The sequence below is a fragment of the Pristiophorus japonicus genome, chromosome 1 (assembly GCF_044704955.1).
Source record: "Pristiophorus japonicus isolate sPriJap1 chromosome 1, sPriJap1.hap1, whole genome shotgun sequence".
Taxonomy (NCBI): Eukaryota; Metazoa; Chordata; class Chondrichthyes; family Pristiophoridae; genus Pristiophorus; species Pristiophorus japonicus.
The window spans coordinates 309,637,763-309,709,374 of NC_091977.1; the positions used below are offsets into that span (position 1 = coordinate 309,637,763).

General features: G+C 48.0%; 1 protein-coding gene across 1 annotated transcript; it reads right to left on the reverse strand.

The window, feature by feature from the left end:
* Positions 1-29,123: 29,123 nt before the first annotated feature.
* Positions 29,124-57,532, reverse strand: eef1e1 (eukaryotic translation elongation factor 1 epsilon 1). Its single transcript, XM_070873488.1, has 4 exons — positions 57,405-57,532; positions 47,213-47,413; positions 44,836-44,931; positions 29,124-30,310 (listed from the first exon to the last, which is right to left on the reverse strand). Exons 1-4 carry the CDS (start codon positions 57,498-57,500, stop codon positions 30,170-30,172), a joined length of 534 nt encoding a protein of 177 aa, XP_070729589.1. The 5' UTR covers positions 57,501-57,532; the 3' UTR covers positions 29,124-30,169.
* Positions 57,533-71,612: the final 14,080 nt, after the last annotated feature.

The window sequence follows — 71,612 nt, forward strand, 5'->3', positions numbered from 1 at the left end:
ACCTGCTGGCACGGCGCCTAAATTGGGCCGACGTCCGGCGCGCGGCCAACGCCATCGAGTCGCTAAAAACAACGCTGGGCCCTGACTCCGTTAGGTGTGTCGAGGAGGCTCAAGCACGTGGGGAGATCCTGTCCGAACTGACCCCCGTCCGGACGGAATTCCTCATCGGCGCCAAATCCCGAAACCTCCCTCGGGAGCCGGCACCTCACAACTTGAGCCTCCTCGGGAAAATCCCCTCCGTGCCTTTCTGCATGGATGGGCTGCTCTTGCACACTCTCCTCCTTGCCATACTCGTCTGCTGTCCAGACATGCCATGGTGCACCATCTTGCCGTCCAGAGGAGGCGGGGGTCCCCAATGGAGTGCACTCTTCGCAGGAATCCTCCCTCTATCTATTGGGGACTTGGCCTGGAGGGTGTTGCATGGGGCAGTCCCGTGCAATAAGTTTTTAAGTTGGTTCACAGACTCCCAGGCCGCTTGCAATTTCTGCAGTCTGGAAGAGTCCGTGTTCCATGTTTTTATGGAGTGTGCGAGGTTGCAGCCCCTCTTCCATTACTTGAAGTGGCTGCTTGCTCCTCAAATTCTGGTTATGCTTCAGTCCCACACTCCTGATCTTTGGGCACCCTGTGCGGAAGGGAATGGGCAGGTCGGAGGGCCTCCTCGTAGGACTGCTCCTGGGCACGGCCAAGTGGGCCATCAGCCGGTCCAGGCAGCGGGTGGTCGAGGTGGTCGTTCAGCCCGACTGCCTGCCTCTCTTCCGCGGTTACATCCGAGCCAGGGTGTCCCTGGAGATGAAGCTCGCGGCGTGCATCATTATCATCATTATAATCATCGGCAGTCCCTCGGAATCGAGGAAGACTTGCTTCCACTCCCAAAGTGAGTTCTCTGGTGGCTGAACAGTCCAATCCCCTGAACAGAGCCACAGAACCCTGTCACAGGTGGGACAAACATTCGTCGAGGGAGGGGGTTGGTGGGGCTGGTTTGCCACGCGCAACCTCCGCTGCCTGCGCTTGACCTCTTCACGCTCTTTGCTCTGAGACTCGAAGAACTCAACGTCCTCCCGGATGCACTTTCTCCACCTCGGGCGGTCTTTGGCCAGAGTCTCCTAGGTGTCAGTGGTGATGTCGCACTTTGCCAGGGAGGCTTTGAGAGTATCCTTGTAAATCCTCCGCTGCCCACCTTTGTCTCGTTTACCATGACGGAGCTCTGCATAATGCATTTGCTTAGGGAGTCTCGTATCTGGCATGTGAATTATGTGGCTTGCCCAGTGAAGCTGATCGAGTGTGGTCAGTGCTTCAATACTGGGGATGTTAGCCTGGTCGAGGACTCTGATGTTGGTGCGTCTGTCCTCCCAGGGGATCCGCAGGATCTTGCGGAGACATCGTTGATGATATATCTCCAGCGACTTGAAATGCCTTCTATACATCGTCCATGCCTCAGATCCATACAGGAGGGCTGGTATTACTACAGCCCTGTAGACTATGAGCTTGGTGGTAGATTTGAGGGCCAGGTCTTCAAACACTCTTTTCCTCAGACGGCCAAAGGCTGCACTGGCGCACTGGAGGCAATGCTGAATCTCCGCATCAATGTCTGCCTTTGTTGATAAGAGGCTCCCGAGAAATGGGAAATGATCCACGTTGTCGAGGGCCGCGCTGTGAATCTTGATAATTGGAGGGCAGCGCTGTGCGGCGGTGACAGGCTGGTGGTGGACCTTTGTCTTACGGATGTTAAGCGTAAGTCCCATGCTTTCGTACGTCTCAGTAAATATGTCGACTATGTCCTGGAGTTCAGCCTCAGAATGTGCGCAGACACAGGCATCGTCCGCGTACTGTAGTTCAACGACAGAGGTTGGGGTGATCTTGGACCTGGCCTGGTGGTGGCGTAGGTTAAACAGTTTCCCACTGGTTCTGTAGTTTAGTTCCATTCCAGCGGGGAGCTTGTTGATTGTGAGGTGGAGCATGGTGGTGAGGAAAATTGAGAAGAGGGTTGGAGTGATGACGCAGCCCTGTTTGACTCCGGTCCGGATGTGAATTGGGTCTGTAATGGATCCGTTGGTAAGGATCATGGCCTGCATGTTGTTGTGAAGCAAGCGAAGGATATTGACAAACTTTTGGGGGCATCCGAAACGGAGGAGGACGCTCCATAGACACTCACGGTTGACAGTGTCAAAGGCCTTCGTAAGATCGAAGAAGGCCATGTATAAGGACTGGTGCTGCTCCCTGCATTTTTCCTGCAGCTGTCGCGCTGCAAAGATCATGTCTGTTGTGCCCCGTAGGGGACGAAATCCACACTGTGACTCCGGGAGGAGCTCCACGGCCACAGGAGAAGATGGTTGAGAAGAACTCGAGCGACAACCTTCCCCGTGGCTGATAGCAGGGAGATTTCCCTGTAGTTGCCACAGTCGGACGTCCCCTTTTAAAAAAATGGTCACAATCACTGCATCTCTGAGATCTCCCGGCATGCTTTCCTCCCTCCAGATGAGGGAGATGAGGTCATGTATTTGCGCCAACAGCGCCTCTCCACCATACTTTAGCGCCTCAGCAGGGATTCCATCCGCACCCGTAGCCTTGTTATTCTTGAACTGTTTTATGGCTTTGCCTACCTCGTGCAGCGTTCGAGTTTCACTGAGGTGGTGGCAGGTGGCATGCTGCGGGATGGAATCGAGAACACTCAAGTCAAAGGCAGAGTCTCGATTGAGGATATCCTCAAAGTGTTCCTTCCATCGGGCCCCGACAGCCTCGGTGTCCTTGATGAGTGTTTCCCCGTTCTTGGCCAGGAGTGGGGTGGGGCCTTGGACGTTTGGACCGTGGGTGGCCTTGACTGCAGTGAAGAATCCTTGCGTATCGTGGTTATCGACCAGTTGTTGTATCTCCTGTGTTTTCTCCATCCACCACCTGTTCTTTAGGTCCCGGGTTTTTTGTTGGACCTGAGCCTTGAGCCGCCTATAGCAGCTCCTGAGTTAGGTTGTTGCTTGAGGCTCAGAAATGCTTTGCGCTTGCGATCTATTAGTTCTTCGATCTCCTGATCATTTTCATCAATCCAGTCCTGGTGTTTTCTGGTTGAGTGACCAAGTGTCTCTTCACAGGCATTGGTTACTGAGGCCTGGAGAGCAGACCAAGCGCTGTGGGCATTCAGCATCTCGGTCATCAAGGCATGCCAGATTGGCTGTGAGGCGCTGGCTGTATAGGGCTCTCAGTGCCCCGGCATTAACTTTTTTGTGGCACTGCTTCTGCTGTCCCCTCTGCTTTCGGGTAATGTTAATGTTGATGATGGATTGGATTCGATGGTGGTCTGTCCAGCAGTCGTCAGCTCCTGTCATAGCGTGGGTGATGCGCACATTCTTGCGATCCCTGACCCGGACGATGACATAGTCAAGCAGATGCCAGTGTTTGGAGCGAGGATGCTGCCACGATGCCTTGTATTTGTTCCTCTGGCAGAACAGGGTGTTGGTGATGAGGAGTTTATGTTCTAGACATTTTTGCCAGGAGTAGGGTACCACTGGAGTTGGCTTTCCCTAACCCCTCTCTGCCAATCACGCCTCTCCATAGGGCTTTGTCTTTGCCGACCCTGGCATTAAAGTCACCCAGGAGAATCAATTTGTCGCCCGCGGGGACGCGGGACAAGGATGTCTCGAGGTTGGAATAAAAACCCTCTTTAGCCTCATCCATTGCATCGAGTGTTGGGGCGTACGCACTGATGACTGTGGCGCATTGGTTCCAGGATAGGGTAAGACGAAGAGTCATGAGGCGTTTGTTAACCCCGCAGGGGGAGTCTTTGAGGCCGTTGACCAGCCCGTTCTTGACGGCAAAGCCAACTCCATGAAGGCGGCATTCTGCCTCTGGTTTCCCTTTCCAGAAGAAGGTATAACCTCCACCATGTTCTTTCAACTGGCCTTCCCCTGCCTGCTGGGTCTCGCTTAGGGCGGCGATGTCAATGTCAAAACGTCTGAGTTCCCAGGCAACTATGGCAGTGCGCCGTTCCGGCCTGTTGCTGTTGGAATTATCTGTGAGGGTCCTGACGCTCCAGGTCCCGAACTTCATACTGACGGAGTGGAAGATGCTGTGCGTGAGTTATTTTAACGTGGGGTGGCCGCTACACACCGGCAACCACACGGGCTTAGCTGAACAAGGTCTTGGTCCAGTGGCAAGGGGGTCGAAGACAACTGGAGACCAGGCACAGCTCGATGAGCCTACTTGCCTGCGGCGAAGTGTTGGCCGCAAGCTCGGCGCCGAGTAGCGCCATTGTTGGTAGATGGCCCGAGGCTTGGTTGGGGGGATAGGCATTAGGAAGATCACTTCCAAAGTTATTTTAAGAGTTAAAAGTTGATAAAAATTTGATCAAAATTTGCAATTTATTTTAAAAGTTTCTAAAAGTTGTTAAAAGTCAAAGATATAGATCAATAATAAGTGTTTAAAAGTATTTTGATTAAAAGTCTAAAATGTAAGTTAACAGTTCTCCCAAATTATTTAAAAAGTTTAAAAGTTGATTAAAAGTTTAAAAATTGATTAAAAGTTGGTTAGGAGTTTAAGATGTTGGGTTGAACTCCGCCGCCTCAGTCCTTTTGGCCGGTTCAGCGCTGGCTCGGAGTCCCTACGGCTGGTTTGATGTCCCCCCGAATCTATCAGCACAATGAACAGCTGGCGTGCGACCACAGGGACAGGTGTGGAGTCCTTTCGGCCCTGGATGGGTGCGGGCCGGTCCCTTGGCCCAGGACTGCAGCGGGCTGGCACGGAGTCCTTTTGCCCCAGGGCCGGTGTGGAGTCCTTTCGACCCGGGATAGAAGCAGGCGGGCGCGGGGTCCCTTCGGCAATTGCAAGGCAACGTTTGTTTGTTGTTCCGCTGGGCAGCTCAGGGCCCTCTGTGTGTTGTCCCGCTGGGCTGCTCGGGGCCCGCTGGCTGCTCAGGGCCCGCTGTGTGTTGTTCAGCTGGGGCTGCTCAGGGCCCGCTGGCTGCTCAGGGCCCGCTGTGTGTTGTTCAGCTGGGGCTGCTCAGGGCTCGCTGGGCTGCTCAGGGCCCACGGGCTGCTCAGGGCCCACTGGCTGCTCAGTGCCCGCTGTGTGTTGTTCAGCTGGGGCTGCTCAGGACCCGCTGGGCTGCTCAGGGCCCGGTGTGTGTTGTTCAGCTGGGGCTGCTCAGGGCCCGCTGGGCTGCTCAGGGCCCACGGGCTGCTCAGGGCCCACTGGCTGCTCAGTGCCCGCTGTGTGTTGTCCCGCTGGGCTGCTCGGGTTAGGTACAGAGTAAAGCTCCCTCTACACGGCGTCCACCAGTACGCTCGCGGCCTTCCGCGAGAGGTGGGCGCCAGAGGGACTGGAGTGCATCATCACCCCCGGCAACCAAATTTTAATTTGATCATTTAAGTTTAAAGTTTAATTTGTTTAATTTGCCGGTTTTAGTGCACCCCCGCCCCGTTTTTGGCCAGGGGGCACATAATTTGTGTGTTGGTATCCTCAAAAAAAAAAGGGCACTGGAAAAAATAAATTTTGGTGTGTGATCCCCCTTGTAGGGGGCATTTGTTTAAAGAGCACAATTAAAATAGTTGAACTGGTAATGTGTCGTGTGATTGTTAAACCTTTTGCTAATAAAGCAACTAGTTCTTAATAGCAATGTATTACTATGAATTCGTGAAGCAGATACATTACACCTGTAACAAGTAAGAATTAATATACAGGTCAATCAGCATCTGCGGTGAGAACAGGTGAGTTAACGGCTCAGGTGTGGGCCCGTGGAAGAGGAAACAAAACTGACTTACACACACACGAAAATAAATAAAATGAGCTATAAAGTGCTAAGTAACAGGAGATGGTTAAATGGTTGATGTGATAATAACAAGGGGGCAATAGGAGGCATAATTAAAAATATTACAAACATTTTCAAGATACAGAGCACTTAAGAGTAGCTGAGGCAGTATTGTGGGGGTAGGGGATGAGAAAGTATTGTGGGGGTAGGGGGTGAGGCAGTATTGTGGGGGTAGGGGGTAAGGCAGTGTTGTGAAGATAGGGGATGAGGCAGTGTTGTGGGGGTAGGGGGTGAGGCAGTGTTGTGGGGGTAGGGGATGAGGCAGTGTTGTGGGGGTAGGGGGTGAGGCAGTGTTGTGGGGGTAGTGGGTGAGACAGTGTTGTGGGGGTAGGGGGTGAGGCAGTGTTGTGGGGGTAGGGGGTGAGGCAGTGTTGTGGGGGTAGGGGGTGAGACAGTGTTGTGGGGGTAGGGGGTGAGGCAGTGTTGTGGGGGTAGGGGATGAGGCAGTGTTGTGGGGGTAGGGGGTAAGGCAGTGTTGTGAAGGTAGGGGATGAGGCAGTGTTGTGGGGGTAGGGGGTGAGGCAGTGTTGTGGGGGTAGGGGGTAAGGCAGTGTTGTGAAGGTAGGGGATGAGGCAGTGTTGTGAAGGTAGGGGATGAGGCAGTGTTGTGAAGGTAGGGGATGAGGCAGTGTTGTGGGGGTAGGGGGTGAGACAGTGTTGTGAAGGTAGGGGATGAGGCAGTGTTGTGGGGGTAGGGTGTGAGACAGTGTTGTGGGGGTAGGGGGGTGAGACAGTATTGTGGGGGTAGGGGGTGAGGCAGTGTTGTGAAGGTAGGGGATGAGGCAGTGTTGTGAGGGTAGGGGGTGAGACAGTATTGTGGGGGTAGGGGGTGAGGCAGTGTTGTGAAGGTAGGGGGTGAGACAGTGTTGTGGGGGTAGGGGGTGAGACAGTGTTGTGGGGGTAGGGGGTGAGACAGTGTTGTGGGGGTAGGGGGGTGAGACAGTGGTATGGGGGTAGGGGGTGAGGCAGTGTTGTGGGGGTAGGGGGTGAGGCAGTGTTATGGGGGTAGGGGGTGAGGCAGTGTTGTGGGGGTAGGGGGTGAGGCAGTGTTGTGGGGGTAGGGGATGAGGCAGTATTGTGGGGGTAGGGGGTGAGGCAGTGTTGTGAAGGTAGGGGATGAGACAGTGTTGTGGGGGTAGGGGGTGAGGCAGTGTTGTGGGGGTAGGGCTGAGGCAGTGTTGTGGGGGTAGGGGGTGAGGCAGTGTTGTGAAGGTAGGGGATGAGACAGTGTTGTGGGGGTAGGGGGTGAGGCAGTGTTGTGGGGGTAGGGGGTGAGGCAGTGTTGTGGGGGTAGGGGGTGAGACAGTGTTGTGGGGGTAGGGGGTGAGGCAGTGTTGTGGGGGTAGGGGGTGAGGCAGTGTTGTGGGGGTAGGGGGTGAGACAGTGTTGTGGGGGTAGGGGGTGAGACAGTGTTGTGAAGGTAGGGGGTGAGGCAATGTTGTGGGAGTAGGGGGTGAGGCAGTGTTGAGGGGGTAGGGGGTGAGACAGTGTTGTGGGGGTAGGGGGTGAGGCAGTGTTGTGGGGGTAGGGGGTGAGGCAGTGTTATGAAGGTAGGGGATGAGACAGTGTTGTGAAGGTATGGGGTGAGGCAGTGTTGTGGGGGTAGGGGGTGAGGCAGTGTTGAGGGGGTAGGGGGTGAGGCAGTGTTGTGGGGGTAGGGGGTGAGGCAGTGTTGTGGGGATAGGGGATGAGGCAGTATTGTGAGGGTAGGGGGTGAGACAGTGTTGTGGGGGTAGGGGATGAGACAGTGTTGTGGGGGTAGGGGGTGAGGCAGTGTTGTGGGGGTAGGGGGCGAGGCAGTGTTGTGGGGGTAGGGGGTGAGGCAGTGTTGTGAAGGTAGGGGATGAGACAGTGTTGTGGGGGTAGAGGGTGAGGCAGTGTTGTGGGGGTAGGGGGTGAGGCAGTGTTGTGGGGGTAGGGGGTGAGGCAGTGTTGAGGGGGTAGGGGGTGAGGCAGTGTTGTGGGGGTAGGGGGTGAGGCAGTGTTGTGGGGGTAGGGGGTGAGGCAGTGTTGTGAAGGTAGGGGATGAGACAGTGTTGTGGGGGTAGGGGGTGAGGCAGTGTTGTGGGGGTAGGGGGTGAGGCAGTGTTGTGGGGGTAGGGGGTGAGACAGTGTTGTGAAGGTAGGGGGTGAGGCAGTGTTGTGGGGGTAGGGGGTGAGGCAGTGTTGTGGGGGTAGGGGGTGAGACAGTATTGTGGGGGTAGGGGGTGAGACAGTGTTGAGGGGGTAGGGGGTGAGGCAGTGTTGTGGGGGTAGCGGGTGAGACAGTGTTGTGAAGGTCGGGGGTGAGGCAATGTTGTGGGGGTAGGGGGTGAGGCAGTGTTGAGGGGGTAGGGGGTGAGACAGTGTTGTGAGTGTAGGGGGTGAGACAGTGTTGTGATCGTAGGGGGTGAGGCAATGTTGTGGGGGTAGGGGGTGAGGCAGTGTTGAGGGGGTAGGGGTTGAGACAGTATTGTGGGGGTAGGGGGTGAGGCAGTGTTGAGGGGGTAGGGGGTGAGGCAGTGTTGTGGGGGTAGGGGGTGAGGCAGTGTTGTGGGGGTAGGGGGTGAGACAGTGTTGTGAGGGTAGGGGGTGAGGCAGTGTTGTGGGGGTAGGGGGTGAGGCAGTGTTGTGAGGGTAGTGGGTGAGACAGTGTTGAGGGGGTAGGGGGTGAGGCAGTGTTGTGAGGGTAGGGGGTGAGACAGTGTTGAGGGGGTAGGGGGGTGAGGCAGTGTTGAGGGGGTAAGGGGGTGAGGCAGTGTTGTGAAGGTAGGGGGTGAGGCAGTGTTGTGAAGGTAGGGGGTGAGGCAGTGTTGTGGGGGTAGGGGGTGAGACAGTATTGTGGGGGTAGGGGGTGAGACAGTGTTGAGGGGGTAGCGGGTGAGGCAGTGTTGTGGGGGTAGGGGGTGAGACAGTGTTGTGAACGTAGGGGGTGAGGCAATGTTGTGGGGGTAGGGGATGAGGCAGTGTTGTGGGGGTAGGGGGTGAGGCAGTGTTGTGGGGGTAGTGGGTGAGACAGTGTTGTGGGGGTAGGGGGTGAGGCAGTGTTGTGGGGGTAGGGGGTGAGGCAGTGTTGTGGGGGTAGGGGGTGAGACAGTGTTGTGAAGGTAGTGGATGAGGCAGTGTTGTGGGGGTAGGGGGTAAGGCAGTGTTGTGAAGGTAGTGGATGAGGCAGTGTTGTGGGGGTAGGGGGTGAGACAGTGTTGTGAAGGTAGGGGATGAGGCAGTGTTGTGGGGGTAGGGGGTGAGACAGTGTTGTGGGGGTAGGGGGTGAGACAGTGTTGTGGGGGTAGGGGGTGAGACAGTGTTGTGGGGGTAGGGGGTAAGGCAGTGTTGTGAAGGTAGGGGATGAGGCAGTGTTGTGGGGGTAGGGGGTGAGACAGTGTTGTGGGGGTAGGGGGTGAGGCAATGTTGTGGGGGTAGGGGGTGAGACAGTGTTGTGAAGGTAGGGGATGAGACAGTGTTGTGGGGGTAGGGGGTGAGACAGTGTTGTGGGGGTAGGGGGTGAGACAGTGTTGTGGGGGTAGGGGGTGAGACAGTGTTGTGAGGGTAGGGGGTGAGGCAGTGTTGAGGGGGTAGGGGGTGAGGCAGTGTTGTGGGGGTAGGGGGTGAGGCAGTGTTGTGGGGGTAGGGGGTGAGACAGTGTTGTGAGGGTAGGGGGTGAGACAGTGTTGTGAAGGTAGGGGGTGAGGCAATGTTGTGGGGGTAGGGGGTGAGGCAGTGTTGAGGGGGTAGGGGGTGAGGCTGTGTTGAGGGGGTAGGGGGTGAGGCAGTGTTGTGAAGGTAAGGGGTGAGGCAGTGTTGTGGGGGTAGGGGGTGAGACAGTATTGTGGGGGTAGGGGGTGAGACAGTGTTGAGGGGGTAGCGGGTGAGGCAGTGTTGTGGGGGTAGGGGGTGAGACAGTGTTGTGAACGTAGGGGGTGAGGCAATGTTGTGGGGGTAGGGGATGAGGCAGTGTTGTGGGGGTAGGGGGTGAGGCAGTGTTGTGGGGGTAGTGGGTGAGACAGTGTTGTGGGGGTAGGGGGTGAGGCAGTGTTGTGGGGGTAGGGGGTGAGGCAGTGTTGTGGGGGTAGGGGGTGAGACAGTGTTGTGGGGGTAGGGGGTGAGGCAGTGTTGAGGGGGTAGGGGATGAGGCAGTGTTGTGGGGGTAGGGGGTAAGGCAGTGTTGTGAAGGTAGTGGATGAGGCAGTGTTGTGGGGGTAGGGGGTGAGACAGTGTTGTGAAGGTAGGGGATGAGGCAGTGTTGTGGGGGTAGGGGGTGAGATAGTGTTGTGGGGGTAGGGGGTGAGACAGTGTTGTGGGGGTAGGGGGTGAGACAGTGTTGTGGGGGTAGGGGGTAAGGCAGTGTTGTGAAGGTAGGGGATGAGACAGTGTTGTGGGGGTAGGGGGTGAGACAGTGTTGTGGGGGTAGGGGGTGAGACAGTGTTGTGGGGGTAGGGGGTGAGACAGTGTTGTGAGGGTAGGGGGTGAGGCAGTGTTGAGGGGGTAGGGGGTGAGGCAGTGTTGTGGGGGTAGGGGGTGAGGCAGTGTTGTGGGGGTAGGGGGTGAGACAGTGTTGTGAGGGTAGGGGGTGAGACAGTGTTGTGAAGGTAGGGGGTGAGGCAATGTTGTGGGGGTAGGGGGTGAGGCAGTGTTGAGGGGGTAGGGGGTGAGGCTGTGTTGAGGGGGTAGGGGGTGAGGCAGTGTTGTGAGGGTAGTGGGTGAGGCAGTGTTGTGAGGGTAGGGGGTGAGACAGTGTTGTGGGGATAGGGGGTGAGGCAGTGTTGTGAGGGTAGGGGATGAGGCAGTGTTGTGAGGGTAGGGGGTGAGACAGTATTGTGGGGGTAGGGGGTGAGGCAGTGTTGTGAAGGTAGGGGGTGAGACAGTGTTGTGGGGGTAGGGGGTGAGGCAGTGTTGTGAAGGTAGGGGATGAGGCAGTGTTGTGGGGGTAGGGGGTGAGACAGTGTTGTGGGGGTAGGGGGTGAGGCAGTGTTGTGAAGGTAGGGGATGAGGCAGTGTTGTGAGGGTAGGGGGTGAGACAGTGTTGTGGGGGTAGGGGGTGAGACAGTATTGTGGGGGTAGGGGGTGAGACAGTGTTGTGGGGGTAGGGGGTGAGGCAGTGTTGTGAAGGTAGGGGATGAGGCAGTGTTGTGAGGGTAGGGGGTGAGACAGTATTGTGGGGGTAGGGGGTGAGGCAGTGTTGTGAAGGTAGGGGGTGAGACAGTGTTGTGGGGGTAGGGGGTGAGACAGTGTTGTGGGGGTAGGGGGTGAGACAGTGTTGTGGGGGTAGGGGGGTGAGACAGTGTTGTGGGGGTAGGGGGTGAGGCAGTGTTGTGGGAGTAGGGGGTGAGGCAGTGTTATGGGGGTAGGGGGTGAGGCAGTGTTGTGGGGGTAGGGGGTGAGGCAGTGTTGTGGGGGTATGGGATGAGGCAGTATTGTGGGGGTAGGGGGTGAGGCAGTGTTGTGAAGGTAGGGGATGAGACAGTGTTGTGGGGGTAGGGGGTGAGGCAGTGTTGTGGGGGTAGGGGGTGAGGCAGTGTTGTGGGGGTAGGGGGTGAGACAGTGTTGTGGGGGTAGGGGGTGAGACAGTGTTGTGAAGGTAGGGGGTGAGGCAATGTTGTGGGGGTAGGGGGTGAGGCAGTGTTGAGGGGGTAGGGGGTGAGACAGTGTTGTGGGGGTAGGGGGTGAGGCAGTGTTGTGGGGGTAGGGGGTGAGGCAGTGTTATGAAGGTAGGGGATGAGACAGTGTTGAGGGGATAGGGGAGTGAGGCAGTGTTGAGGGGGTAGGGGGGTGAGGCAGTGTTGTGAAGGTAGGGGGTGAGGCAGTGTTGTGAAGGTATGGGGTGAGGCAGTGTTGTGGGGGTAGGGGGTGTGGCAGTGTTGTGGGGGTAGGGGGTGAGGCAGTGTTGAGGGGGTAGGGAGTGAGGCAGTGTTGTGGGGGTAGGGGGTGAGGCAGTGTTGTGAAGGTAGGGGATGAGACAGTGTTGTGGGGGTAGGGGGTGAGGCAGTGTTGTGGGGGTAGGGGGTGAGGCAGTGTTGTGGGGGTAGGGGGTGAGGCAGTGTTGTGGGGGTAGGGGGTGAGGCAGTGTTGTGGGGGTAGGGGGTGAGACAGTATTGTGGGGGTAGGGGGTGAGGCAGTGTTGTGGGGGTAGGGGGTGAGACAGTATTGTGGGGGTAGGGGGTGAGACAGTGTTGAGGGGGTAGGGGGTGAGGCAGTGTTGTGGGGGTAGCGGGTGAGACAGTGTTGTGAAGGTCGGGGGTGAGGCAGTGTTGTGGGGGTAGGGGGTGAGGCAGTGTTGTGAAGGTAGGGGGTGAGACAGTGTTGTGGGGGTAGGGGGTGAGACAGTGTTGTGAGTGTAGGGGGTGAGACAGTGTTGTGGGGGTAGGGGGTGAGGCAATGTTGTGGGGGTAGGGGTTGAGACAGTATTGTGGGGGTAGGGGGTGAGGCAGTGTTGAGGGGGTAGGGGTTGAGACAGTATTGTGGGGGTAGGGGGTGAGGCAGTGTTGAGGGGGTAGGGGGTGAGGCAGTGTTGTGGGGGTAGGGGGTGAGGCAGTGTTGTGGGGGTAGGGAGTGAGACAGTGTTGTGAGGGTAGGGGGTGAGGCAGTGTTGTGGGGGTAGGGGGTGAGGCAGTGTTGTGAGGGTAGTGGGTGAGACAGTATTGAGGGGGTAGGGGGTGAGGCAGTGTTGTGAGGGTAGGGGGTGAGACAGTGTTGAGGGGGTAGGGGGGTGAGGCAGTGTTGAGGGGGTAGGGGAGTGAGGCAGTGTTGTGAAGGTAGGGGGTGAGGCAGTGTTGTGAAGGTAGGGGGTGAGGCAGTGTTGTGGGGGTAGGGGGTGAGACAGTATTGTGGGGGTAGGGGGTGAGACAGTGTTGACGGGGTAGCGGGTGAGGCAGTGTTGTGGGGGTAGGGGGTGAGACAGTGTTGTGAAGGTAGGGGGTGAGGCAATGTTGTGGGGGTAGGGGGTGAGGCAGTGTTGTAGGGGTAGGGGGTGAGGCAGTGTTGTGGGGGTAGGGGGTGAGGCAGTGTTGTGGGGGTAGGGGGTGAGGCAGTGTTGTGGGGGTAGGGGGTGAGACAGTGTTGTGGGGGTAGGGGGTGAGGCAGTGTTGTGAAGGTAGGGGATGAGGCAGTGTTGTGGGGGTAGGGGGTGAGACAGTGTTGTGGGGGTAGGGGGTGAGGCAGTGTTGTGAAGGTAGGGGATGAGGCAGTGTTGTGAGGGTAGGGGGTGAGACAGTATTGTGGGGGTAGGGGGTGAGGCAGTGTTGTGAAGGTAGGGGGTGAGGCAGTGTTGTGGGAGTAGGGGGTGAGGCAGTGTTATGGGGGTAGGGGGTGAGGCAATGTTGTGGGGGTAGGGGGTGAGGCAGTGTTGTGGGAGTAGGGGGTGAGGCAGTGTTATGGGGGTAGGGGGTGAGGCAGTGTTGTGGGGGTAGGGGGTGAGGCAGTGTTGTGGGGGTATGGGATGAGGCAGTATTGTGGGGGTAGGGGGTGAGGCAGTGTTGTGAAGGTAGGGGATGAGACAGTGTTGTGGGGGTAGGGGTGAGGCAGTGTTGTGGGGGTAAGGCTGAGGCAGTGTTGTGGGGGTAGGGGGTGAGGCAATGTTGTGGGGGTAGGGGGTGAGGCAGTGTTGTGAAGGTAGGGGGTGAGGCAGTGTTGTGGGGATTGGGGGTGAGACAGTGTTGTGGGGGTAGGGGGTGAGACAGTGTTGTGAAGGTAGGGGGTGAGGCAGTGTTGTGGGGGTAGGGGGTGAGGCAATGTTGTGGGGGTAGGGGGTGAGGCAGTGTTGTGGGGGTAGGGGGTGAGACAGTGTTGTGAAGGTAGGGGGTGAGGCAGTGTTGTGAAGGTAGGGGATGAGACAGTGTTGTGGGGGTAGGGGGTGAGGCAGTGTTGTGGGGGTAGGGGGTGAGGCAGTGTTGTGGGGGTAGGGGGTGAGACAGTGTTGTGGGGGTAGGGGGTGAGACAGTGTTGTGAAGGTAGGGGGTGAGGCAATGTTGTGGGGGTAGGGGGTGAGGCAGTGTTGAGGGGGTAGGGGGTGAGACAGTGTTGTGGGGGTAGGGGGTGAGGCAGTGTTGTGGGGGTAGGGGGTGAGGCAGTGTTATGAAGGTAGGGGATGAGACAGTGTTGAGGGGATAGGGGAATGAGGCAGTGTTGAGGGGGTAGGGGGGTGAGGCAGTGTTGTGAAGGTAGGGGGTGAGGCAGTGTTGTGAAGGTATGGGGTGAGGCAGTGTTGTGGGGGTAGGGGGTGAGGCAGTGTTGTGGGGGTAGGGGGTGAGGCAGTGTTGAGGGGGTAGGGGGTGAGGCAGTGTTGTGGGGGTAGGGGGTGAGGCAGTGTTGTGGGGATAGGGGATGAGGCAGTATTGTGAGGGTAGGGGGTGAGACAGTGTTGTGGGGGTAGGGGATGAGACAGTGTTGTGGGGGTAGGGGGTGAGGCAGTGTTGTGGGGGTAGGGGGTGAGACAGTGTTGTGAAGGTAGGGGATGAGACAGTGTTGTGGGGGTAGGGGGTGAGGCAGTGTTGTGGGGGTAGGGGGTGAGGCAGTGTTGTGGGGGTAGGGGGTGAGGCAGTGTTGTGGGGGTAGGGGGTGAGGCAGTGTTGTGGGGGTAGGGGGTGAGGCAGTGTTGTGGGGGTAGGGGGTGAGGCAGTGTTGTGGGGGTAGGGGGTGAGGCAGTGTTGTGGGGGTAGGGGGTGAGACAGTATTGTGGGGGTAGGGGGTGAGGCAGTGTTGTGGGGGTAGGGGGTGAGACAGTATTGTGGGGGTAGGGGGTGAGACAGTGTTGAGGGGGTAGGGGGTGAGGCAGTGTTGTGGGGGTAGGGGGTGAGACAGTGTTGTGGGGGTAGCGGGTGAGACAGTGTTGTGAAGGTCGGGGGTGAGGCAGTGTTGTGAAGGTAGGGGGTGAGACAGTGTTGTGGGGGTAGGGGGTGAGACAGTGTTGTGAGTGTAGGGGGTGAGACAGTGTTGTGATCGTAGGGGGTGAGGCAATGTTGTGGGGGTAAGGGGTGAGGCAGTGTTGAGGGGGTAGGGGTTGAGACAGTATTGTGGGGGTAGGGGGTGAGGCAGTGTTGAGGGGGTAGGGGGTGAGGCAGTGTTGTGGGGGTAGGGGGTGAGGCAGTGTTGTGGGGGTAGGGGGTGAGACAGTGTTGTGAGGGTAGGGGGTGAGGCAGTGTTGTGGGGGTAGGGGGTGAGGCAGTGTTGTGAGGGTAGTGGGTGAGACAGTATTGAGGGGGTAGGGGGTGAGGCAGTGTTGTGAGGGTAGGGGGGTGAGGCAGTGTTGAGGGGGTAGGGGGGTGAGGCAGTGTTGTGAGGGTAGGGGGTGAGGCAGTGTTGTGAAGGTAGGGGGTCAGGCAGTGTTGTGGGGGTAGGGGGTGAGACAGTATTGTGGGGGTAGGGGGTGAGACAGTGTTGACGGGGTAGCGGGTGAGGCAGTGTTGTGGGGGTAGGGGGTGAGACAGTGTTGTGAAGGTAGGGGGTGAGGCAATGTTGTGGGGGTAGGGGGTGAGGCAGTGTTGAGGGGGTAGGGGGTGAGACAGTGTTGTGGGGGTAGGGGGTGAGACAGTGTTGTGGGGGTAGGGGGTGAGACAGTGTTGTGAAGGTAGGGGGTGAGGCAATGTTGTGGGGGTAGGGGGTGAGGCAGTGTTGAGGGGGTAGGGGGTGAGACAGTATTGTGGGGGTAGGGGGTGAGGCAGTGTTGCGGGGGTAGGGGGTGAGACAGTATTGTGGGGGTAGGGGGTGAGGCAGTGTTGAGGGGGTAGGGGGTGAGGCAGTGTTGTGGGGGTAGGGGGTGAGGCAGTGTTGTGGGGGTAGGGGGTGAGACAGTGTTATGAAGGTAGGGGGTGAGGCAATGTTGTGGGTAGGGGGTGAGGCAGTGTTGAGGGGGTAGGGGGTGAGGCAGTGTTGAGGGGGTAGGGGGTGAGGCATTGTTGTGAGGATAGTGGGTGAGACAGTGTTGAGGGGGTAGCGGGTGAGGCAGTGTTGTGAGGGTAGGGGGTGAGACAGTGTTGAGGGGGTAGGGGGGTGAGGCAGTGTTGAGGGGGTAGGGGGGTGAGGCAGTGTTGTGAAGGTAGGGCGTGAGGCAGTGTTGTGAAGGTAGGGGGTGAGGCAGTGTTGTGGGGGTAGGGGGTGAGGCAGTGTTGTGGGGGTAGGGGGTGAGGCAGTGTTGAGGGGATAGGGGGTGAGGCAGTGTTGTGGGGGTAGGGGGTGAGACAGGTAGAAATGGAAGCATGAAAAACTGTCAAAGCGGAGCATTCTCCAGTGGCCCTGGAGCCGGGGAAAGGGAAAAAGACAGATAGGCACCTTAGGGCTAGACTATTCACTGTGACCGCTATTGCCCAAAAATGGGCACTATTTCCAGCCTTCGTGCTTTTTTTATTTTTCAGGATCGCTGGCATATCGCCCATTTTAAAAACCGCCAGTATCGCCTTTTTAATTTGGGCGATAGCCTTCATGATTCGAAAAAGGCGATAGCGATGTATTCAGTCATGCAAGGCTGGCATCCATAGCAACAGCCTTTCTGCACATGCGCCTTTTTTTTCAGACAAATAACTTTTCCCGTGATTCGGTAGATCAGGGGTCATCTGTGCATGGTAAGAAGGCAAAGGGAGGGAAGAGAGAAGGAAGGTTTATGTTGAGGCAGGTTTTGAGGGAGTTGAGAAGCAGATGAGATGGAGATGGACCATGACGAGTCGGAGAGAGGGCTGAGGAGGTTACAGGGAGAAGGAGAGCGAAAGCTTTCTCCGAAGAGGCAAACAAAGCCTTAGTCCATGAGGTTGAGACTCGGTGGGGCCAATTAATCCAAGGTGGGCATGGGAAACTTCCCCCCCGGATATACCAGAGAATATGGGCGGATATCGCCGCTGTTGTCTCATCTGTGGCCCACGATAGGTATGTGGCAGACCAGTGCCGCAAGCGCTGGAACAGTCTTGTTTCATCGGCAAGAGTAAGTATTAAATTATTACATTTATAATTGTAATGATGCATTGACTCATTAATTAGAATGTAAATCTGCTGGATTGTAATTAAGCTGGGTAATCTTGGGTAGCTTCCTTGTTAAGATTTGGACTGGGGTCAGAACCTGTGCCCTTTTACGCTATTTTGCTGAGATGCCTTAAACTTAATTGACAGTATTAATTATTATTTAAACGCTTTGATCGAAAATTGAGGCCAAAGGAATGACTGGAAACAGACAGACCGCAACACTTGGCATTTCTACCGCTTTAGTTTAGAAGGAGAATTATTAAATTATATCGCTGTTTGTGTGCTGTGAGCAACTCTTTAACTTGGGCACCGTCTCCTTTTTGGTTAGGTTGGTGGATGGGGCACAACTGAGCACTGTGGGGTCCGGTCAGCTTTGCCCAGACTGTGTGAGTCTCTCCGGCTGCTGTCATTCACACAGTGACCCAGCCTGGACTGGGGAAGAGCTGCCCTGGCTCACTGTCTGCCCTGGGACACTTTGGGACATTAGCTCCGGCCACATGGAGGTATCTGAGCACAACAAAGGGATACGGTGCCCCCTCCCATTACAGTCCTGTCATTGCTGAGCTCACCAGCGGTGCTGATTCCCTCCACCCTCCTCGGGGACTTCCATTGATTCCAATAAACCGCCTACCTCCCCATAGGCGCCGAATGGTATGGCCCGTGGATGGGACCTTTCCTGGAGATTGTATGTGAGATGTTTGGTGTCAAGCATTAGTTCCTAAATACTATCTTATTAAATATTTTCTCTGAACGTAGATGTTATAACCATGCATCCATTGGATAGAAACTGTATTAGCATATAACGTTAACGTTAATGATGAATAGCATGTGGGGTTACTAATTGTGGATTACAATATCTGTTGTATTTCCGTAATAGTACCTAGGCAATTAGCTTATGCCATGCTCTTGTCACTTTTGCAGAGGAAGATATCTAAGAATCAGGTGGAGTGGAGGCAGACCTGAGGAGGGCCTGCTGAGCTACATCCTATGACTGATCAGGAGGAGCGGGCCACAGCCTTAGTGGGCAGGCATAATCGCTCTGCCACCCGTGGTGGTGCAGATCCCGTTGTTGCGCCACGTGAGTAATGTGTAAACCAGTGGTAATTTAAAGTAATGTAATGGCATTTGATTATAATATATGAATGATGTAAAGTTATGCATGCAGCTTCTGTCCTCTTCTTTACTCTCATGTTAATCATATGTAACATCTCTCATTTGCATTTAAAGCAGTAGTGTTGCTCCTCGTACAACTCAATCATTCTCATGTCTTCCCTTCTCTTCTAATAACCTCAATTATGTTTTCCAGCTCCCCGGGCGCAATGGGAGGCCCCTGGAACATCACACCTACCGCTGCAGGTCATGCTCACCATAGGGGAAGAAGAAGACGACGATACAACCGAGGAGGAGGATGATGAGCCGGAAGGGCCATCTGTGGTACCTGCGGCCAGGTTATCCTCAACAGATGAAGTAGCGGGGCCAAGCGGCTTGCAGCAGGGCACTCCGAGTCGTCTAGTCCCCACGCTGACCCCGCGGAGGTTGAGTCTGCGAAGTGGGCACGTGCTGCGACGGGCAGATATCAACGGGGACATGGTGTCACTGTTGAGGGCGAGCATTGACGTAGGTCGAGAGCTCCTCCAGGCGCTTGGTGGGTTGACTGGCAACATTGCCAAACTATCTGCCAGAATAACGGAGGGCAGATGGTTGCGGCAATGGGGCAAACGACCGACTCTGTCGATGCCTTGCGGCACGTGATAGTTTTGGGACATGGCACTGCCGTACCACCATCCAGCACGACAAATGTGAGACAGGAGGAAGAAGTTCCTTCAGACTCGGAAGACGTTTCTTCACAAACGTCTTCTCCTTGATCCACTGAGGTCATTCTGCCAACGTCACCCCCTCCCCACAGCAGCAGCCCTTGAGGTGCTCTGCTGCATGACGTCTTGGTCCCATTACTCGGGGATTAAGTGAGAAAGTGGGGGTTACAACGAGGGGAATCAAGTTAGAGGATGGAAGCGTGGCCGCAGGTAGGGAGGGGGGGAGGCGTATATTGTTTAATTATTTTTTTAAATTGTTGATTGTTGATTGTTGACTGGGGATGGTGGGAGGGTGTTCTCGTTATATTGTTGAAAAAATTGTGTTTACTGTTGGGGGGTGGGGGGGGGGCTGTTATATATAGTTTGTTAAAAAATATTTTAAATCAGTTGTTAAATTATTAAAAATGTTTATGTAACTTTACAATTGTGAAGTGTCTTCTAATAACATATGGTAAAACATCAATACAAGGGTTGCAAACAATGGCCAGGCCAGATAAGGATGAAACATAACGAAACTGTAACTGTCACCAACGTAATTTCACGCAAAACGTTCATTTATGAGCTGCTGACGCAACAGTTTTGCAGCTGCATAACTACCACGGGGCTTTTCCAATGGTGTGGGGGGGGCGTGGGGCATGGATTTATCGCCAGGCTGATTGTCCTCCCCGAGGTCCTCGTCCTCCTCTTCATCCTCCTCTTCCACCTCCCCTCTCTCCTGAGGTGGACTGGCGGTCCCATCTGGCAATTGTTGTCCTCTCCTGATAGCTAGGTTATGCAACATGCAGCACACCGCAGCGACCTGCTCAGGGTGGTATTGTAGATTGCCTCCTGAATGGGTCAGGCATCTGAAATGCTACTTCAGAACTCCAATTGTTTTTTCGACGACATTGAGTGTGGTTTACGCAGGGGGGTCATGAGCCAGCTGGCAAGGCCATATCTTTTATCCCCCAGCATCCAACTGTGACCTTGTGGCTGACTCATAAACAGGTCAGAAACAATGCTCTCACGCAATATGTGCACATCATGGATGCTCCCTGGAAAATTTGCATTAACCGCCATGTCATTTGCTTGTGGTTGACAACGAGTTGCACATTCAGGGAGTGGAATCCCTATCAGTTCTGAAACACCTCTGCATCCTGTAAAGGTGCTCAAAGGGCAATGTGTATACAGTCTATTGCTCCCTGCACCTTGGGGAAGTTTGCTATTCTTGGTAAAGCCCTCTCTGTGCCTCCCTGGTCATAGGGAAATTTTTAAAGTCCATCCTGCGTGCGTAAAGGGCTTCAGTCACTTGTCGAATGCAGCAATATGTGACATGCTGAGAGATACCGCAAATGTCACCAGCTGAGGCCTGAAGGAATCCGATGCGTTGAAGGAAAGTGCTGCAGTAACCTTAACTTCAACGGGCAGTGCGATCCTGATGGTGCTGGTAGACTGAAGATCTCCCTTAATTAGCTGGCATATCTCACTGATGACCTCCTTTCAGAATCGCAGCCTTCTAATGCACATGCTATCGGACAAGCCCAGGTATGATCACTTATCCCTGTAAATGCGTTGGGTGTAACGTCTCCTCCTCCTCCTCAGCAGTCTATCACCTCTTTTATTGGGCACATAATGCTCTTCAATGAACTTTCTCCCATCTCTATTCTGCAGCATGTGAGTAGTCATCAATACTGGTTGAGAAATTACAGGCCTCATTGCTATAAATGCCCTCATCTGTCTTTTTAAATTGTCCTCAACAAATACAATGTGATTAGATGATTGGCAAGATTCAAAAATGCCCTTAAAATCACTCACAAATTCCTTCTCCGGACAAGCAATTCAAGCAGCCTTTTATTAAAATCCTCCGAGTTACAAAATGGCATCCACACTGCCGAGTTAATGTCAGGTGAGTGCAGCTTTTCTTGAGCATCTTTTTGGGCGAGCGAAGATTTTGGGCGCGTTATAGGCAAAATGTCAAAAGTAACGCTTGGTGATAATCGGGCGCTTGTTTCCATTATAAACAGTATTCTGGGCCTTGCACGAGGATGACGTCATATTTAAAAAAGAAAAATAGGCCGGGCGATGCAGCTCATTCCTGTATGCCGAAAGTTGCGCTGGTGATAAATGGACGATAATCAGGAAGCTAGTTTCCATTTTTCATCAAATATGGGCGATAGCCTGAATCTCAGCGCTAAATGGGCGATGATGTGCCGAAAGTCTAGCCCACCATGGGTGCAGAGCATCTCATCAACTCCGATACTGGGCTCAGTTGTCAGCTGTGGCTCAGTAGGTAGCACATTCACCTCTGAGTCAGAAGGTTGTGGGTTGAAGTCTCACTCCAGGGACTTGAGCATATAAATTTAGGCAGACACTCCAGTGCAGTACTGAGGGAGTGCTGCACTGTCGGAGGTGCCGTCTTTCGGATGAGACGTTAAACTGAGGTCCTATCTGCTCTCTCAAGTAGACAAGTGGACGTAAAAGATTCCATGACACTATTTTGAAGAGCAGGGAAGTTATCCCCGATGTCCTGGCCAAGATTTATCCCTCAATCAACATAACAAAAACAGATTATCTGGTCAATATCACATCACATCATAGTACTTCATTGGCAGTAAAGCACTTTGAGACGTCCGGTGGTCGTGAAAGGCGCTATATAAATGCAAGTCTTTCTTTCTTTTACTGAGTTCCCACCCCAAGCACCCAACTGTCCCGCCCCTCGGAACGCCCAGCCGCCATTTTCAGCACTTCCGACTGAAGAGAAAGTGGGAGCTATCGTTAAGGTGTTAAGTTATTAAAGTCGGAAGGCTGCAAAGTGCCGAACAAGAAGATCCTATTCCTCGGGTTTGCGTTGCACTTCATTGGAACAGTGGGGAGTGCCAAAGACAGAGAGGTCAGTGTTACAAGGGTACAGGCAATTAAAGTCGGAGGAGACGCGGCTTGGAGTTGCACTCTGGAACAGAATGGAGGTGTTCACAAAAGCAGACACCTAATCTACGTTTGGTCTGCCCAATTTAGAAGAGACCACCCCATAAGCAGAAGTGAATACAGTATACTCGGTCAGAAAAAATACACATACATTGCTGTCTCACATTAAAGAAGTGTTTAGGGCCCTGGACAGTGGTGTGGGAGGGGATGAAAGGGCAAATGCATCTCCTGCACTTGCATGGCAAGGTCGTGGGAAGGAGAGGATATGGTAGCAGTGTTGCAAGAGTGAACCAGAGTGTCACAAGGATAATGGTCAATGTTCTCGTTAAGCTGTGTGGCCGCGCAGTGCTCTGCGCAGGCCAAGCACCGGCTTTAAGTGAGACAAACTGCGCACGCACAAACATTTGAATTGGCCGTGCAGCCCATTAAAGGGCCTGCTCACCGGAAAAAAAAAAGAGGGAACGTTGGTTACAGTCCCTTTAGAAAGCAAAGAGGACTGGTTCGGGAAATATCTGTCTAGTGGTAGGATCATATTGGACATGTCAGAAATTGCATTAGATGATCTGTCAGATGTGGAGGTGAGGACAAGGGGGGCCCTATTTCAACTAATGCACTAATGTCCTGCAGGGAAGGACACCTGCCAGTCCTACCCTGTCTGGCCTGGATGTAATCGCAGCCTGACATTATGCCGCTGAGTATTGATGCTCTTTCAAATGGCGCAGCAAGCCACCCAGCTATATAAACATTTGTTAGAAGGTGGCCCACCATCACTTGCTCAGCCCAACTAGAGAGGGCAATAAATACAGCCTTGCCAGCATTGCCCACTTCCTGGCAACAAAGTAGCATTGACAGTGATGACAAATTACATTTAGATAGATCCCTTAAGTACCAAGGTGCTTCACAGAGATGCAAGGAAAAATCAAACTCCCAGCCACAGCCATTCGGAGAGGTGGCTGAAAGCTTGGTCAAAGAGTAGGAGAGGAAGTTGAGAGTGTGTAGGGAGGGAATTCCACAGCATGGGGCCTAAGTGGCCGAAAGCATGGCTGCCACTGGTGAGGCAAGGGTGGCTGGGGATGGGAGAGTGGAGATACACAAGAGGCCAGAGTCAGTGGAACAGAGAACTGGAGTGGGGGTATTGTAGAGTTGGAGGAGGTTACAGAGATAGGGACATCAACTAAAAATCTGCATTAACATGCTGACTCTGGTATTGTCTGTTCTCTGTCCAATTCAAACAACTGCCTCTGTTTCTTTAAAGCTGGTGTAACATTTAAAAGTGTAATAGACAGTAAATGCAGACCTAAGATGGACAGAAAACACGGCAAAGACAGAAAAACAGCTTTAAAACACCTAAAGATTGACTGAAAAAACCCACAAATTAGTGAGCAAATTTTGGAGTTTTTTTTATAATAGTGCCACTTAGTGCAGGGAGGCCAACAATTACAGGGTGAAAGGCAAATGTTGATATAAGGCTTTACCATTCTAAATATTGACATAGAAAGCATGGCATAAAAATTGCACCCAATAATTTGTGCCAGTCACCTTAATGAACAATGCTTTTCCACCTTGTCATCACATTTAGTGCATCAGGATATGATATTAATATATGAAATACTCAATATAAATTGAGATTCTGATACACAAGTGCACATAGAATCATAGATAGAATCATAGAATCATAGATAGGAGGAGGCCATTCCAGCCATCCTGCCTGTACTGGCTCTTTGAAAGAGCTATCAAATTACTACCACTCCCCTGCTCTTTCCCCATAGCCTAGCAAAAGGATTATGTAAATATTTTTGGTAAATTCTCCAACAATAAAGGCCAGGAATTTGGATTTAAAAAAAATGTAGCCTCGCAGATGTATTTATTTATTAAAGAACAGTTGCTTGCATTTTATGTATAGTATAAATGCAGTTCTGCTTCCCAAACTGTTTTTGTTCCAATGCGACAGTTATAAAAGTTGCACTGACTTAACAGATTTAAGGAGAAAATCTGAAAGTATCTACAATGTCACCATCTTTTCACCTGGTTTGCAGTACAAGCTTATGGAACAATGTTAACCTTTCTCATAACAAGCATAGCACATTTGCGTTACATACTTACAGCCGGCTAAATATTTTTCCTTCCAAAAATATCTGATCAGGTTTCTAAGAGACATCCTGTCCATGCAGTATCAGGCAATCCATGTGCACAAATACAAAGTGACAGGATTCACCATCACATTCTGTAACTTAGTCCTCTGCTAGAAAATAGCTCATGGCCTCCGATGCCAAGCCTCTTGACAAAGGGCTTGAGGGTGTTATCTTCGCCTCTTCCAACAAATGAAGCAAAACTCACTCTTAATAGGTTATGATGTCAAAAGAAAACTTTAGAGAGGTTTTTGTGCAGCTGATTGTCTAGCTAACCAACTGAACTTTTAGAAGTCAATAATATTTCAATAGTTCCTCTCCAACTATAATTGCCACAAATTTGGGTTCCTTTGTTGCTCTGCGCAGCATTAAGGGACACAGACACACAAGATGGATTGTCTTTGGGATTATATCTTCCTCTAGTACTCACAAAGATTAGAGGATTTTGACAGCGAAATGTGGAACTGAGTCTCACCTAAATGCATCCATGGCTCTTGTTGTCCACTATCGCCCAGATTTTATCATCCAGTTTTTTTTGTAAAACAGCTTACCCATGTTGAGTTTGATTACTGTTGGCTTACCCATGCCATCTAACTATAATAAATGTTCAAAAGTTTCCAATTCAGCAAATGGCCTGGTTAGATTGTGTCGTGTATCACTTATCTTGTTTCCTTGGCTTCTCTGGGCAAGCCTGTAATGAATGTGCGATGTTGGTGAATGTTTTGGATATCTTCTCAGCCTTGCCTTCAAATCCCTCCATGGACTCACCCCACTGGATGTTTGTAACCTCCTCCAGCCCCACGACCCTCCGAGATCTCTGCACTTCTCCAATTCTGGTCTCTTACGCATAGCTGATTTTCTTCATTCCACCATTGGTGGCTGCCTTCAGCTGCCTAAGTCCTAAGCTAAATCTTTCCACCTCTTTAAGGCGCTCCTTAAAACCTACCTCTGACCAAGCATTTTGTGATCTGTCCTAATATCCCCCTATGCACCAGTGTCAAATTTTGATTGTTAATCGCTGCTGTGAAAAATCTTGGGACATTTTACATTAAATGCAAGTTGTTGTTAGTCAATACCATAAACTGAAGGGGTGCCTCTACCACTCTGCATCGACCAAAAGTAGCTGGATGGATGAGAGACACTTTAAAAGTCACTGTTGGCCATTTTCTTGCTTGGTAACAAGAAAGCAGCCATTGGTGATCAATGGATGCATATCATTGCTGCTTATACAGCAGCATGTTTAATATCGCAATAATAGACCACATCAGATGATCAAATCATGCATGTTTTTTGTAGTACGGTTTAATGAAAGTCCGGCCTTGAAACTGCTTAAAATAGTTGACTCTTTTTCATTTCAGTATAATCCCTGCCTAGTGTCTTTAATGTTTACAGCATGAATTCTGAAGCAATAGGGACCTTAATAGACACTTCTGTGACTGCGGGCTTGTAATTTAATCCCTTCACCCTGCTGGGAGAGTTGACTTTATGATATCTCGTAAACACAGTCAAACCTATGTTGGCAGAGGATGTAGATAGAGAGTCACTTGGGTCGTGACAACTTAGCGATGGGATTTTGCTATGAATAAAATAATTAGTATAATTATCATCATGATATAACCTGATCAGAATTGTCCATGCAAATTGCATTGCTTTCTTTGCAATCCAATTAAATGCTACAGTCCAAATCCTCACAATCATCCAGCATTTAACGAGTGTCAATGGGATGATGGAAGTTATGGCAAAATGCATCATTATGCTGCTTGTGCATGTCATTATGTGGAAAATTAGGCATTATTGTTTCCTTTCCACAGTAAGTCAGTGCCCCTTTATGATCGACATTATGGAGTGAGTTCAAAGTATAGATTGGCTCAGTTGGTGGCACTTATGCCTCTGTGTCAGCTGTGGGATTATATCCCACTCCAGGATTTATGTATGGAATCCAGGCTGACACTTCAGTGCAATACTGACATCATCACTGACAATGCAGGACACTATCTTTCAGACGAGACATTAATCAAGGCTCATCTACCTGAAAAGGTGGATGTGAAGAATCAAAGGGCACTATTCAAAGAGCAGGGTTTTTTTCTGGCCAATATTCTTCACCCTACCAACACCACCTCAACAAATAGATCAACTAGTTGTTATAGTTTCTGGTTCTTGTATGCAAAATGACCTCATCCATCTACATAGCAACAGTCACTGCACCTTGAAATGATTCATAGTATGCAAAGCTGTTTCAGGTATCCCAAAAGACCTGATAAGGTGGTAAAAAAAATGCAAGTCTTTCTTACCAGTGCTGAAGAAAGATCTCAAAAGCTTTTCCTAGCTAAATTAACTTTGCAGTAAACCAATTGACGATATAAAGGCTCGAGTGTTATGTATTAATTCCTATTGATACACAGGAACGATAAAGTAAGGCCAGGCAGTGGTGTCCAAATGGTGGGTCATGAGCCTTGGCAATCCAGCTGTTAAAGCTCAGGCAAGCCAGTCCTGTTGGTGTTTAGATAGCTTGTTAAAATTGTGGGTTCTCTGGTTTGTATTTCAGGGGCCTGGAGATTTTGATCTGGTTATTTTTTTATGCATTGGTGCCTCATTGGTGGATAAATCCAACATCAGAATCCAAAGACCGGTTCGTATCAGCAACTCAAGACATATGCAAATTAGTGGTTACATGAATTTAAACTCTCTACGTGGCCTCAGAGGCTCCATGATGCAAACCTGTGTGGCCTTTAAGGCCTGGTTCCTACATTTCTTACCCTAAATGTGTCAGCTGTGGCTCAGTGGGTAGCACTCTTGCCTTTGAGTCAGAAGGTTGTGGGTTCAAATCCCACTCGAGAGACTGAAGGACAAAAATCTAGGCCGACACTCCAGTGCAATACTGAGGGAATGATGCAGTGTCGGAGGTGCTGTCTTTTAGATGAGACATTAAACCGAGGCACTGTCTACTCTCTCCGGTGGATGTAAAAAAATCCCATGATGCTATTTTGAAAAAGAGCAGGGGAATATGTAAATCAATAAAACAGATTATCTGGTCATCATCACATTGCAGTTTGTGGGAGCTTGCTGTGCAAATTGGCTGCCGTATTTACTACATTACTGCAGTGGCTACACGTCAAAAGTACTTCATTGGCTGTAAAGCGCTTTGGGATGTCCTGAGGTTGGGAAAGGCGCTATATAAATGCAATTCTTTCTTTCTACATTTAAGTGATTTTGATATAGCAGTCATCTTGCTAGTGTCTATTCAGCCAACAAATATAGGCATCTGCAATAATACTCCAGGAATAACCAAAGTTTAAAACAGTAAGTAGATACATACATGGTACAAAAAAGTCTAGAATATCAACTATTTAACATACAAATACTGGATAAGCATCTACTCGGATTTGCAGAACACAAAGAGATTTCAGCTTTGTATTATTGTGACTTGGTAATAGAGAATAGATAGCAGCAATTACAAGGAAGTAATCTAATCGAGGGATGATACCACAAACTCCAAGAGTAAAGCTTACGTGATTTATAACTTGTCATCTGAACAAAGTCAGCACAATACATCCTTGAAACTCTTCCGGGACTTCTTTTTAAATAGTTTCCACTGACATTTTATTCAGTTTCTAATCCTTTTTGCACTGACAGACCAGTAGGCTCTGTGATATTATTCCATAGCAACGGTCACATTCAGGGATTTGCCATTGTGCCATTACTGTTAAGTTTAATGAGAAATAACTTACAATTACCAGGGAATGTGGCCAGCATGGATTCTATTAAACAGACCATTGCAAACAGAACAGCTTCTTTAAAATGTAGCTGTATGTAACTACTCCTGGTCACTTACGCACGGCAAACCACTCCCATACTGGAGCTCTTCAGGAAAAGCCTATTGCTTTAAATCAAGGATGCGTCTATTTGTACTGCCAAAATGGCCACCTCATCTGTGATTGGCTCTCCAACATAACAACCTATTGCTGATTGGTCCCTTTGGAGGATAAGCCACATCCTGAAGTTTGTAATTGGAACCGCCCAGCCCAAGTTCTGACTGACTTCGCAAATTGTAAATCGATCCATTTTGACTTCAGAAGCCAGGAGGATAGATCTCCCCAAAAGCCAACTTCCAGCTGAAGTCCCTTACCCAAGTGCAAGTGCCGCCTCCCCAGCCAAAGTTCCTTACCCAAGTGCAAGTGCATGACCTTACCACCACCACCCCCCCCCACAGATGGGGCATTGTGTGCAGATTGTTAACAGGTTTATTGGATATGAAGTGAATAGGGAGTGTCATGACTTCTGGATTTTATCCACGCCAACGATGTCCCTTGTAACACACGCACCGAGCTTTCCGAGAAATCAGGTGAGTGTAATGGGGATTGGAAGAATCTCTCTTCCCTCTTTCCCCCTCCCCCCCTCCCCCTCTGCCCCTCCCCCGGCTCTCTTTCCCTCCGCTCCCCTAAGCTCGCGCTCTCTCTCCCCCTGCCGCCGCTCAGTGGGAGGCTTGGGGCCCGATCTGAGGCTTGCAGCTCAGCGGGGGGCCCGGTTGGCAGTCGGTCGGAGGAGCAGGCTTGTGGAGGATCAGCAGGTCTGGTCGAACAACCCTTGGAGCAACAATGTGGTCGGACTGATTGCAGGGTCCCACTTCTGGGCAGGGAGCATCGGGGACAGAGTCGAGAGGACGTAGATGTAGGACCGAAAAAGTGCAGTACAAATAGTCCCTTAAATCAATGTTATTCACTAAATTTCCATCAATAACCACATTCCCAAGAAAATGTCTTGCTCATACTCAGGAATGCTTCAACATGTTGCACCTGAAGCTCCCCTCACACACAGTTCCTGATTTTAAACCTGGCATATGCTGATTGAAAGTGACACCATTTCCGAGGTGATAAATAACTACTGGACTGATCCTATCGTTTTAATATAGCCTTTTCACTTGCTTAAATAGTACAGATGGTTTTCAGGGGAAGCTAGATAAGTATATGCGGGAGAAAGCAATAGATGTATATGCTGATAAAGGTGAGATGGAATAGAGTGGGAGGAGGCTCATGTGGAGCATAAACACCAGCACAGACCAGTTGGGACAAATGGCCAGTTTCTGTCCTGCAAGTTCAATGTAATTCTACTGGACTTTCTTTTACTAGTCAGCCAAAGGGCCGGGGGGGGGGGGGGAAAGAGACAGCAATGAATGGCACTTTTGGTAAGATCCAACAGCTGTGTGGACCACAAGTGGCCTCCCCTGGGCTACACTGCTTTAACTAAACCACAGCAGAAGTAACAAGCTTCACCAATGGCTATTTTAACAATTATTCTGCTCCTCGTCTCAGAGTGTCGACATTTTGAATGACTGCTTTCAATTGATAACACCATCCATGAAAGAACTATGAGAATGTGTGAAATGGAAGCTGGTCAGTTAGATGTTTAATTTCTAAGTTTACTCAGCTTCAGTTCTTTCGTAGAACAAAAACAGCAAAACATGTGTGATATTAGATATTAAAATGAGCGGTCTCAGATTTCGGGTGCGTATCGTGACCTATTCATACTTTTCCCACATATACAAAACGATGCACCACCAAACTTGCTTCAATTTATGATTTATTTTAGTATACCTTAAGAGTACGAATTGCAGACACCAACCAATAAATACTGATCATTTAACATAAAATGGTCACTGTGTACGTTTACTTTGAGAGGACCTTTGTAAAATGGCATCAAATGATAGTTACAATAGGTTAGGGATCTTCACAGTCGAGCTAAGGTTGCTGGCTTCCTTTGACAAGTTCTTCAGAATTGGCACTTTTTCACCAATCTTAAATTAAAAATAATGTAAACAATATTCATTTTAAAATAATGTAAAACTATGCAAAATAGGTTAGTTATGGAACTTCATTTCTGAGCCACAATTAACCAGAAAAAACTGTTAGCTGGTTGAAATATTAAAAAAATGTACATTCAACAGCACCCTTCCATTTAAATTTCCACAATCAAACATAATGCTCGGTAGCAAGAGTTTTCTGTAATGCCCAATTAATCACTAGTATTAGGTAGGATAGGTAGAGTAGTTTAAGAACATTGTAATTTTTCCTCAATGACGTGCACTGAGTGCAATCACATCGTTCACCCGATCTGTAAGCTGCATTTACTTGATCAAAAATTCAGGCCAGATTGTTGAATTCCAGCCATTTCCCTTCAGCAACTTGAACCAGGATGGTTTAGTCAGACCAAAAATGCTATTTGTAAAATAAACAAGTAGGTTTGCATTTCTATCTCCCCATACCATTCTATGTGGAAGGTTCTGCTCAGAAATAAGACTCATGCCAACTTTGCATAGCCATTTTTAACTTGATTTGGTAAAAAGAAATGGTAGCACAGTAGACAAAACCTGCAATGTTGACACTGCACCTAATTTTGGAGTTAAAGAAGAAAGCAAATAGAATGTAAAAAATAATTTGCTGTGTTACATTGTCACCGAAAGCAAACATACTGGGCAGACAAAAGAGCAGGAGGCTTGCTCTCATGTATGCTAGAATCAGCAAATGTACCCATGTCAACCCTCACTACTTCAATCCTGACAAGCAGATGTTCAGATTCAGCACGACTCATGAAGACTGTATGCAGCTTTCCTAGTGGACAGTAGGATAGAGCCTGTTCTTCATGAAGATGACAGCAGCAGAGTGTTGTCGGACTCCAGGATAGTGCTGGATATGGTTGAACCACCGGGACACATTCACGTATTTCTCTCGATCTTCATGGGTTAGTCCAGCCTAGAAATAAACATTTTAAAAAGTAGTTAAGAACAGGAGATCAAAAACTTCAGTAAACCTCTGGCATAAACAGGAAGAGCTGCTTTATATCATGAAACACCTACTAATCCAATGGGTCAATAGTCAAAAAGAACATATGATGCGCCACGGAGTCACACAAACGAGAAACGCCCCACATTTGATACCTGGTCAGTGTCGAATTAAGTGACCACAGTTGAGGATGTGGCAGAGGGTACAGACCCTTTGGTCACTGGTGTGACGTTTAGGGTATATAGTGGCTGCAGTGTGTACCATCTGCAAGATGCACAAGTGCTATGGCGGTCTTGAGCTGGCGCTGGAAGCCAGCTTCAATGTGCGTTGTTAAAGCTACCACTTGGTTGCAGCAGTTACAGCTGCTCCGGAAGCCTGCTTGCTCCTTAGGAATGGTTGGCTCGATGATGGGGACTAGTCTGTGCAGTAATAGCCTCTCCGGCACTTTATAAAAAGAGTGCAAAAAGTGAGATCGGGCGGTAGCTGGAGGCTTCACGTGCATTCTTACCCTGCTTCAGGAGGACAATTATTTGAGTCTCCCTCTAAATAGGTGGAATTTTACATTTGCCAGTACCTCAGAAGGAGGTCAACCATCTCTTTGCTTTGGGTCCCAGTGCTTTTAAGAATTCTGGGTAAACACAATCTGGACCAGATTAAAGGATTTGGTTTTTGACAGGGTTGCATTCAGTTCGTCCAGGTGAATGGATAGTTGACGATCTTGGTGCTACCATCAAATTGTCGAAAGCTGCCATTTCACCTGGCGTTGAAATTCTGTCCACCAGAGCCGTTGATGTTTGTATCAAGTGGGATTCAATAGTGTCCACTTTGATGGCCTTCCTGTGTTTATGGGTCCAAATTTGCCCAGGAGTTGCTCTGTTTTTTTTTGGAGCAACTTGACTTTTTTTTGGGGGGAGTATCTTAAAAATCCCCATTCTGCACATTTAATTTGTGCCGGTGTAAGTGAGAGGGTTAGGATTTATTTTTTAAGTTTAGTTTTATTTTCCCCCAAAAGAGGGCGTTACAAATCATCTACACCTGTTTTGGCCATTTAAGCCACTTTGGACAGCTAATAGTTGCTCCAAACTAACTTAGGCCAGCGTATGTGGCCACTTGTGGCCCGTACAGAAAACCCTTGGAGAGTTAAGAAATCAGCGCAGGCAAGTACATTTAAAGCACCAAGCACTAAACAAAGCACAAAAATAAGCATTCAATAAAAAAAAAAGGAAGCTGAGAGGACCTGCACCTAGCACCAAGACTTACAAAGCACTAAACAAAGCACAAAAAGTAATAAGCAATTAATTAATAAGAAAAAGGAACCCTGCACCTAAAGCACCAAGACCAAAGTAATAAGCAATCAATCAATAACAAATAAAAAATAGAAGTCCTACCTTTATGTGAAGGAAAGGCAGCGGGCTGCCGATGAGGGAGCCCATTTGGCCAGGGATAGGGGCGGAGCGCTTCAGCCCCTCCCACATAGCCTGCAGAGCACACAGATTCTGGGGGCGAGGAGCTACTGAGCATGTGCGCACACTCTAGCATGCATGTGCAGAGGTCCCGGCACTGAACTGGCTCCGCCCCCGAATCCAGTTGCCACGCTGCGCCACCATAGAGGAGAGGCTGGGGAGCGGCCAAACTCGGCCTGAAGATATTTGGCACCCTTGGAATTCTACAAAAGCAGCGCACCTCTGGTTAGTGCGCCAGAAATCTGTACTGGCCAAATTTGGGTCCCAAAGATGGCCTTTGCCCCGCCAAGTTGACGGAGCAGGGCCCATGCTTTCCTGCTGGAGTGAGTGAAGTTAGTCTTCTCCATAAAGCTCTTCCACCTTTCACGTCTCACTGCGTTCAAGGACTCCAGCATTGCGGTGGCTGCGTTCGTGTTCAGCAAATACTCCTGGTAGAGAGGCTCGTTTTTTTTTGTCCAACAAGGTTGTGTCTTTCTAAACCCCCTCAGGTATATTGCGTTTTGCAGCAGTGTTAATAATTCCTATAAATCTGCTGATGGCGGTTGATGCTGATGGTGGTTGGCAGAAGCCACCTGATGTTGGTGGCAACTGACCTTCGGAAGGTTTCCCAATCTGCTTTTTTGAAATTCTATCACGTAATGACAGGAGTTTCAATGCCAACGTTGATAATTAAGGGCCTGTGTTGACTGTTGGGGAAGTCGACAAGAATGGTTCCGGAGGCGATGATTGGGTTTCCCTTTGCTGTCTTGAGAGGAAGCATAGGTCTGGGTTATACACTCTCTACCAGCTTGACGAATGAAATGTCCCTCAATCTTTGGCATCAAAAAGGAGGAATTTATTCTCGAGTGAAGCCCACTGAACAATTGCTTCTCCATTATAGTTGGCGTCTGCATAGCCCCACATTGGGCCCAAGTTTCCACACGATAAAAAACGGGCGCCCCTCCGAGCTGGGCGCCCGTTTTTCGTGCCTAAAAAAAACCTCGCGATTCTGGAGCGTTCTGCAGCTCCTTGTCTGCCTGGCGCGGCGCCCAGGGGGGCGGAGCCTACACTTGCGCCGATTTTGTAAGTGGGAGCGGGCGGGTACCATTTAAATTAGTTTTTTTCCTGCCAGCAACGCTGCGCGTGCGCGTTGGAGCGTTCGCGCACGCTCAGTGTGAAAAAAACATTGGCACTCGGCCATTTTTGTAGTTCTTTGTAGCCGTTTAGTTTTTGAACATTTTTTTAATAAAAGCACATTGCCATCAGCACATCAGCACTTGCAGCCTTCTCACTGTCTCCTTCCCCCCCCCCCCCCCCACCCCTGCAGGAAGAACGGGCGCCTCCTACCCACCCCCCCCGCGGGAAGAACGGGCGCCTCCTACCCCCCCGCGAGAAAGAACGGGCGCCTCCTCTCCCCTCCGCGGGCAGAACGGGCGCCTCCTACACCCCCGCGGGAAGAACGGGCGCCTCCTCTCCCCTCCGCGGGCAGAACGGGCGCCTCCTACCCCCCTCCGCGGGAAAGAACGGGCGCCTCCTCTTCCCTCCCCTCCCCCCCACCCCCGCGGGCAGAACGGGTGCCTCCTACACCCCCACCCCGCAGGAAAGAACGGGCGCCTCCCTCCCCCCCACGGGAAGAACGGGCGCCTCCTACCCCACCCCCGCGGGAAGAATGGGCGCCTCCTACCCCCCCCCCCGGGAAAAAACGGGCGCCTCCTACCCCCCCCCCCGGGAAAAAACGGGCGCCTTCTCCCCCACCCCCTCCCCCGCAGGAAAGAATGGGCGCCGCTCGCCCCCCCCCCACCGCGGAAAGAACCGGCGCTTCCTACCCACCCCCCCCCGCGGGAAAGAACGGGCGCCTCCTACCCCCCCCCCGTGGGAAGAACGGGCGCCTCCTACCCTCCCCCCCCCCCCGTGGGAAGAACGGGCGCCTCAGGCTGACTGCATTCTCCGTGCCTGAAGCACTTTCTCACACAGGTAGGAAGATGGTTTATTTAATCTTTTCTTTGCTTATAAATGTTTATTCAGGTTGGATTTATTTGTATAATATTTGTAGAAGTATAAATAAGGATTTATTTTAGAATTTAATGAGTTCCCTTCTCCCCCCCCCCCCCTCGTTCTGGACGCCTAATTTGTAACCTGCGCCTGATTTTTTAATGTGTAGAACAGGTTTTTTCAGTTCTACAAAAATCTTCACTTGCTCCATTCTACTTTAGTTTGGAGTACGTTTTCACTGTGGAAACTTTGAAATCAGGTGTCAGTGGCCGGACACGCCCCCTTTTGAAGAAAAAATTCCATTCCAAAGTAGAACTGTTCTACCTGACTAGAACTGCAGAAAAAAAATGTGGAGAATTGAGATTTCTAAGATAGTCCGTTCGCCACCAGTTGCTCCTAAAAATCAGGCGCAAATCATGTGGAAACTTGGGCCCATTGTGTGGTGTTTTTAAAAGTTTGAGAGATGGATGGATGAATGCATGTTGACTAGGAGGGAGTAGTGGGTCAGGCCAATGCACGAGTGGTGGTTTGTAGACATTGCCGATTGTTAGCTCTCCTACGCGTATTGCTGTCGTGAAAACTCCAGCAATACTGGTATGCCCTGTTTGACACAGCACGCCAGGCCATATTTGGGATGGTTATTGTAAGCGATTAGGTCAAAACATGTGATACGTCCTCGTGTCGAACTGGTGGATGTGTTCAATGTGTGTTTCTTCAAGAACCAGGACATCGACGCTGTGTTTCTCGAGTAACCTTTCGAGGTATTCACATCTTGAACAAGATGCCTTTGATGTTAAGTTGGCATATTCGGATGGCTGGGCCTACATGTGGTTTTTTTTGGTCCTGGAGAGGACTGTTCAATACTCACATGAATAATAACCCCTTGGGTGGGCTACAAGAAGGCTGGCCACATTCAGAAGGGAAAGTCAAAAATAATCAGTGGGAAAATGTGGTAGTAGGAACAAATAAATCAACAAAACCTCAAGTTCAGGGATGTGTAGCGAAGTGGGTATTAGAAGTTTATCTTCTTGATGGTTTATGCTGGAGTATGACCAAATGTAATGGCAACAACTAGTAAGGCCACTGAAAATGATTTCAAGCTAAAATACATTACATGAATAACCCTATTTACTGTATAAATGGAAGAGTCAAGAAATTGGATATTTATACCTTATCAGTAAGGATTACGTTAGTTCCTTTACCAATCTTCACGATATATTCTCTTTCTCCTGGGTGGTGAATTGGTAAACAATTTCCTCCTAATCTGCCAACTCCCTTCCCCAATTTCCCATTACATACTATCGAAGTTGGTTTCAGCAATGTGCCTGCATTGCATCCATGATGTCAGCATGCTCACTGCATGCAGTGTCTTACATGCAATCCGCATGCATCGGTAAGCCTGAGTTTCTGCACAAAAGAAAAGGAAACCTGGAAATTGTTATTTCCTTTTTTATATAAAAGGGGGATCTGGATCTTGTGTCTAAGCAACTTGTTGAATTGCGGCTCAAGCTGTAAGTTGCACGTGGAGGGTGGGGGGGGGGGGGGGGAGAAGTGTTAGGTATGATTATATTGTGATCAATGACAAGCCAAAAAACAAATTAGTGTCTGGTTATGTGTTGAAGTGAGCAAAATACTAAAGTCAGAGGATCATCAGACAGAGTGGATGCCTGCGCAGCAGTACAAGGGAGCATCAAGATAACAAGGTATGGAAGGATTGGAGATAAGTGCAACACCAGGGATAAGAAAGTGCTGAACACAGCATTTTTACATGCTCATCAGAATAATCAGGATGGGCACAACGTTATGCAAGAATTCAGGCCATGCCTGCTTAGTGATTTTTCTCAGGACATTTTGCCCAGTAGCAAATTAGAAACAGAAACAGAAATTTTCAGCACAGAAGGAGGCCATTCCGGCCCATCGTGTCCACGCCGGCCGACAGAGCCACATGGCCCCTGGTCAGCAGCCCTAAAGGTTATATATAAACCTATGAACAATGATGGAAAGGCAAAGAGCACCCAGCCCAACCAATCTGCCTCACCACAATTGCGACACCCCTTATACTAAAACATTCTACACTTCACCCCAACCGGAGCCATGTGCTCTCCTGGGAGAGGCAAAAACCAGATAAAAACCCAGGCCAATTTAGGGAGAAAAAAATCTGGGAAAATTCCTCTCTGACCCATCCAAGCGATCGAAACTAGTCCAAATCACCCTGGCCGTATTCTATTCCCTGCAGTACTCATTATATCTGCTCCATCCAATAGGTCATCCAGTCTAATTCCAATTACCAACTCTAGGTCTGTAACCCTGCAGGTTACTGCACTTTAAGTGCCCATCCAACCATCTCTTAAAAGTGGAGAGGGTCTTTGCATCCACCACTTTTCTAGGCAGCGAGTTCCAGATCCCCACAACCCTCTGCGTAAAGAAGCACCCCCTCAAATCCCCTCTAAACCTTCCACCAACCACCTTAAAACTGGCCCCCTCGTAATAGACTTCTCCACCAATGGAAATAGACCCTTACTATCCACTATGTCCAGGCCCCTCAATATTTTGTATACTTCAATGAGGTCTCCTCTCAACCTTCTCTGTTCCAATGAGAACAAACCCAGCCGATCCAATCTGTCCGCATAACTAAGATTCTCCATTCCAGGCAGCATCCAAGTAAATCTCCTCTGCACCCTCTCTAGTGCAATCACATCCTTCCTATAGTACAGCGACCAGATCTGCACACAATACTCTAGCTGTGGCCTAACCAAAAGTATTATACAATTTAAGGCATAACCTCCTTGCTCTTATATTCCATGCTTCGGCCAATAAAGGCAAGCATTCCGTATGCTTTCTTATCCACCTGGCCTGCTACTTTCAGGGATCTGCGGACAAGCATTCCAAGGTCCCTTTGTTCAACTACACTATTAAGTGGCCTACCGCTTAATGTGTATACCCTTTCCTTATTAGCCCTCCCAACGTGCATCACCTCACACTTCTCCAAATTAAATTCCATTTGCCACTGCTCTGCTCGCTGCGGTGATTGGCCAATACCTCCAACTTCACCAGAAAATATTTATTTTGCCGTGACAAAGTTATGGTTGGTCAGAAATGTTGCGAGTTCCTTCATTTTCAATTAATTATTTTATATTCTTGACCGTTCAGCAGTGATGTAGTTTGTCATTTACGATTTTGTTGCGAAGAAGCCAGCACTTGTGTTGGCCGATCTGGATTTTGTCAACTCTGCAATAACTGCCAGATGTGCAGTTATGCCATCAGAACAGTACAATGTTGCTTGGCGTGAAGTAGCAACTGTGAATTTAGACTCTGTTTGACCGCAGTGCGCAGCTAAATGATGACTCACATCTGTTGCACCTTTCATGTCCAGCTCAGCTCCTGCATGCCATTCACTGTGCCTCACGCAACAGATATTCCTAAAGTGATGACTGTGAAGCAGTTCATCATTACTGCCTCAAGTATGTGAACAGAATGAGAAAGTGTTTTATGATGTTTGTGAAAAGACCCACACAAAACAAGGCCTGCCAACAGCTGTGGTCTCCACAAGATGGTTCCAGATTGCATTTCGCTGCAGTGATTGTTCAAAAGGCATGAAGTGTTTTAATTTACCTCTTCGACAAACCGGAGTTTGTCAGCATAAAAACAGGAAATGCTTAGTAGATACTCAATAAGCAAGGTAATTTTAGGGAGACAAAACAAAAATTTAGAATCAAGACACTTGGGCTGTTATTCACGATGTAGAATGCACTGGAATCCTCGCCTTCCTTTGCAGGCACAATTTTCATGAATGCATTTATCGTGTTCTATCAAAGTCTTGGCTGAATTCAAGATACCAGTGCAGAACTGCACAAATTCCAGAACAACCAACGCTTTTCATATTTGAAGTTGTCATTCTCTGTGCAAGAAAGAATGACGAGATTCCCACTGTTTCTCAGAAGCTGTCAAATGTGCAACGCAACTGTGCTTGCAAGTCCTAGGGTGCTCAACAGTGAAATACTCATTCTGGAAGGTGATCCTGGTGCTGTTAGATTCCCACTGGAAATGTTTTGGCCTCATCTGCTGAATTCAGAGTATTTTTGCGTGATTGGTCTTTTGTGCTGAAACCAAAGCAAAACTAGAAGTGAATTGCACACTTCTGCTCCTGACAACACAACGCCTATGGAGTTTTGGAAAAGGGGACCCGAGAGAGAGCTCCTTGCATTGCCAGAGTCCCACTTGGCTCGGCTGATGCGGAGATAACAGACTCGGCTACGTTCAGCATTCTAGACAAACAAACCTTGGTAAACATCAACTCTACTGGCGCAAGCATATGCTTCCAGAAATTCTGGAACCATGTTTGCGTCCCCTAAAAATGATGTGTGAACTGTGTAACTAGCGATGGGTTATCGGTAGCTGTTTTTTTTAGTCCCTTGCTAGTCTCGAGTAAAGCGGCAAATTAAAAACTGATTTTCTCTGAATTTATCCATTTGACAGCCTCATGGTTTTTAAACACTGAGCCCCCATCACCCCCACAAAAAGCAGAATTTTTAAAAAGTCCTTGTGGGTAATGGTGCACAGAAGCAATACTGCCCCATTATTCAATGCTAATTGCCACTAAATTGTCAATCCCAATCAGACATCTAGGAGAGCCAGTATGGAAAATGGGAAATATGATTCTGCATGACGAAATTCAAAACTTGAACAAGATTCATTTTATTTTTGATTGAGAACACTTTGAATTAAACATTTGATGGCTCTGTACAGGTTATCTAATCCTACTTTATAATATTTAGAAAATCAAAGATGTGAGTCAGTAATTACATTAAGTGCTGCTAACCTTTCAAGCTTCAAAATATGTGATAATTGCAGTATTTCTACTGTGGCATTTTAGACTCTTTAAAAAATTGAGACACGTTCAATTACTGTAGGCTACAAGCTGCCTCCCCAACGTTAAATCAATGCTGACTATAAGCATAACCTCCACGTATGATTTATGTACCATCCTCATGTTATGCACAGATTCTCTAATAATGTTTTGAGGTAAATCAACCAGGGGTACCCAACTTTGAGTATGTAAACAAATCTTCCAATTTGGTTTTATTGTTTGACATAATGCATTGGCCCCGAAATTCCGGCCTCCCCGGGTCCGAACGGAGTTTCTACGGACCTGGGAAGGCATCGGCAAAGCCGGTTTTCAGCGCACAATGCGCATGCGCTGAAAACCGGCTTTTCCGAAATGTCAAGCTGGGGCTTGACAGATCCAAGGCAGATCGGGAGCGAGGACATTTGCAAGGGCAAGATTGTGGTATTTACCCATATCTTGCCCAGCAAATATCTTCAAAATTCTTGCCCCTGACAAAAGCAGGTGCATAGCCTACTTTTACAGGCGTGTGTTTAAAAACATACAAAAATATTAAATTAAACACATTATTTTTAAAAACCCTGCCCACTAAGTAACATTTATTTATAACCATAATTTTAAAAACTTTCAAAAAACTTGGAAAAAAATTATTTCCGATATGAATTAAAATTAATTGAAATTAAAGTTATGCGAGGTGTGTTTTTAATTTTTATTACATCTTTAGTGTCTTTGCTATTAGAGAAAAAAAAACAATGAGAAGTCGTAGATACGGCATTCTCATTACTATTAATGAGAAAGCTGTGGAATACTGTACCTGATTGGCTGAGCAGTCACATGTAACTGCACCTTCTGCGTGGGAACCTGGAGGATTTTTAAAACATTTTTTAAAAAAATTTTAAATTTAAAATAGGTGCAGGAGTAGGCCATTCAGCCCTTCTAGCCTGCACCGCCATTCAATGAGTTCATGGCTGAACATGCAACTTCAGTACCCCAATCCTCCTTTCTCGCCATACCCCTTGATCCCCCTAGTAGTAAGGACTTCATCTAACTCCCTTTTGAATATATTTAGTGAATTGGCCTCAACAACTTTCTGTGGTAGAGAATTCCACAGGTTCACCACTCTCTGGGTGAAGAAATTTCTCCTCATCTCGGTCCGAAATGGCTTACCCCTTATCCTTAGACTGTGACCCCTGGTTCTGGACTTCCCCAACATTGGGAACATTCTTCCTGCATCTAACCTGTCTAAACCCGTCAGAATTTTAAACGTTTCTATGAGATCCCCTCTCATTCTTCTGAACTCCAGTGAATACAAGCCCAGTTGATCCAGTCTTTCTTGATAGGTCAGTCCCACCATCCCAGGAATCAGTCTGGTGAATCTTCGCTGCACTCCCTCAATAGCAAGAATGTCCTTCCTTAAGTTAGGAGACTAAAACTGTACAGAATACTCCAGGTGTGGCCTCACCAAGGCCCTGTACAACTGTAGCAACACCTCCCTGCCCCTGTACTCAAATCCCCTCGCTATGAAGGCCAACATGCCATTTGCTTTCTTAACCGCCTGCTGTACCTGCATGCCAACCTTCAATGACTGATGTACCAAGACACCCAGGTCTCGTTTCACCTCCCCTTTTCCTAATCTGTCACCATTCAGATAATAGTCTGTCTCTGTTTTTACCACCAAAGTGGATAACCTCACATTTATCCACATTATATTTCATCTGCCATGCATTTGCCCATTCACCTAACCTATCCAAGTCACTCTGTAGCCGCATAGCATCCTCCTCGCAGCTCACACTGCCACCCAACTTAGTGTCATCCGCAAATTTGGAGATACTACATTTAATCCCCTCGTCTAAATCATTAATGTACAATGTAAACAGCTGGGGCCCCAGCACAGAACCTTGCGGTACCCCACTAGTCACTGCCTGCCATTCTGAAAAGTACCCATTTACTCCTACTCTTTGCTTCCTGTCTGACAACCAGTTCTCAATCCACGTCAGCACACTACCCCCAATCCCATGTGCTTTAACTTTGCACATTAATCTCTTGTGTGGGACCTTGTCGAAAGCCTTCTGAAAGTCCAAATATACCACATCAACTGGTTCTCCCTTGTCCACTTTACTGGAAACATACTCAAAAAATTCCAGAAGATTTGTCAAGCATGATTTCCCTTTCACAAATCCATGCTGACTTGGACCCATCATGTCACCTCTTTCCAAATGCGCTGCTATGACATCCTTAATAATTGATTCCATCATTTTACCCACTACTGAGGTCAGGCTGACCGGTCTATAATTCCGCTTTCTCTCTCCCTCCTTTTTTTAAAAAGTGGGGTTACATTGGCTACCCTCCACTCGATAGGAACTGATCCAGAGTCAATGGAATGTTGGAAAATGACTGTCAATGCATCCGCTATTTCCAAGGCCACCTCCTTAAGTACTCTGGGATGCAGTCCATCAGGCCCTGGGGATTTATCGGCCTTCAATCCCATCAATTTCCCCAACACAATTTCCCGACTAATAAAGATTTCCCTCAGTTCCTCCTCCTTACTAGACCCTCTGACCCCTTTTATATCCGGAAGATTGTTTGTGTCCTTCTTAGTGAATACAGAACCAAAGTACTTGTTCAATTGATCTGCCATTTCTTTGTTCCCCGTTATGACTGCCCCCGATTCTGACTGCAGGGGACCTGCGTTTGTCTTTACTAACCTTTTTCTCTTTACATATCTATAGAAACTTTTGCAATCCGCCTTAATGTTCCCTGCAAGCTTCTTCTCGTACTCGATTTTCCCTGCTCTAATTAAACCCTTTGTCCTCCTCTGCTGAGTTCTAAATTTCTCCCAGTCCCCGGGTTCGCTGCTATTTCTGGCCAATTTGTATGCCACTTCCTTGGCTTTAATACTATCCCTGATTTCCCTTGATAGCCACGGTTGAGCCACCTTCTCTTTTTTAATTTTACGCCAGACAGGAATGTACAATTGTTGTAGTTCATCCATGCGGTCTCTAAATGTCTGCCATTGCCCATCCACAGTCAACCCCTTAAGTATCATTCGGCAATCTATCCTAGCCAATTCACGCTTCATACCTTGAAAGTTACCCTTCTTTAAGTTCTGGACCATGGTCTCTGAATTAAATGTTTCATTCTCCATCCTAATGCAGAATTCCACCATATTATGGTCACTCTTCCCCAAGGGGCCTCGCACAATGAGATTGCTAATTAATCCTCTCTCATTACACAACACCCAGTCTAAGATGGCCTCCCCCCTAGTTGGTTCCTCGACATATTGGTCTAGAAAACCATCCCTTATGCACTCCAGGAAATCCTCCTCCACCGTATTGCTTCCAGTTTGGCTAGCCCAATCTATGTGCATATTAAAGTCACCCATTATAAATGCTGCACCTTTATTGCATGCACCCCTAATTTCCTGTTTGATGCCCTCCCCAACATCACTACTACTGTTTGGAGGTCTGTACACAACTCCCACTCACGTTTTTTGCCCTTTGGTGTTCTGCAGCTCTACCCATATAGATTCCACATCATCCAAGCTAATGTCTTTCCTAACTGTTGCATTAATCTCCTCTTTAACCAGCAATGCTACCCCACCTCCTTTTCCTTTTATTCTATCCTTCCTGAATGTTGAATACCCCTAGATGTTGAGTTCCCAGCCCTGATCATCCTGGAGCCACATCTCCGTAATCCCAATCACATCATATTTGTTAACATCTATTTGCAGAGTTAATTCATCCACCTTATTGCGGATACTCCTTGCATTAAGACACAAAGCCTTCAGGCTTGTTTTTTTTTTTTTAACACCCTTTGTCCTTTTAGAATTTTGCTCTACAGTGGCCCTTTTTGTTCTCTGCCTTGGGTTTCTCTGCCCTCCACTTTTCCTCATGTCCTTTCTGTCTTTTGCTTTTGCCTCCTTTTTGTTTCCCTCTGTCTCCCTGCATTGGTTCCCATCCCCCTGCCATTAGTTTAACTCCTCCCTAACAGCACTAGCAAACACTCCCCCTCGGACATTGGTTCCGGTCCTGCCCAGGTGCAGACCGTCCGGTTTGTACTGGTCCCACCTCCCCCAGAACCGGTTCCAATGCCCCAGGAATTTGAATCCCTCCCTGCTGCACCACTGCTCAAGCCACGTATTCATCTGCGCTATCCTGCGATTCCTACTCTGACTAGCACGTGGCACTGGTAGCAATCCCGAGATTACTACTTTTGAGGTCCTACTTTTTAAATTTAGCTCCTAGCTCCTTAAATTCGTTTCGTAGGACCTCATCCCTTTTTTTAAACCTATGTCGTTGGTACCAATGTGCACCACGACAACTGGCTGTTCTCCCTCCCATTTCAGAATGTCCTTCACCCGCTCCGAGACATCCTTGACCCTTGCACCAGGGAGGCAACATACCATCCTGGAGTCTCGGTTGCGGCCGCAGAAACGCCTATCTATTCCCCTCACAATTGAATCCCCTATCACTATCACTCTCCCACTCTTTTTCCTGCTCTCCTGTGCAACAGAGCCAGCCACGGTGCCATGAACTTGGCTGCTGCTGCCCTCCCCTGATGAGTCATCCCCCCAACAGCACTCAAAGCAGTGTATCTGTTTTGCAGGGGGATGACCACAGGGGACCCCTGCACTACCTTCCTTGCACTACTCTTCCTGCTGGTCTTCCATTCCCTATCTGGCTGTGGACCCTTCTCCTGCGGTAAGACCAACTCGCTACACGTGCTACTCACGTCATCGTGGATGCTCCAGAGTGAATCCACCCTCAGCTCCAATTCCGCAACACGGACCGTCAGGAGCTGGAGGCGGATGCACTTGCCGCACACGTCGTCGTCAGGGACACCGGAAGTGTCCCCGAGTTCCCACATGGTACAGGAGGAGCATAACACCCGACCGAGCACTCCTGCCATGACTTAACCCCCTTAGATACACTTAAATTGGCAACAACAATGTTAAAAGTTACTCACTGATATAAAAAAGATGGGAGCGCGGTTCGCAGCGCAGGAAGGCGGCTTCCCCAATGGAATTGCAGGCTCCTCCCGGACCACCAGGAAAATTTGTTAAATGTTTCAGGTCGGAGGCAATTGCTCACGGGAAGCCTCCGACTGGAATTTCAGCCCCATTGAACTGTTTAACGCATTGAACCTGACAGTTTGTTGTACAAGGTATCGTCAATATAATTTGAAATGTTCTGTTGAATTACACTGCCACATTTTACATGAACATATAAGGTAACCCACACACATAGTTGTGCTTTGTACGAGATCAACTGCTCCACATTCCTCTTGCTTACACAATCAATTGTATAGAATTAACCCGTAGAGCACATTATCAGCTGTACTGATATGGGTAGGTCTAAAAATGGTTAAAACAAGGGTGTAGTCAGCTATTTGGTTTAACTGGATGAGGTGCAGGAAGGGGAGATATTGCAACATGAGATTTCTGTATTTGTTGACTTGCTAGCATGCTACTTTAGTTGCTGTTTAGACACATTTTCTGCAATAATACTGCCTTTTGAAGTTAGGACAGTGGGCCTTGGGTGTTTCAATATTTGCAAAGGATTGCTGAGATTTTAAAATCATGACTCGAGAACAATGCTCGATTCCAAATCAAGTAACAGCAAAAAGCATCCAATATGTAAAATGGAGGACACCAATTGAGTTGAGTCACATTCAATGTTCCCTTGTGCGCCGTCCATTTAACTGGCTGTGTGGCCCATTTAAATTTTCGTGCATGCATGATTTCTCCCAGGCAAAAGCTGGTGAGTGGCCTGCGCGGGACCTCCAGACCACTGCACAACTTAATGGGGAACGTTGGCTCCATTCCACCATTTTAGCTTTGCAACATTGTTTCTCCCCCCCACCCCCAAGGTGCATGGCCGCCCACCAATCAGGAGGTCCCACGCAGGCCACTCACCAGCTGCTGGAAAAAATACTGCGTATGCGCAGCCGTGCAGCAAATTTAAAGGGACCATGCACCAAAAAAAATAATTAGAGGCAACCAATGCTTGACAATCAAAGATTCTTGGGTATTTAAAAAAATTGAAGTGTGTAAGCTTTTATTATCTAGGTACAAAACAGGAAGGATTTTAAAAAACACTCATATTTTGTTAGAATAAGTCAATGTTCCACAGTATTTAAACAGAATTCTTAAAATCTTACCCGGGAGGATGTTAAGTTAGTGCAAGAGTACTGTTTCTAAGGCTCTACAAACCACTTACCACAATAAGATGAAGACCATTGTACAGCATGATATCTGCTAACGTGAAGCAGTTTCCAGCGAGGTATACTTTATCTTCAAGGTAACAATTGAGTTCCTACAACAAAAAAAAATAGTAGAGGGAGGCTGTACACAACAAATCAAGTTAGTCACCCAAGCCAGGAGGAGGCAGAATGTTGACGTCAGCTCCTCACCTAGCTTGGCCGGGCCTTGCAACACAGAATGTTGACGTCAGCTCCTCACCTAGCTTGACCGGGCCTTGCAACACAGAATGTTGACGAAACTGAAGACCCCCCGTAAAGGACAGATCAAACATACTGGGCTTAAAAATCACTTAGATGCATTTACATTGCAGCCAAAGAGAGAACCAAAGCCTGTAATACCACCAAGCTTGCGCTGGTGGCAGTGTTGCTGCTGCTGCTGAGAATAATGACTGCTAAATAGCACTGCAATGCCCCCACCAGGCTCTTAGTGGTATACAGTAATGACTGGACTGCAAATTATGCAAAATGCAACAGCTACGTAAAGGAATAGGCCTTATTCAAGTCATCAACTTAAGTACTGAGAACTGTTATGGATGCATAGACAATAGTCCATAGTTATACATCATTGATTTTTTTAATGAAATAATTGAGAGTCTTTGGAAAGTTCCTCAGAATAATGGATAGGTGATTTAATTATAATGTTATGAAATGAATCAGATGACATGCAAGACTTGATGCAAGACCAAACCCAAGGTATGTACAGCGAAGTTTGCTTTAATTCAGTTCTAGGTCTCTGTCGGTACTGGATGTTTTGGGAAACGCCAATCAACAGGCTCCATGTACAAAAGCAAAATACTGTGGATTATGGAAATCTGAAATAAAAACAGAAAATCTCAGCGGGCCAGGCAGTATCTGTGGAGAGAGAAACAGTTAACTTTTCAGGTCGGTGACCCTTTTTCAGAACTGGCGAAGGGCCATCGACCTGAAATGTTAACTCGGTTTTTCTCTCCACAGCCTGACCTGCTGAGTATTTCCAGCATTTCCTGTTTTAAAAAGCAGGCTGTGTGCGCTAGATTTATGTGCATATCAAATGTAAAGTCTACCATTCAACTATAGTCCACTTTTGACAATTAAAAAACATGCAATATGGACAGTACGGATTAATATAAAGAGCTTCGGGGTGTCCCAGGTTGTGAAAAGCAGCATATAAAAACAAGTTCGTTATTTTTTAAGTCTTGCCACGAGTTACCCCAAATGGGTTGCTTTATTTACAAAAAGGAAAACCTGAAATCCCTGCCCCCTTTTCCAAAATGATCCATTAGGAAAATATATTAGGTGGTGCTCAAAACTTGGCGTTGTGTGTCTAAAGGCAAGACATGTCTAAACTTTGCAATCTTTATTGGAACAGTTCTGCTACATCATTCAATGACAGTAATTCTGTTACAGTAGGTAGGCAGAGGTCACCATAGTAACACACAAACCCAGATTACATAGAATAACAAATTCTAGCATTAAAATTACTTCACCCCCACCACCCCACTTCCCTCCCAAAAAAGTGTGCATAGTCCAGAACGATTCAAAGAGGAGAAAATACCTTAAAACAAAGTCATCCAACAATATATTTACTGTTTTTTGAGGAAACGGCAGCTAAATCCAGGATCCTTATTTAGCTGGTCCCATAGCAAAGGTACAAGTTATCGCAAGAAAACTATGGAGTAAAGAGTGCTTCAGACACAGATTGAAAGTTATGAGTCAACGCTGAAATGTTTGCCCCATATATCACTAGCAAAATAAAACATGGCTTTTCTTCTGCAAAGGGACAGATTAAATAAATCTCAGTTGACACTGTGCAGACAATAGGATGTGTCACCTATCATTTGGGTACATATCAAAAAGTAATCACGCTGCATTTTCAACGACGTATACTTTTGACTGAAAGAGGTCACAGCTCCAACAAGTGCGGTGCAAAGCTAATCACACACCACTTCCGTGCAGACAGCTGGTTCCAAGAAAAAAAAAATGACCAGATTATTCTTAGTTTAGAAATTCACAGTACAGTATTTTGTACGATTTACCCACAAGTTCAGGAGTCAGATGTTGTTTACAGGCTTAGCAATCCAGAAACAACATGGAGTAAAGTTACTAGTATGGAAAGTGGTGTGAGGGAGGAGAGGAAAAAAAAGACAATCCGAGGGGCAGTCAAACTCAGGCCATTGTTCCAAGCCTGCTACTGGCTACTTCCGATCTCGAGCAGATCATTTGACCTCTGGGCAGAAGTGACATGTAGCTCAAGAAGGCCGATTGAGACAGAGGACAAAATATCTCAAACAAAAAGGAAATCGTAGAAAATCTTTCATTCACACCCATCTCTTCAGAACTCAAGATAACCCTTACCTTTAAAATCATTCTTATATCCTCTTGATTGGTACACCTGTCTATTTGAGTCACTCTATATTCGAGCCATTGCTGAACGATAGCACTCTTCTCAGCTGTACTTCCCAAGAGTGCCTCTCTTTTGGCCACTTTTACGAGATGAGATGCTATAGTAGTCAACCCCACTAAACCAGGCCCATTATTGGTCTGTAGAACAGGGATCTGCAAAGTTAGAAAGAATATATAATGAAGCATTTATCTACAGTGCAATACTAAAAAAGCCATTTATAAATGAAAATCAAAAAGGATGGGTCAGTCAAATATCAACAACCTAAAGATCACCATTGACCAGAAACTTAATTGGACTAGCCACATAAATACTGTGGCAGCAAGGGCATGTCAGAGGTTGGGTATTCTGTGGCGAGTGTCTCACCTCCTGACTCTTCAAATCCTTTCCACCTACAAGGTGCAATGGAATAGTCTCCACTTGCCTGGATGAGTGCAGCTCCAACAACACACAAGCAGCACAACACTATCCTGGACAAAGCAGCCCACTTGATTGGCATCCCATCCACCATTTTCAACATTCACTCTCTCCACCATTGGCGCACCATGGTTACAGTGTGTACCATCTACAAGATGCACTGCAGCAACTCGCCAAGGCTTCTTCAGCAACACCTCCTAAACCTGCGATCTCTACCATCTAGAAGGACAAGGGCAGCAGGTGCATGGGAACAACATCACCTGCAAGTTCCCTTCCAAGTTACACACCATCCTGACTTAGAAATATTGCGTCATTCCTTTGTCGCTGGGTCAAAATCCTGGAACGCCTTCCCCAACAGCACTGTGGGAATACCTTCACCACATGGACTGCAACGGTTCAAGAAGGCAGCTCCCCAGCATCTTCTCAAGGGCAATTAGAGATGGACAGTAAATGCTGGCCTTGCCAGCGCGCCCGCATCCTGGAACGAATAAAAAAAACCCACATAAAAGCTTACTGCACAAGATAAAAGCTCACGGGGTTGGGGGTTATATATTCACATGGATAGAGAATTGGCTAACTAACACAGAACAGAGAGTCGGGATAAATGATCCATTCTCGGGTTGGCAACTATGAAGGTGCCACAGGGATCAGTGCTGGGACCCCAACGATTTACAATCTATATTAACGACTTGGAAGAAGGGGCTAAGTGTAACGTAGCCAGGTTTTCTGACGATACAAAGATGGTAGGAAAAGCAATCTGCGAGGAGAACACAAAAATCTGCAAAAGGACATAGACAGGCTAAGTGAGTGGGCAAAAGTTTGGCAGATGGAATATAATGTTGGAAAGTGTGAGGTCATGCACTTCAGCAGAAAGAATCAAAGAGCAAGTTATTATTTAAATGGAGAAAGATTGCCGCAGTACAGCAGGACCTGGGGGTACTTATGCATGAAACACAAAAGGATAGTATGCACTACAGCAGGTGATCAGGAAGACCAATGGAATCTTGGCCTTTATTGCATAGGGGATGGAGTATAAAAGCAGGGAAGTTTTGCTACAGTTATACAGGGTATTGGTGAGGCCACACCTGGAATACTGCGTGCAGTTTTGGTTTCCATATTTACAAAAGGATATACTTGCTTTGGAGGCAGTTCAGAGAAGGTTCACTAGGTTGATTCCGGGGAGGAGGGGGTTGACTTATGAGGAAAGATTGAGTAGGTTGGGCCTCTACTCACTGGAATTCAGAAGAATGAGGTGTGATCTTATCGAAACGTATAAGATTATGAGGGGGCTTGACAAGGTGGATGCAGAGAGGATGTTTCCACTGATGGGGGAAGACTAGAACTAGAGGGCATGCTCTTAGAATAAAACTGAGATGAGGAGAAATTTCTTCTCAGACGGTTGTAAATCTGTGGAATTCGCTGCGTCAGAGAGCTGTGGAAGCTGGGACATTGAATAAATTTAAGACAGAAATAGACATCTTAAACGATAATGGGATAAGGGGTTATGGGGAGCGGGCGGGGAAGTGGAGCTGAATCCATGATCAGATCAGCCATGATCTTATTGAATGGCGGAGCAGGCTCGAGGGGCCGGATGGCCTACTCCTGTTCCTATTTCTTATATTCTTGTACCTGTACAATGTCTTAAGACAATGACAGCTGATATACAGATCAGATGGATAATTTATAGCTGGCTGATGAAACCATATAGGACTTTATGCTTAATGTATGCATAGGAGCCACTCGGTTTATTGATCACCTTCGTATCAATACACCACAGGAAAAAAAAAGACTTAATTCAATGGATGAGGGGTTATTTCTATTACTATCTGCATTTTCTTTTTGTGGGGGGGGGGGGGGGGGGGAATATGGATTGGTCTAATAATGTATTACCTTAAATTTCCCACACCATCAATATTTCATCCTCGGAAAGACAAAAGCTTTAATTGTAATGTTGGCCCTTTTTTAATAAAAAAGGAATATAGGAACGTGAGTAGGCCATTTAGCCCCTTGAGCCTGTTCTGCCATTCAATGCAATCATGGCTAATCTGTGATCTAACTCCACATACTGCCTTTGCCCCATATCCCTTATGCAGCAGAGCCTGATTGCCAATCGTCTTGGATTCCCATGCCATTGGACCAAGACCTTGCTCTGTCAAGCCCGTGTGGTGTGCAACGGCCACCGCACAGTTAAAAGAATTCACGCACAGGCATCTTCCATCCTTTAAAATGAAGTTCGGGACCTGGCCTACATTGGTCTCATCAGTTACCTTAGTGTAGAAGCAAGTCATCCTCGACTCCAGGGGACTGCCCAAGATGATGAATACCTTTGAATAATTTTTGTTAACCAATCGCAGATTTAAAATTGATAATTGATCTAGTATCAACTGCCATTTGTGGAGAGTTCCAAACTTTTATCACCTTTTGCGTGTACAGGTGTTTCCCACCTTCACTCCTGAAAGGCCTAGCTCTAATTTTTTAGACTATGCATGCCTCCTAGTTCAAGTAGATACTTCACATGGCCAAGATCATGCTTTGCTGAAACCCTAGAGATAACACTGAGGCAGTAAACAAACTAAACTAATCATGAATGACACAATTTTCCACTGCTTGATCATGGTTCCGAGTGTTTACTCGAGAGATAATAAATCTCTAATTGTTCTTAAACAGCATTAAATAAGCAGCAGTTCCAGATTATCATTTATAACAAATCACGGCAACACAAAATAGGCCCAGCCTAAACCGTGCACTCATTGGCCCTGAAATTGCAGCCTCTCCAGGTCCGTACAATGTGCGCATGGAGACCCCGCAAGTTCCAGGTTTAGGCGTTTCACTGCGCATGCATGGGCGGAGAGTTGGGCTATTTGGTCAACTCCTGCCCAGCGAATGTCCTTAAAACTCTTACGCCTGGTAAAAGCAAGCGTATGGCCTGCTTTTACCAGTGTAAGTGTTTTTAAAAAAAAAAGGTAGAAAAAATGTTATATAATTTTTATATTAAAAACCCTGTCCATTAAAGTAAGTTTACTTTAAACACTACCTGTATTAGAACATTTAAAAATTCAAAAAAATTGATGTCTTTCTAAAACATTTAATTTCTATTAATCGTAAATAAGAGATGTGTTTTTTAAATTTATTGAAAGTGTTTTTTGTTTTTGGGGGGTATTTGAATTCATAGTAAAGGCAGCTCCATACAAGACTGGAGTTGAAGAAAATCAGGGGCGTGGCCTGGTCAGATTAATTTTTTTGACAGGTCTTGTGGGCCTACTATTTGCCAACAAAGTCACAGGCTTTGCGTGTGCGCGCAGCATTCTTGAGCAGCAGGACATAATTCGCTGCCCAGGACTTTGCCGGATCAAAACGGAATTCTCCATGTGAGCAGGGACTTCAGGTAGGTGCACATCGTATTCGGTGGTCGGAGGCTCGTGTCCACAGGAAGACTCCAACCGCAATTCTTGTCCCACTGTTTCTATACAAATACCAACCACTTTCCTTCAAGTCCACAACCTGCCTTTCCGATATAATTGAATAGAATACAAAATTGTAAATGACAGTGAAACTGTGTGTTTGTGGGCAGAGACACAAACATAGAGGCAGTTACAGGAACAGGCACAAATGTTATTTTTATTTTTGATCTTGAGCAACTCCACAGCAGAGGAAATAATAAACAACACGTAAAAGGGGTGTTGTCACATTTTTCTTGGGTGGGGTTCGTTTCTGGCCAAGGGCAGGAAAGGAAAATAAAAGTCACCACAAACTCTGCTCCTGAGTCTCCATGTCAGCCACAGATGTCTATAGCAACTGCTAATGTAACTATTGCGATGCACTTCCCTTATTCTTGCTGATTGAATGCATAAATAAGCCGGTATAATTCATAGTGCTTTGCAGTTTCCAAACCAAGTTAAATAACTTGCAAGAATATTGTTTACCAGCAAGAGACACGATGCTGAGTATTTGTACATTGTGATATAATATAGATTTCTATGATTTTGCATTTATTTACCTTTTTAGCATGGACCTTTATTTTCAGTTCCTACCAATGAGTTTTCATAGCCATGAAAATAAGATTGTGTGCGAAAAAACATCACTCCGTCCCTACCACAACTGCTAAGTAGCCACACACCTCCAGTGAACCCCACCCATATATCCCACCAAAACATTTTTAGGCACAGGATGATACAAGCCTCTTTCTTCCCCTCCTCCTAGTCATCAATCTGCTTTGAAATGCCTCCAACTATCTCCTACTGTATGTGGTAATTATTTGACTCCCACTTATACTATCTATTTAGATCAATTTTATCTAATCCCTTCATAAATTATGAAAAATAAATAATCTTGAAATCAATTACCCTGTAGATCATTTTTAAGTATACTGTTTTCTAAAGCAGCATGGTAAACATTCTCAAATGCAGAATCATATTTGTTGCTCGTTTCTGTGCCTTTTTCCAAGGGCAGTAATACTCTCCCATGATGTGTAACTCACGTTGCACAGTCTGACCAAAGCAACATCTCAGTGAATTTGTACTCTATCCCTCTACTAACACAACACAATATAACAAATGGAGACCAAGTACTCTGCTGCTGGTTTCATTAATTTATTCACTACAATCGCCGGATTTCTTTCCCGATGCGTACTCTCCCATTCAGCACATATTCCCTCTTCTGCTTCCTTATTCCCAGACTAACTATTTCATAGTTAATTGTATTCAACTACATGCCCAAGAGATACAAATCCTTCTGAATCTTTAATACCATGTGCTTCTATTTTCCAAATAAGTCAGTTATGTGGTACTTTATCAAATGCCTTTTGAAAGTCCATATATACTTCAGAACTTGAGATAACTGGAGGAGTTCGTGTAATCTAACCAGAGGGGCTTAGAACAAGTCAGAAGCCATCAGTAGAGTTGAAGCAATTCATAAACTGATTGCTGAGACATGGCCTTATACCTATAACCTATGTTATTTTATATTCCATTAAATTACGTTATTTTTATTTCAATACTTACTCAATAACAATTCTTTCAGAAGTTATGCACTTAAAACGAGTGATTTCTTTACACAAAACTGTATTACACTGGAAAACCTCCGACATTACATCCCAAGAGTGAAGAACATAAGAAATAGGAGCGGGAGTAGGTCATTTGGTCCCTCGAGCCTGCTCCGCCATTTAATAAGATCATGGCTGATCTGATCATGGACTCCGCTCCACTTACTTCCCCATAATCCTTTACTCCTTTATCGCTCAAAAATCTGTCTATCTCCACCTTAAATATATTCAATGACCCAGTCTATACAGCTCTCTGGGGCAGAGAATTCCATAAATTTAAAACCCTCAGAAGAAATTCCTCCTCATTTCAGTTTTAAAAGTGAAACATTAGGCGGAAATGGGGAACTTCCAAGTAAATGTCGATTAAAGAGAGCTGGGACCTTTTCATTATTTTAACTGGGAAGGAAAGTCTTGGGAAGCACACATTATTCAAAATATCCCCGTTATGTATATAGAGACATACTCGTTCATAAAAATATATACCTTAACAAATACCAGAACTTTACCCCCAAGGGAGACCGGCCACATCAAACCTTCTTGCTGCTACGTTGCTCTGGTGATCCCACTGACAAGAGGAACCGAATGGAACCGCTGATTCCAGTGTGGGCAGTGACGCCCCCTCCTGGGAAGCCAATGCAGAACTGCCTGACCACGGGAAAACAGGCAATGGCTGGGTATAAAAGGGTTGGTATTTTTTATTTTGAAGATCCATTTTTTCAACACACCGTGGGGGAATACTTCCAATAAGGACATGTCCCAACCTCCCTCTCAGACCACTTCTTTTTAATTTGGATAATCTGCACGTGGAAATCATTTACAGAAGATTATAGGGCAATTGCAGTCTAAAAAGATTGCATAGCGGGAACAATGAACTCCTTACAGAAATTACAAGACAGTTGTCTAATTGCGAGGGTTGGATGATATTCTGCTTAAACATTGCTCATGTTTGAAAAGCCCCCAAAATAAATACGGCCTTGAAATCATCTAAAAAAGGTAGTTTTTAAAAAAATAATTCAATTTTTAGTGTGGACAGTTCCTTCTGTGCACACAATAACACTGTTACACACAGCTATACAATATATAGGTGGCCGTGGGTTTGTAATGTGACCCGGTTTTAGGCCAGCAAATGATCCAGGGCTTCCTCATTTGGTTAGTGACCCCACTTCTCTCTGCCTGCATGTTATTTTGTACAATATATCAAATGAACTATTTTCCTCATTTCTATTCACAATCAACAAATAGCATGGTGGAGATGATTCAACGGCACATGAATCATGGAATGGAACCCATCAGGCCAATTCCTTCACTGGCCATGCATCATTTATCCTTTTATGGTCCCTCTTAACCCACTTCATTTGCTCACAGAAACAACCAATGTATCCTGTGGGGTATTTCAGTCTATAAATATGCCTATAAACATTAATACAAATGGCAAAATACTGCAGATGCTGGAAATCCAAAATATAAACAGAAAATGGATAGGGCAGAAGTGATTTAAAGGGCAAAAGGGATGATGCAAGGCAAAAGGGGGTGGGAATGAGAAACAAAAGATGGGTCTAGAGAAGGTCCTTTTTGTTTCTTGACGCTGGTAGGCTTCTTGATTTTTGTTGGTTAAACACCAGCAGCACATTTGGGGGGGGGGGGGGGGGGGGTGGTGGGGAGGGGCACGGGGACAGTCCCCAAGCTGTGCTTTGCTAATGCGAACAAGGAATTTGGGGATAGTGCAGGAAGGTGGAGTTGAGATAGATCAGCCATGATCTAATTGATTGGCGGAGCAGACTCGAAGGACCTAACGGCCTACTCCTATTTCTTATGTTCTTATAAGCACTCTGGACTTGGGTAAGCAGGGAAAGAATATCACTCTGTAGCAAACAAAAATAAACTTTATTTCTGTGAATTTGTTAGTAGCACTCAAACATAGTGATGAGTTTCCACATGTGTCGGACATCCAATTGACTGAAAAGCCATATTTCAGACTTAAAGCCCCAACCGTCTCCTTTTCACCATGGACGTCCAATCCCTCTACACTTCCATCCCTCACCAGGATGTACTGAGGGCACGCTGCTTCTTCCTCGAGCAGAGGCCCAACCAGTCCCCATCCACCACTGCCTGGCTGAACTTGTTCTCACGTTGAACAACTTCTCCTTTAACTCCACTCATTTTCTCCAAATTAAAGGCTGTAGGAACCTGCATGGGTCCCAGCTCTGCCTGCCTTTGCATGGGATATGTGGAACATTCTTTGTTCCAGTCCTTCTCAGGTCCCCTCCCTGACCTTTTTTTCCCCGGTACATTGCATGACTATCAGTACCGTTCCCTGCTCTCACCCTGAACTCGAAAATTTTCATTCATTCACTTTGCATCCAATTTCCACCCTTCCCTCACCTTCACATGGTCTATCTCTGACTCTTCCCTGCCTCGACTTCTCTGTCTCCATTTCTGGGGATAGACTTTCGACCAGTATCCACTATAAGCCCACCGACTCCCACAGCTACCTGGACTACACTTCTTCCCATCCCGCAATCTGTAAGGACTCCATTCCATTCTCCCAGTTTCTCTGTCTCCGTTGCATCTGTTCTGATGACACCACCTTTCACACTAGTGCCTCTGACAGGTCTTCCTTTTTCCCTCAACCGAGGATTCCCCTCAGCCATGGTTAACATGACCCTCGACCGTGTCCATTCTATTTCCCGCACCTCTACTCTCACCCCTTCCCCTCCCTCTCAGAACCACAACAGAGTTCCTCTTGTCCTCACCTTTCACCCCACCAGCCTCCACATTTAACGGATCATCCTCCGCCATCTCCAGCGTGATCCCACCACCAATCACATCTTCCCCTCTCAGCATTCGAAAGGGACCTCTCCCTCCACGATATCTTGATCCATTCTGAAGTCACCCCCAGCACTCCCTCCCCTCCCCATGGCACCTTTCCGTGCAAGCGCAGGAGATGCAACACCTGCCCATTTACCTCCACCCTTTCCACTATCCAGGACCCTAAATACTCCTTCCAGGTGAAACAGCAATATACTTGTACTTTTCAATTTAATATACTGTATTCACTGCTCACGATGTGGTCTCCTTTACATTGGGAAGACCAAGCGTAGATTGGGTGACCGCTTTGCTGAACACCTCCGTTCAGTCTGCAAGTGTGACCCTGAGCTTCCGGTCGCCGGTCATTTTAAACTTTCCACTCCACTCCCACTCCGATATCTTCGTCCTCTGCTCTACTGTTCCAATGAAGCTCAATGCAAGCTCGAGGAACAGCACCTCATTTTTCATTTAGGCACCTTACAACCTTCTGGACTCAACATCAAGTTCAACAATTTCAAAGCATAACCTCTGGCCATCTTTGGCTCCCTTGTCCACCATCTTATTTTTTTCTTTGTCTATAATGGCAGCTGGTCATTACCATGTCATTCATATTCTATCCAGATTAACCTTTTTCTAACCGCTCATTACCATTTCAATTCAGCTGATCATCCCTTTTGTCTCACTAATCTCTTCTGCCTTCCACCCCATCACAGACATTCCCTTTTATTCTTTCTTCCCCTCCCCTTTTCAGTGCTAAGAATGTACTCTTTTCAAACATTCGGCAGTTCTCACGAAGGTTCATTGACCCAAAACTTTAATTCAGTTTTTCTCTCCACAGATGCTGACTGACCCACTGAGATTTCCAGCATTCTTTGTATTTATTAAAGCTTTGAATGTTTTTGTTGGTTGAGGCACAGATCATTACATCTAACAAAGAGCTGACACAGATACAATGGGTCAAACGGCCTCCTTCCATGCTGTAAACTTGTATGATTCTATAAACATCCAAGAGTACAAGAGAAAGGCAGATAAAATACATCAAGTGATGCAGCTGAAGTTATACATTTTAAGATGTTAGAAAATACTCACATGGTTGATAGAGATATCCCAATATTGATGTTAACACCTCACACACGAGCCGCATCAATATGTGAAGTGCACACATAATTACCGCTGGAGGCAATAATGACCTTGAAAATAACTTGCAGATGTTGCGCCAGTAAATAATGCAGTCTGGGGTGTGACAGCTTCCATCAGTTTCTCCCCATTACTCCTGAAAGATTTGAATTTATATAGCACGTTTCACAATCACCGGACGTCTCAAAGTGCTTCACAGCCAATGAAATAGCTTTGAAGTGTGAAACACAGCAGCCATTTTACGCACAGCAAGCTCCCACAAACAGCAATGTGATAATGACCAGAGAATCTGTTTCAGTGATTGAGCGATAAATATTGGCCGGGACACTGGGGATAACACCCCTGCTCTTCTTCGAAATAGTGGCATAGGATCGTTTACGTCCACCTCAGAGAGCTGACAGTGCAACACTCCCTCGGTACTGTACTGGGAGTGTCAGCCTAGATTTTTGTGCTCGTCACTGGAGTGAGACGAACCCACAAGCTGCTCAGAGTGAGCTGCCCACTGGGCCACGACTGGCACGGAGCACGTGCACTTGGAGTGAGCGCGCTCCGACAGGGAGATCCCTGCCCACTCCCCGCGAGCCGGTCCGGGCCGGCACTCCGCCCGCGCCAGTCACCATGGATACCGCCGGGCCGGCTACAACCCTCCGCCTTGCCTTGCCTTCCCATCCCATATCTCTCTCTCTCTCTCTCTCTCTCTCTTCCTCTGCCCCGCACGCGGCGCTCCCGGGCTCTTTGCTCACCGTCCTGTCGCCCTGGCTGTGCCCCAACTTGCTCCCTTTCCTCAGCCCTAACGTCTTCTCCAGCGACGCCAACTCCACCAGCGGCGACACCACCATCTTGCCGCCCTCCGCCTGGCTGCTGACAGAGCGACGCCGCTCCCATTGGTCGAGCCGGCGGGAAACGGCGCCTGTGATTGGCTATGGTCCCACGGGGTACGATTAGACTCCGCCCCCGAGGTCACGCCAGTTTCAGTGGCAGGGGTACCGCAGCGCCGCCAGCGGGCACATCCGGAATTGCACCGACTGTTTTCTCAAGTCTTTAATTATTATCAATAATAATGATCCTTCAGTCTGATCATTATGCTCTATTATTGCGAGAATCCTGACTCAGCTTCATGAGTCCTAAAGATTCTAAAGTCAAATTTTATTCAGAAAATGGAGATTGCAAAATTCAATTTCACAATCATACCAACAAACACAACATTTTAATAAAGTTAAACATGCAGAAATATGACATAAAAGTACCTGAGAAATCATTTAAACTAATGATAACTATATCTTCATGTGCCATCATCCATCATCATAGACGGTCCCTCGAACGAGGATGACTTGCTTCCATATGAGTTCATAGATGCTTCAATGAAGGACCCGATATTCCAGTCCTGAACTCCAATTGAAGGGGTGGAAGATGCCTGTGCGTGGATTTTTTTAATGTGTGGTGACCGTTGCACACCGGCCACTACGCGGGTTTGACAGAGCTAGATCTTTATCCAATGGCAAGGGTTAACCAGGGCGACTGGAGACCTGCTCTGCTGCACGGACCTAGTGTGCACACATATCATAGTGTGGGCAGGCCCGTACTGCCCCGGGCCCTGGGCTCTTCTAGGCCCCGTATCCTTACTTGCTGCACCTCCGCCGCGATCTCGCGACGCTCCTCTGTTACAAACATTCGCCGCACCTCCGCCACGATCTCTCACCGTTCCTCCTCCACGATCTCTCACCGTTCCTCTGCCACAAAAACATTTGCCACACTCATGTACCACACTCAAACTGATTATTCTCAACACTTGACTGCACACACTGACACCCCAAGCCTGATATTGTACAAGAGCAGACTTACTATTTTACCATACTTCTGTGATGTTGGGTTCAACAGAGGGATTTGGGGGTTCACATTCACAAGAAATTAAAAGCAACACCTCAAGTAGGTGAGGCCATAAAAAGCTAATGGAAAACTAGGTATTATGGCAAGTGATCGTGGGCTGGATTTTCGGCTTTGTTGATTCCGGGGTGGTAATGGCGGCGGGGCGGTAAAGTTTGCTCAGTCAACAAAATTGGGCAGCTGGGTCCTGAGTGTGGGGCGGAGTGCTAAAGGAGGCGTTGTACACCTCTCATAGGCCGCTAGGCCAGCCGAGCTTGCAAAAATCCAGGGCTATACAACCTGCCCGAGAGTGCTCTGAGAGAGGCCCGGGTAAAAAATTTTTTTTTAAAAACCCACCAAAACATTCCCAGTACATAGCCCAAGCCAGCACAACATAAGTCGCAAAAAGAAAGAATAAACAATCACACTTACCTGAGGTGGACATTACTTACCTCACAGCAGTCGGTATAGGTCGGACTGCCCGTTTTCACAGGCGGTCCCAGCAGGCCACGCTGCAGGGTGTATGGGTCGGGCGGGAGTCAAAAAGTGAGCCGGTGTCGCAACCAAGGACATTGCACACTGACTCGCCTCTTCCGGCCGGTACTGCTCTGTGTCCCCGCAAAACCGGCTGCGAAAACCCCGGCGGGGTGCTGGAAGCTGACTGCCTGCCCAGAAAAGCTTGTCGCCGCCATTGGGATGAAAACAGAGGCAGAGAGCATGGGAGAATCCAGCCCATGGAATAGAAAAGTCAATATATAATGATGAATCTATATAAAACCTTAGTAAGACCAGAGTTGGAGTATTGTGTGTAGTTTTGGGTTCCACCACTATAAGAGAGGGTACATCCCAGGTTCACTAGCTGCTGCTTGGTATAAAGAATATAAACATGAAGATGCACATGAGGGTTGTTTTCATTGGAACAGAGGAGATTATGGAGTGAATTGATAGAGGTGTTTAAAATTATGATCAGATTGGACAAAGTAGATAGAACCATACTGTTTCCTGTGTCTGAGAGATTTAGAATGAAGGAACATAGCTATATGATTAACTGTAAGAGATCTAGGACATAGACCAGGAGAAAACCTTTTACACAAAGGGTTTTGAGGCTGTGGAATGCACTACTGGAGTTAGTGTATGAAGCAGAGATCATGTCAACTTTTAAGAACAGGTTAGATAGGTGGTTGAAGGAAAGGGGAATAAAGGCATATGAGAACAGGATGGGCACTAGAGTTTAGAACTACCGCTTGCATGAAGGACAAACACCATCACAGTTGGTTGAGCTGAGTGGCCTATTACTGTGTTGTAAATTCTATGTAAATCTATGCATAAATCTTCTATCCTTGAGGCAGTTAAATATTGACCTAATGATACTGTTCCGAAGGGAGAATCAGTACATTCAGAGGTTTAGTCATTCACTGCCAGATCTGGCTGGACCACATAAAACACTATCGGGTCCTGCTCTTGTCTGTCAAAACTACTCACTATTCCAGGATCATCCTGCAGAGATAATCCCTGGTTTCTTTTCTCTACTGCAAGTCGTCTTCTTAAACACCTCTACGTTGTCTCCTCCACCCTTACCTCCAATAACAAGTGCGAGGAGCTCATGGACTGCTTTATCACTAAGATTGAGACCATCCGTTCAGCTGCCTCTGACACTTCCCTCCCTTCCCCTTGAACATGTTGTCATCTCCCAAATCCGTGCCCATCTTTCCCAGAACTCCATGTTTGAATCTCTCCAATTAGGTTTTCACCCCTGCCACAGTACTGAAAATATTCTTATTGTTATGTATAGAAGAACTCCATGAGGCTGAGTACTGTGAGCTAAACTTAGTGTAATCTTAGTCTTCTTTATTACAACTCCAGAGTGCCTAAACAACATGGCAGCCAACCTTTTATACTGGCCCTGCACGTGTGTGCAGGTGACCATTAGGACTCCAACAGTCGCGCCCTCTGGTGGCAAGTATTACATAGTTACATACATAACATCACTCCCCCGCAAAATCTTCGGTACAAGTTATTTACAAGTTGAGGCGATCCGGAGCCCTTCACTCCCTGGTTGATTGTCTAAGTTCAAACCCTGGCGTGTGTGAGTTGGTCGGACCATTGCTGCACTGCACTGCAGCTGGTCTGACCGGACTGTCAGGAACGGTGGATTTATCCTCGTGATTGACAGCGAGGTCGATTGCTGATTGGGTGTGTGTTGGTGGATCGTGGATGGTGATGTCCTCCTCAAGTTGTTCTTGGTTGTCATTAAATCGCAATTTGGTCTGATCTAAATGCTTTCTGCACGTTTGGTCATTTAACAGTTTGTTTATAAAGACCCTATTCCCTTCCTTGGCCAAAACAGTGCCAGCAACCCATTTGGGACCATGACCGTAATTCAGGACAAACGCAGGGTCGTTAACATCAATGTCACATGAAACAGTTGCGCGATCGTGGTACATGTTCTGCCGATGTCGCTGGGTTTCCATGTGATCATTAAGATCTGGGTGGACTAGGGAGAGCTTGGTTTTGAGGGCTCTCTTCATTAATAATTCTGTCGGGGGAACCCAGTGAGCGAGTGGGGTCGCATCCGGTAACTGAGCAGAATGCGAGACAAGCGGTCTGCAGGGAGCCGTCCGTCACGCATTTCATGCTCTGATTGATTGTTTGGACTGCCCGCTCTGCTTGACTGTTAGATGCAAGCTTAAACGGAGCAGACCTGACATGCTTGATGCCATTGCAGGTCATAAACTCGTTGAATTCCGAGCTGGTGAAACATGGTCCATTGTCACTGAAAAGGACGTCGGGCAAGCCATGAGTAGCGATCATGGCCTGGAGGCTTTCAATGGTGGCGGTGGACGTGCTGGATGACATGATTACACATTCAATCCATTTGGAGTAAGCGTCCACTACTATTAAAAACATCCTTCCTAGAAAGGGGCCGGCAAAATCTATGTGGATCCTGGACCACAGTTTGGAGAGCTATGACCACAGACTCAGTGGAGCCTCCCTTGGTGCATTGCTCAGTTGCGAGCAAGTGTTGCACTAATGCACGCATGACTCCAAGTCCGAGTCAATGCCGGGCCACCAAACATGCGACCTGGCAATTGCCTTCATCATGACAATGCCAGGGTGGATACTGTATTGGTTGTGTATAAACGTTTTCCTGCTTTTTTTTGGCAAATCCACGCGATTACCCCATAAGAGACAATCCGACTGGATGGACAATTCATCTTTGCCTCGGTGAAATAGCTTAATTTCATCTTGCATTTCCCTGGAAATGGCCGACCAGTTTCCATTTAGGATGCAATTCTTTACTAATGATAGCACAGGATCCTGGCTGGACCTGGCAAGCCGTAATGGGTGACCCCTCGCTCTCAAAAGCATGCATGACCAGTAGCAAGTCTGCGGGCTGCGCCATTTTAACCCCGGTGGTGGGGAATGGTAGCCGGCTGAGAGCATCGGCACAGTTTTCAGTGCCTGATCTGTGGCGGATAACACAGTCATAAGCGGATAATGTTAGTGCCATCTTTGGATGCGGGACGAAGCTTTGGTATTTATACCTTTGCTCTCTGAAAACAGCGAAATGAGCAGCTTGTGGTCAGTTTCAAGCTCAAACCGAAGTCCAAATAGGTATTGGTGTATTTTCTCAACCCTATATACACATGCTAACACCTCTTTCTTGACCATACTGCACATTGGTACCAATGACATAGGTAAAAAAAAGGGATGAGGTCCTACGAGACAAATTTAAGGAGCTAGGAGCTAAATTAAAAAGTAGGACCTCAAAAGTAGTAATCTCGGGATTGTTACCAGTGCCGCGTGCTAGTCAGAGTAGGAATCGCAGGATAGCGCAGATGAATACGTGGCTTGAGCAGTGGTGCAGCAGGGAGGGATTCAAATTCCTGGGGCATTGGAACCGGTTCTGGGGGAGGTGGGACCAGTACAAACCGAACGGTCTGCACCTAGGCAGGACCGGAACCAATGTCCTCGGGGGAGTGTTTGCTAGTGCTGTTGGGGAGGAGTTAAACTAATATGGCAGGGGGATGGGAACCAATGCAGGGAGACAGAGGGAAACAAAATGGAGACAGAAGCAAAGGACAGAAGGGAGATGAGTAAAGTTGGAGGGCAGAGAAACCCAAGGCAAAAAACAAAAAGGGCCACTGTACAGCAAAATTCTAAAGGGTCAAAGCGTAATAAAAAGGCAAGCCTGAAAGCTCGGTGCCTCAATGCGAGGAGTATTCGGAAACCAGGAGAGGGCTCTGAGCTAGTTAGACTGGGTGAGAGCGCAGAGGAACAGGATCCCAAGAAAGAATATGTATGAATATAAAAGGGCTGCAGGAGGGGTCAAAACTAAAAATCACGGTTTAAAAACTAGTATTAAAACACTATACCTAAACGCACGCAGCATTCGAAATAAAGTAAATGAGTTGACGGCACATAATCATTACAAACGGGTATGATTTGGTGCCCATTACAGAAACGTGGTTGCAGGGTGGCCAAGACTGGGAATTAAACATACAGGGGTATCTGACAATTCGGAAGGATAGACAAGAAGGGAAAGGAGGTGGGGTAGCTCTGTTAATAAAGGATGATATCAGGGCAGTTGTGAGAGATGATATTGGCTCTAATGAACAAAATGTTGAATCGTTGTGGGTGGAGATTAGAGATAGTAAGGGGAAAAAGTCACTGGTGGGCGTAGTTTATAGGCCCCCAAATAATAACTTCACGGTGGGGCCGAAAATAATCAAGGGAATAATAGAGGCATGTGAAAAAGGAACGGCAGTAGTCATGGGGGATTTTAACCTACATATCGATTGGTCAAATCAAATCGCACGGGGTAGCCTGGAGGAGGAATTCATAGAATGCATACGGGATTGTTTCTCAGAACAGTATGTTACGCAACCTACAAGGGAGCAAGCTATCTTAGATCTGGTCCTGTGTAATGAGACAGGAATAATAAATGATCTCCTAGTAAAAGATCCTCTTGGAATGAGTGATCACAGTATGGTTGAATTTGTAATACAGATTGAGGGTGAGGAAGTAGTGTCTCAAACGAGCGTACTATGCTTAAACAAAGGGGACTACAGTGGGATGAGGGCAGAGTAAGCTAAAGTAGACTGGGAACACAGACTAAACGATGGCACAACTGAGGAACAGTGGAGGATTTTTAAGGAGCTCATTCATAGTGCTCAACAAAAATATATTCCAGTGAAAAATAAGGGTGGTAAGAGAAGGGATAACCAGCAGTGGATAACCAAGGAAATAAAGGAGAGTATCAAATTAAAATCCAATGCATATAAGGTGGCCAAGGTTAGTGGGAAACTAGAAGATTGGGAACATTTTAAACGACAGCAAAGAATGACTAAGAAAGCAATAAAGAAAGGAAAGATAGATTACAAAAGTAAACTTGCGCAAAACATAAAAACAGATAGTATAAGCTTTTACCGATATATAAAACGGAAAAGAGTGACTAAAAGTAAATGTTGGTCCCTTAGAAGATGAGAAGGGGGATTTAATAATGGGAAATGTGGAAATGGCTGAGACATTAAACAATTATTTTGCTTCGGTCTTCACAGTGGAAGACACAAAAACCATGCCAAAAATTGCTGGTCATGGGAAGGTGGGAAGGGAGGACCTTGAGACAATCACTATCACTAGGGGCTAGTGCTGGACAGGCTAATGGGACTCAAGGTAGACAAGTCCCTTGGTCCTGATGAAATGCATCCCAGGGTATTAAAGGTGATGGCGGAAGTTATAGCAGATGCATTCGTTATAATCTACCAAAATTCTCTGGACTCTGGGGAGGTACCAGCGGATTGGAAAGCAGCTAATGTAATGCCTCTGTTTAAAAAAGGGGGCAGATAAAAGGCATGTGACTATAGGCCGATTAGTTTAACATCTGTAGTGGGGAAAATGCTTGAAACTATCATTAAGGAAGAAATAGCGGGACATCTAGATAGGAATAGTGCAATCAAGCAGACACAACATGGATTCATGAAGGGGAAATCATGTTTAACTAATTTATTGGAATTCTTTGAGCATATAATGAGCATGGTGGATAGAGGTGTACTGATGGATGTGGTGTATTTAGATTTCCAAAAGGCATTCAATAAGGTGCCACACAAAAGGTTACTGCTGAAGATAAAGGTACGCGGAGTCAGAGGAAATGTATTAGCATGGATCGAGAATTGGCTGGCTAACAGAAAGCAGAGAGTCGGCATAAATGGGTCCTTTTCAGGTTGGAAATCGGTGGTTAGTGGTGTGCCACAGGGATCGGTGCTGGGACCACAACTGTTTACAATATACATAGATGACCTGGAAGAGGGGACAGAGTGTAGTGTAACAAAATTTGCAGATGACACAAAGATTGGTGGGAAAGCGGGTTGTGTAGAGGATACAGAGAGGCTGCAAAGAGATTTAGATAGGTTAAGCGAATGGGCTAAGGTTTGGCAGATGGAATACAATGTCGGAAAATGTGAGGTCATCCACCTTGGGGAAAAAAACAGTAAAAGGGAATATTATTTGAATGGGGAGAAATTACAACATGTTGCGGTGCAGAGGGACCTGGGAGTCCTTGTGCATGAATCCCAAAAGGTTAGTTTGCAGATGCAGCAGGTAATCAGGAAGGCAAATGGAATGTTGGCCTTCATTGCGAGAGGGATGGAGTACAAAAGCAGGGAGGTCCTGCTGCAACTGTATAGGGTATTGGTGAGGCTGCACCTGGAGTATTGCATGCAGTTTTGGTCACCTTACTTAAGGAAGGATATACTAGCTTTGGAGGGGGTACAGAGACGATTCACTAGGCTGATTCCGGAGATGAGGGGGTTACCTTATGATGATAGATTGAGTAGACTGGGTCTTTACTCTTTGGAGTTCAGAAGGATGAGGGGTGATCTTATAGAAACATTTAAAATAATGAAAGGGATAGACAAGATAGAGGCAGAGAGGTTGTTTCCACTGGTCGGGGGAACTAGAACTAGGGGGCACAGCCTCAAAATACGGGGAGCCAATTTAAAACCAAGTTGAGAAGGAATTTCTTCTCCCAAAGGGTTGTGAATCTGTGGAATTCTCTGTCCAAGGAAGCAGTTGAGGCTAGCTCATTGAATGTATTCACAGATAGATAGATTTTTCACCAATAGGGAATTAAGGGTTATGGGGAGCGGGCGGGTAAGTGGAGCTGAGTCCACGGCCAGATCAGCCATGTTCTTTTTGAATGGTGGAGCAGGCTCGAGGGGCTAGATGGCCTACTCCTGTTCCTAATTCTTATGTTCTTATGTTCTTATGTATACTATAGGCTCTCTCAGCCTCAGACAGACTTCTAGATGCGTATGCAACCAGTTGTAGGTTGCCCGATACATTGGCTTGCTGTAACACACAGCCGTCCCCGTACGATGAGGCGTCACAAGCTAGCACTAAACGTTTACATGGATCATACTGGACAAATAACTTATTTGAACATAGCAGGTTCCTGACCTTCTCAAATGCTGTGTCTTGAGATTTGCCCCAAACCCAGTCGTCACCCATACGTAACAACATGTGCAAAGGCTCTAACAACATGCTCAACCCGGGTAGAAAGTTACCGAAATAGTTGAGGAGTCCAGGAACGAACGCAGCTCTGTCACATTCTGCGGTCTGGGTGCATTCTTGATGGCCTCTGTCTTTGAGTCCGTGGGCCTGATGCCGTCTGCTGCAATCTTTCTCCCCAAAAATTCAACTTCTGGTGCCAGGAAAACACACTTGGAGCATTTCAGTCTGAGTGCCACTCTGTCTAGGCGACTTAGAACCTCTTCCAGGTTGTTAGGTGTTTGATGGTGTCACAGCCGGTGATCAGGATGTCTTCTTGAAACACAACGGTGCATGGAACAGATTTCAGCAAACTCTCCATGTTTCTCTGGAAAATGGCTGCAGCCGAGCAAATCCCAAAAGGGCACCTGTGGTGTATAAACAATCCTTTGTGTGTGTTGATGCAGGTCGGTCTTTTCAAAGATTCAGCCAGCTTCTGTGTCATGTAGGCAGAGGTTAGGTCTGTTATGTCCTTGGATGCTCTGATAATGACTCTACGAGGCAATGTGTTGTACTTGAACTGTAGTGACCTTAGTCCTTTATTAGTTAACTCCAGAGTGAGGATCACACCTGGTGGCCTGCCTTTTATACTAGGCCAGGCACACCTGTACAGGTAACCTACAAGTTTCCCACTACTGTGCCCTCTGATGGCACATCTTGTAATAGTACAAACAGTAGCCATGTAGGATACATGACATCACTCTCCCCCAAGCCTTTAGTGCAAATCGCCTGTGCATTGACTGTGCTCTTAGCTTAGTTCTATCTGGTTGACCCTTGGTGGGTCTTTACAATCTTGGGTGAGTGGTTGGTGTTTCGTTGGCAGTAGAGTGCTGGTGGTTTCTGTTTGTGTGTGTCCCTGACCACTCCATTCTCTCCCCCACCCCCACACACACATATAGATTATGCCGGAGGCTCATTGCATTCATATACATTCAAGTCCAGAAAAACAAGTTTGCATTACAATTGTGGTTCAGTTGTGAGACAAGTACGTTAGACTGGTGAGATACATTATCAATACGTACTGGGGATCGGTTACTGGTGCGTAAGGACAAGCTAGTTCCAGAATTGCTGGATGGTGTCCCTGCAGTCTGGTGGTGGTGCGGTGCCCAGTGCTGGCAGTGGGAACCCGGTTGGCTCAAGTTGCCTGCTCTTAGGGCTGTTGCCATGGTTCCTAGCATCGGGCAGGTTCACAGATGCCTGTGACCTCCCTGTCCTTTCTTTACGCCCTGGGTTGCTGCTGCTTTCTGAGGAGCTGTTGTCTAGCAGTACACAGGGAACTGCTGATTCGCTTGCCTGGCCGTTGTTTTGTTTGGGATCCTGGCTGGTCCTGGTCCTCTTTGGGAGGGCTGTTGCGAGTGACCCTTCGTTTCCGGGTATGGCCTTGGTGGTGATGAGGTCTGGGGGTTGCCTTTCAGGCTCGTGGCAGTTGGTGCCATCGGGTGCCTGAGAGGTGGAGCCGATCAGGGACAGGGTAGCAATACCGGGCGTTGCCCTCCCGAGATCGCTTGCTCTGCAGCTCGTGTGTATTGGCTGCTTGGTGCATAACTCTGGTCCCAGGAACGCAGGCTACAGCATTGGGTAGTTCGCTGGACCTGTGTGCTCCTGATGGGTGTTTGCCCGCTGCATTGGCTGTGTGCAGTTGAAATCATACATCGCACAACATTTCATTACTTATTGTGAATACCATGTAGCTCCGATCGTGATCGCGCAACTTTTCCTTGCTTGTTGCATGTACACAATTCTGATCGTCAATTACACATTTTACATGATTGCAATCGTGTGACTTTTCCTTGCTTGTTGATGTACACAATTCTGATCGTCAATTACACATTTTACATGATTGCAATCGTGTGACTTTTCCTTGCTTGTTGATGTACACAATTCTGATCATCACTTACACATTTTACATGATCGCAATCACGCGACTTTTCCGTGCTTATTGCATGTATACAACTCTGATCATCAGTTACACATTTTATCTCCAACTCACAGTTGCTATTACATTGCTTGAGTGTGTGGAACTGTCCATTTAAGTGTGGTGGGTTGCAGGCCTCCTTTAAGAGAGCCTTGTTTTTTTTACCCAATCCTCTTCTCCGTTTGGTGCCATGTGTTGCTCCATCCGCGCTGCACCTCGTGTTCTGGCCGCCGCCATCTTTTTCTTCAGCGCATCACCTCGTGCTTTGCGCACCATCTTTCCTCCATCCATGATGTCGACTGCAGTGATCCTCTTCTTCCCAGGTTCTGCCTCCGAAGCTGGGAAGTCGCCTTTGGATCTGATTTTCTTTCTCCGGAAACCAGCCACTGGAGCCTGGAAGATGCGTTCAGGTTGTCTCAGCTGGATCATCTCCACCCAGTCGTGCTGAGCAGTCTGTGCCTCGGGTGCTATGCTGATCTGCTCTCTGTGCCGGGTCCACCCTCGGGTGAGGGATTGCTTTGCCTCTGAGCGCAGGGAACGTCGATCGCTGGAGGGATGAAGTTTTCCCACTTCCAATGGATCTTCTCCATCCACCTTCTTCTGAGTAGCGTTGGTCCATCACCTGTAACAATCCATAGGGGTAACTTGTGCATCGCGCCATCATGGAGTACCTTTACATCCACACTGCCAATGACTGGGATAATTGGTGTAGGTGCTGTAGGGGAGGACGAAAATCCCCTCATTTTACCCAGAAGGAAAAGGGCTGTGGGATCAGTCTGTGCTGTGAATTGAAACCGATAACAGTTTGACTTTGGCAGAGCAGTGATTGGACGGGGGAGGACACTGGGGGACCAATGGTGAGACAGAGTCAGCCCGAAGCATGGGGCTTTCAAGCCAATGGGAGAGCACTTGCTCAAAAACTGGGACTGACTCACAGCCATTATCGGACTATTGTCTTCCCCATGTTTACACTATGGAAGGAAATGGCTACAGGAGGCCAACCCAACTAACACCTACTCAAACCTTGAGTAGGTTAGGAAAACTGAATTGAAGGATAATTATGCAGACATTTCGAAACCAGGGAACCCAAAACAACCCAAGGGCCTGTACAATGGCTACAGGAAGCCAATGCAATCAACACCCACTCAAACTTTGAGTAGGTTAACATCAGTGGAAAAAAACCCGCAATAATCTAAAACTGCTGCATTTTTCAAAATCACAAAGTCCACCAATGAGAAGAATCGACTTCAGCAGGAGAGGCGGACTGGATAATCTGGCTATAAAAAAAGGGTTTCTGACGTGGGGCGGGGGGGGGGGGCGGTGATTTTCCCTGCCCTCGTCATCCAACAACCACAACCAGCAAGATTCTTGACACTGAAGGAAAACCAGTGTCCGAAGACACCGAAGATAGAAGAAACAAACCACCAGACTGCAGAAGGCACAGTAGTGAGTATAAACTCAGTTAGGCCAGGAAAGGTGGGAGGTTGGGCGTTGTCCTGCTAAACTTGTGTAAAGATTTTCGTTGTGTCCGTTTAGTGGGATTTAGGGGGATTGTTTTGTTGGTGTATTGCTGTTTGTTGAGATACACCTTGTCAAATAAATTGGAAGCCTAAAGTTCCTTTTGGAATCACCTTGTCTCAGTTCTATTGTATTACATCTCCTGATCATGAGTCTTATGTCAGAACAGTGTAAGGGAAGCTAGGAGCGCCTCGAAAATGCTCAACTGTGTGTCACAGGCTAGGGAAGAAGGGGTTAGGAGTGTTTGACACTTACAGGTGCCTCACAGGCTAGGCATAAGCTGTGGGGACGCACGAGTCTCAAAAGTGTACACAGTCTCTCCAGGGGTGCTCTTGCAGCACTCAGGGTACCTCACAGGCCAGGCATAAGCTGTGAGGGCAGTAGCCCAGAGAGAGACACCCAAGGCACAACAACACTCCCTGAGAAAACCCCTTACAGAACATGGCGACCATGAAGGGACATAAGCAAACAGGAGATGTTAATATAACAGATGAGGTGATAAAAGAGGAAACTAAAATGGAGGAGAGAATTTCCTCATACACTTTTGGCAAGGTGAACCTCACCAAACCTTGGGTACAAGCCCTCACTCGGGCAGAGCGCCCAATGGATGCTGCTGCTCAGTGGACAGCAGGGAAGGACCACAACCACAGGGTGGAAAAGGCCATCTGGCTTATCTGCCTCACCCGCCAAGTCCGAAAGCTCGACCAGCGGGTGAAGGACTTGGAACAGAGTCTTCAGAAATCAGAGGAGCTCTCTGCTATCCGGGCTGCGGTTGGGGACAACCTGCTGGCCGAATTAGCTGAGGAGCAGCAAAGGAACCGGCAGTTGGAGGAGACCTTCCGAAATAGCCGGGACTATCTTCAGTGTCAGGTCACTGAGGCCAAGGGTAGTGAGGGATCCCTCCGGGAACAGAACTCTCGGTACACCCAGAAAATTTGGGAACTAGAGAATAAATTAAAAGATGTACAGGCAGCCTATAAAGTGGCCAGTAGCAGTGAGTTTGTAGATCACGGTCCCTGCCAGGAGAGGATTAAAACTCTCACCCACGCTCTATCCCAGGCAAAGGGGATGGTCGCCCTGATAGGACCGGGAGGGTCCACAGGGGACAAAGGAGAGTATTGGGGGGGTAGAGGAGAATCCAAAGGCAAGGAACGCCCGACCACCTCCTGAGGCACTGGTGGTTTGTCCGGTGGGGTACCAGGAGGAGCGGGGCACGCAGGTAGTAGCATACCCAGGGTTGGGGGCAGGACTAATGTGTCCCGTTTGGCAGCAGGGATGCGAGGTTCCAGCCGAGGGTCAGTTAAGGGCTGGATCAGGCGACCAGGCACTGTCTGCTGCACCGGGTATGGTGGGACAGCCGGAGGTAGAAGTACCAGCGCAGAAAGACCCTGAACAAGGGCGGATGTGCCCGGTCAGGCAGTGCAAGTACGGTCCTCCACAGGCAGGTGGCCAAGGTCGGGGAGCGCTGGAGGGCGACTTTATTATTCCCCACGGAGTTCAATCGCTCAGGGCCATGGTGGCCCATTTGGCCAAACTCACTCGCAGTGGGGACCCATCTATCCACTTCATGGAGGTGATGCAGGCAGGGGAAATTAATGGGTGCGACGAGGAAGAGACAGCCAAGCTGCTGCTCTTCTCTCTGGACAGCAAATTGTACCAGGCCCTACCGGCAGAATGCCGGAGGGGACAGCGTACATTTGCTGAGGTCCAGAGGGCCATCCTTGAGGCTATGGGCTTCGATGACGGCAGTCCTTTCGAACGGGTCGAAAGGACAAGGCAGCTCGCAGGGGAAACCCCGCAGGCGTTTGCGGACAGGCTGTGGGTGGTATACCACGCAGCCTGTGGGGAGCTCCTCGACCGGGCGAATCTTTCCGCGGTACAGACTGGCTGCTGGCTGAGGATGCTGGTGGCAAACTGCTTGCCCCGGCTCAAGGCCAGGGCAGAACTGTGGATCGATTCCCGGGACCCCAACCTCACCGAGGAAGCAGTGGTCAGGCAACTGGCACTGGTCCAACGGAATGGAGGAGGGGAGGAGGAGAAAACCTCCAAAGGTCGGGTAAATGCAGTAAAACCCAACTCGATTCCCAAAAGGGAATGGCACCAGGAA

Excerpts from the sequence above, each read along its gene's own strand:
- eef1e1 (XM_070873488.1), bottom strand. The coding sequence starts at position 57,500 with ATGGTGGTGTCGCCGCTGGTGGAGTTGGCGTCGCTGGAGAAGACGTTA. Across the intron at positions 47,414-57,404 it reads ACAGCCAGGGCGACAGGACG|ATCCCTGTTCTACAGACCAA; the intron begins GTGAGCAAAGAG and ends CTAACTTTGCAG. Across the intron at positions 30,311-44,835 it reads ATGGTCTTCATCTTATTGTG|GCTGGACTAACCCATGAAGA; the intron begins GTAAGTGGTTTG and ends GTTTATTTCTAG.